General features: G+C 36.0%; 1 protein-coding gene across 3 annotated transcripts; it reads right to left on the bottom strand.

Annotated features, from left to right (window-relative positions):
- Positions 1-33,612: 33,612 nt before the first annotated feature.
- Positions 33,613-56,734, bottom strand: LOC149578158 (uncharacterized). 3 transcript variants are annotated; one of them, XM_089827716.1, is made up of 8 exons: positions 56,128-56,734; positions 48,343-49,863; positions 47,556-47,674; positions 46,561-47,256; positions 46,054-46,399; positions 45,725-45,890; positions 34,461-34,560; positions 33,613-34,304 (listed from the first exon to the last, which is right to left on the bottom strand). In XM_089827716.1, the coding sequence occupies exons 2-8, from the start codon at positions 49,741-49,743 to the stop codon at positions 34,187-34,189; spliced, it is 2,946 nt and encodes a 981-aa protein (XP_089683842.1). In that variant the 5' UTR covers positions 49,744-49,863; positions 56,128-56,734; the 3' UTR covers positions 33,613-34,186. The 3 variants fall into 3 exon arrangements, with proteins under 3 accessions (XP_089683842.1, XP_089683837.1, XP_089683847.1); XM_089827711.1 differs by having other exon boundaries at positions 48,343-49,848; positions 56,128-56,416; XM_089827721.1 differs by having other exon boundaries at positions 48,343-49,777; positions 56,128-56,252.
- Between the last annotated feature and the right edge of the window lie 15,355 nt (positions 56,735-72,089).

Here is a 72,089-nt window from a genome sequence, read left to right as displayed (position 1 = left end):
AGAGAATAGTCCTCCTAGGATGATGAAGAGTATGTCAGGAGCGGAAGAGCAGGTGGGGCGAATAAAATCTCTTGAAAAGTCTATGGGAAAAGCTCTGAGGGAGGTGGAAGACATTGGTGTAGGTGAGGTGATGAGTGGGGCATGTCAGTTGATTAGTCTTGGGAAATTAGGTCAAGGATTGGTGGAAGGAGAGGCAAGTGGTGTGAATGTAGAGGAGCAACAGCTAGAGGCGAAGGGTGGAGATCAATCATCAAGTGACATGGAACAATTATGAAGAATGTTGCCCATAAAGAGAGAATCTAGGTGGAAAATGCGAAATAGGAAGTCCCATTTTTGTTGGGGTTGATGGAGAAGGCGCAAGAAGATGGAGTGCAAATAGAGGCAAGACGACTCCAAATAGTGGTGAATACAGAGCAAGCATGGGTGCAATCATTAGAAGCAAAACTATGTGTGGAGCAATCTCGAGCAGAGGGAAATGATGCAGGGATGCGGGTAGAGTAGTCACGAGCTCAGAGGTTGTAGAAATCTTTAAAGATAGCACAAGTGGGTTGGAGAGTGCACAATATGAGCTAGTGTTACTACAGTCACATTTTGAGTTGTTTAGGGAGGCGATTGAAAAATCAAACTGCCTATCATTGAAGCTGCAAGAGCAATTAGCATTGAGTGAGTAGAAGATGAGACAGTTGTAGCAGCGGTTGGGCGAGGCAAAAGCGAACGTGGAACATTGTCGAATGGTGACTAATGAAATGCAATAGGAGCGAGATGTGGCCCAATGAGCAATCATGGTACCAAGGATAAACAAGTTGGTGGAGAATGTGTTCATGGATATGCAACAGACAACAAAGGAACACTGGGAAAGTGCTTATTATATGGGATGTTATCATCAGGCGTTCCCGAATGAGAGCCAACAAAATACACAGTTTGTGGATAGGGAATTTACACAACTACTAAATGCACATTTATGTGGTGGTAGGTTTTTTATTCCCATGGATGCAGTGTGGGTATGTAGAGGATTGATGCCAGGGGCTTCTTCATCTGGAGTTGGGTTAGAAGAAACACCATTGATTGGACACCCATGTCTTGCCACCTCCCCTAGGGAGGCCAGGATAAATAATCTGCTAGAAGCTATTTGAATGTAATATTGTCATTGTTTTCATAATAGAATAAAAGTTGTGTTTGTTTTTGTGGCAAGCAAAAGGACAATTGGTGTTGATGTTAATGTGCCAGATGAACATTTCGTGTTTGTTTTTGATATTTTTGGAATGTATTTGGATGTTTTTAGCGTTTTGAGATATATGGGGGATTTTTGATAAATATTTGAATTTTTATGGGATTTTCAAGAGATATTTGGAAAAGTGTCAATCTTTGTAAAAGCAAGAACAAAACAATCTATAGAGGAAGAAAGACCTTTACGTGTATGCAGGAAACTAAATGTTCGTGTGGGCTCTCAATGAAAGATGAGTACAAATTTGTGTAACTTTTGGAGAGCCATGACATTAAAGGTGGAAAAAGCAGGAAGTGCTAAACCACAAATCATGAGGCACAGTTTCATATATATTGATAGCCTTTACAGAAAAGCTTAAGACCAAAGTTGGGATTTTTCTCTAGGTGTGTGTCAAGATGGATGCTCACGAGGCTTGTGAAAGGTGTTAGGGCCAATGAGAGGCATTGATGGCCAAAAGAGGCCAAGTGGGACCTTGAAAAAGGCGCTTGAGAGTCTGAGAAGGACGTTGAGGTCTTGAAAAAGGTACCTAGGGTCTAATAAGGCATTTTAAGGGCCTGAGAGGTCACTGTGGGAGCCTAAAAAGATAGAACTGGACCTTGAAAAAGGTATTTAGGCTTAAAAAGGCACTTCAAGAGCCTAAAAGGGAAAAATAGGGCCTTGAAAAAGGCATTTTTGGCCTTAAAAGATGTTTTGAGAGCCTAAAAACATGCTTGAAGGCCTTGAAAAAGGCACTTTGGCCTAAAAAGGCGTTTAAGGGCCTTGAAAAAGGCATTTTTGGCCTAACAAGGCGCTTCAGGGGCTTAAAAAAGGCGCCTCAAGGCCTAAAAAGGAAAGGAGGTCATGGCGATCCCTCAAACTTACGCTTACTCATTCTGTGCCCCCTGTTAGGTGGTGATGAAAGAGTCTGACAGATATCTGAGCTTTTGGGATAGCATTGATATATTTGTTGAAGGGGTCTAGATCAATTGTGGCAACATAAATAACACTAATAGTTCATTGGGAATTGTTCAAGACATAAATAACGAAATGTTTCAAGACATAACTATGTTGCTTCTTAATACCATTGAGGCACTTTGTATTATTTTACTAGAGGTAATGGAGCCATAAAACATGTCATAAAATATTTAATTTTTTTCAATATAGCGGGCCTCACCATTGATTTCATATAAAACCTATCGAGGTACGCAAATCTATCCCGAAGGAGCAACAATTATAGACGAACACTAGTTTGACATGAAATCAATGGATCATTGGTTTGAAAAATACATCAACAATTTATGCATAGTTAAATAGCTCATTTGAGTTGAAGTGAGAAATGTTTGACTGGAATTTTGGGCTGTTGTAAATATTTTGGATTTTTGTGATTATGTTTGGTAATTATTACCCCCTTTTGAATATTTTTGGCAAATTTTGACAATTTTTAAATTTTTTTGATAATTTTTAACAATTTTTGAATTTTTTTGATAATTTTTAACAATTTTTAAATTTTTAGATTTTTTTTATTGGTAAACGACTAAAGCCTAGATTAATTATTACTATTTGTCAAAATTTATTATTATTATATGTTAAGCGAAGGTAGATTCGAACCCAAGACCTCTCACATGAGAGGCTCTCAAGTTACCGTTGCGTTGTAGGCTTTTGCCTATTTTTGAATTTTGTTGATAATATTTAACAATTTTTGAATTTTTTTGATAATTTTTGACAATTTTTGAATTTGTTTGGTAACTTTTAATGGTTTTTGAATTTTTAACAATTTTTGAATTTTTTTGATAATTTTTGACAATTTTTAAATTTTTTTATAATTTTAAAAAGTTTTTGAATTTTTTTGATAACTTTTTGATGATGTTTGAATTTTTTTGATAATTTTTAACAATTTTGAATTTTTTAAATAATTTTTGACAATTTTTGAAAATTTTTAACAATTTTTAACAATTTTTGAATTTTTTTGATAATGTTTGAATTGGTGAGAGGGGGATGAGGATGTGAGTGAGATTTGTTGGAATATGGGGATAACCAGGACCATATGGAGGCACCTAAAGAATCAAGGAGACCAAAAGTGGGTCGAAAGGCAAAAAGTGGGCTTGGATAGTTATATTTGAGATGCAGGAGGCAAAAAAAGGAAATTTGGGACATCAAATGGATTCGAATGAGGGCTAAAATGGACATTGGGGATCATTTTTCATGGCGGATGGCTAAGATGTGCACCGATTTTCCTGCAATTCATGTCTGTGGTATCTCAATACATAATCTGGCTCCATGTTTCTCTTGATTTTTTGTTCTTCCCTTTGTTGTTGTTATATTGACTGTCTCTATTGTTGTGAACTGCGTTTGATGCAAGGAAACCAGTAAACTGTAACCCACAAGTGTTTCTTAATTGGGTATGTGTGAATTTAACTCAACTATGCTAGGTAAGCCTCAAACAAGCAAAATTTATATCTGAGGATGTTGCTCGAGTGTTGTCTTGATTTTCTTTCGACATTGAAGGACTTGTGTTGTTTAGGTAAGTCCAAAGGTGCTATCTCTCACTCCTTTTGAAACCAAGGGTGGAATTTCTCATTTCTTTTGTACCAATTTTTTTTGTATTTTTTATGATGATGTGTCTCCTCAAAGCCTTAGATATAGAACTTTTTGAGATGAATGTTGTTGATAGGTTCTACTAGGTTTGCGCCATCACAATCTGAAAGTCTGTGAGTACCAGTCCCAAAGGACTCTATGATAATGTAAGGACCCATCCAATTGGCCTCTCATTTTCCTTTCTTTTCCCTAGCAGTTTGGTTCTTACGATTTTCTCGGAGCACTAGGTCACCAATTTGAAAACCACGAGGTTTGACCTTTTTGTTGTAATGTCTTGATAGCCTATTATGATACACTTTAAGGTGTTCATGTGTTGCATGTTGAAGTTCTTCTAATAATTCTAGTTGCTCTAGATGGGCCACTTTGTAGTCCTCATCCAATAGGACATCACGAAGAGTAACTCTCAAGGATGGGATCTCAACCTGTAAGGGAAAAATGGCTTCACAACCATAAACCAAGGAGAAGGATGTTGCACTTGTAGGCCCAGAGGGCAAGGTTCAGCTGTAAATGCCATTCTCTACCAATATTGTTGACAGTTCTTTTTAGAATGTTGATAATGGTCTTGTTGTTGGCCTCTGCTTGGCCATTGCCTTGGGGATTATAAATTGGCATGGAGTGGTGTATAATGTGGAATTTCTCACATAATTCGTCAATTATTTGATTTTTAAAGTACAAGGCGTTGTTCATGAGAATGGCATGAGGTATGCCAAATTGAAAAATGATATGGTTTAGAATGAAGGAAGAGATTTTTTTTCCTATAGAGTCAGCAAGTGGCACCGCTTCAACCCACTTGGTGAAGTATTCTGTGGTAATGATAATCCATGGGTTGATGGATGGCTCTAATCAAATTGAAATTTGCATTGATAAAAAGGCCATGGTGTAGCCAAAGGGTTGAGCTCTTGGGCTGGCGTGTGAACAAAGTTGCCATGGATTTGAAATTTTTTGCAGGTCTTAACATAGTCGATAGAATCCTTTTCCATGGTTGGCCAAAAATAACCCATCCTAAGAATCTTCTTTGTCAGAGTAAACCCACTAGAGTGTGACCCACAAATCCTTGCATGGACTTCTTGCAGAGCAACTCTCGACTCATCCTTTTCAAGACATCTAAACAAAGTACCATCAAGACCCTTCCTATATAGCATATTAGCCACCAAAGTGTAACGTGAGTTCTGTCAAATGAAATTGTGTCTTTGGTTGCGTGAGACATCAGGGGGAATGGTGTTATTGCGAAGGTAAGTGATGATGGGGTTATACCAGAGGGAATCGAGAGTGTCTAAATGAAAAATGATAAGGGAGTTAGGTTGTGTAAATGCGGGTTGAACCACCTCTTCTACTAAGAACTCATACCACTCATGTTGCTTCAGTAATTGGAGCAAGGAGGCCAAGGTGGCCATGGCATATGCTGCTCTATTCTTATCTCTGGGACTTTGTTCAAAATTAATATGAAAAAAACATGCCTTAAGTGTGTCAACCATATGTTTGTAAGGCAATAACTTTTCATCCTTGGTCTGATATGTGTCGATGACTTAATTGATGATCAATTGAGAATCTCCACAAACTTCTAGCGTTGTTAGTTTCCATTCTAAAGTTAGTTTGAGGCCTAAGACCAAGGCTTCATATTCTGCCATGTTGTTGGTGTAGGGGAAAAGTAGTTTGTAAGGTTTGGGGATGTTAACACCTAATGGCATGATGAGCAAAATACCGACGCCTAATCCATGGTGTGTGTTAGAACCATCAAAATAGAATTTCTAGGTTACTGGCTCTACTTAAAGAATGTGCATATCTAGAAAATGGGCTAAGATAGGATTTAAGCTCTCTATAGGCACATCTACCAATTGATCAGAATTGGCCTATCCCTTTATTACTTTCCTATCAACATACTCAATATCAAATCGCTTAGGATCAACACCCACTTGGCCAATCTGGCTGTTAATGTTGTTTTGCTAAGAAGATATTTGAGGGGATCAATCTTGGAGATGAGCTTGACCTTATGGGTCAAAAGATAATGGTGTAGCTTTTGGGAAGCAAAACCTATAGCTAAATAGGCCTTTTTGATAAAGGAGTAATTGAGCTCATAGTTGACTAGGGTGCGACTGATGTAATAAATGGCCCTTTGTTTTCCTTGGTTGTTTTCCTATGCTAAGAGGGCTCTGATTGACTTATCCATTAGGGAAATGTATAGCAACGATGGTTTGTGTGATACTGGAGGTACCAACATAGGCAAATTCATCAAGTAGTTTTTGAGTAAATCAAAAGCCTTTTGACACAAATCATCCCATTTAAAAATTATGTCTTTGTGTAATAAGTGGGTGAAAGGCTCACACTTTTCTGCTAACTAGGAAATGAAATGACAGACTGATTGAAGTTTTCCTTGAAGAGAGTGTAACTAACTCAGGTTCTTTGGGGGTTGCATGCTGACTATGGCATGTACCTTTTGAGGATCAACTTCTACCCCTTTGGCCGAGACAATGCATCCTAGAAGCTTGCCAGGTTTGACACTGAAAGCACATTTCTTTGGATTTAGCCTAACTTTGAATGCTTCTAGGTGAGTAAATATCTTGGCCAAGGTGGAGAGATGTTCTTCTCGAGTATGGGATTTGGCATGGATATCATCTGCATAATCTTCCATTAAGATGTACATCATGTCATAGAAGATAGTGGTCATGGCTCATTGATAGGTAGCCCCTTCATTCTTTAGCCTAAAGGGCATCACATTCCAACAAAATATACCCCATGCACAAGTAAAGGTTCTATGGTGCTATCCTAATCTGATTATACCCTAAAAATCTATCCACAAGTGAAAACATGGAATGGTTGGCAGTCAGATCTACAATGGTGTCAATGTTGGGAAGGGAGAAATCATCTTTAGGACATGCTTTGTTCACATCTCGAAAATCAATGCAGATGTGTATGCTACAATCTTTCTTTGATATAGGCACAATGTTTGATATCCATGACGCATATGCTAAGGGCCAGATGAAGTTGGTGTTGATTAGTTTGTCTAATTCTACTTTAACTAGTAGAGTTATGTGGGGATGCATTTTCCTAAGGTTTTGCTTGATCGGCTTGACCTCTAGAGAAATGTTGAGGTGATGGAGGATTAAAGTTGGGTCTAATCTTGGCATGTCTGTGTAAGGCTATGCAAAGTTTATTTTCCTCTCTTCGAAGAAGTGAAAGAATGTGCTTCTTTTTTGTGTGCTTAAGGAATCTACCAAATCGATGATCCTCAGTTCCTGCTCTGTACCAATGTTAACTTTTTTTGTTGGTTCAATTAAGATAGATGATCTTTCCTCTAGAGTGCTTGGCTAAGGTATCAATCACCTCATCCAATGATGCCACAGTTGGGTTTTCACTTTGGGATGCATCATTTCTATTTATTTATATTTATTTCTCAAGATTAGCTATAACTTGGTAGTGATCATCAAGGCTATGAAATGATTAGCCTGTTCTAGTGTGACTGAGATGATTGATATCGAACCCTACTGTGTGCATTTCTTTTGTTCTTCATGGACGAGCTAGTTCAACCGCATTAAGGTAGACAAAAACATCATGGTCAGTGTCAAAATGGGGAACATGGTGAAGCTCAGTTGTATCCCAGCTAATGAGTTTGGGATGAATGAGGGAGAGTGATTTATAGTATGGGAAGGGTTCTGTAGGGTTTAAAGACATGATCTCGTTAGATAGCTCATACACTGTATTAGTCAGGTCTATGACATGTGCGTCCTCTAAAGTGTCAAGAAAAGTAGAGCTCGTGAGTGGCTCATAGTAGTCATCTTTGACTTCTACTAGAAAGAAATCCAGAAATAGGGTTTGAAAGTGAAACAGTTTAATATGTTCATCATCCTCATGTGATGTGATGCGATGTGTTTCTTCTGTAGTAGCCTCTAAGTTATTCTATTGTACTCTGACTCTTGGCAAAATAAAATCTGGATAAGAGGTTGATCCTTGTGCAGTGAAACCATTGGATGTGGGAACGTGACAACATCACATTCTATGTCATGAAGAGACTCTTTGGATAATGATTCAAATTCCCACTTAGTGGAATCATCATCATCTTTGTTATTAGAGGCATCTATGGGTGGTTCTCTTATGTGATGTGAACTTGGGAGGGATAAATTTACATTTATAAAGTCATATATTTTCTAGTTATTACCGTCCCTTTCTTTAGGCACCCACACCAAAGTGGAAGAGGAGGAATCACTATACTTAGGATGAGACTCGAGAGTGATTTGTACCTTGTCTTGTTCATTGTACCTCACCCCTATTTTGGATCTGTTGGACCTTAACTATGTTGCTATAGGTTCAACGATGCCTTTACCTCTCCCTAAGGGACCATCTCCTGTATATCCCATCATTTTCATTAAATCAAAACCTTTTCCATGTAGGTGAGGGGAGATGTCAATATTTTGTTGACTAATTTCTTCCGCCAAGTTTGGAGGTACTCCACTGGCTTTGACAAAATGTGCGTGATAAGGTCTAGTGGTGGATGATGGTTTACCATGAGATCTCAGAGAAAGTGGGGGATCAAATAAGGAGACCAAGTACTCACCTACCCCTTTGCATTGCATTTTACACTTCCTATCAAATTCTTTCATTAATCTATCCATTTCTTCATAGTGTGGTTGTTTAGGGGCATTGGATGATGATGGTGAATGAAGGGAAGAACTTGAACAACCAACTTTCTCTTTACCCTTAGTTGATGTAGATAAGTGGTTGTCATTTAAACCGGTAGAGCATGAAGTGTCTATTGATGTGGACCAAATGATGTCATATGTCAGGGTGCCAATTTCTTCCCTATTATGAGGAACAAGGGAGTTACAATATTGGACAGTGTTGATCCCTAGGTATGGTCACCTCTTGACCCATGTACGAAAATTTGAGACATTAATGGTAAGTGGAGGGAACGGCCTGCATGTCATGAATCCACGGTCTCCCTAACAGGGTGTTATAAGTTAATTGCAAGTCTAAGATTTGATAAACAATTTCTTTAACAATTGGTCCTACCCTGATCAATAGAATAACCATGCCTTTGAAGGATCTCTCCTCATCATCATAAGATTTGATGGTGATTTTCTTCCTTGTATCAACAACATCCTTCGTATATCCTAGGGCTTTCACTAAATTTAGTTTGCAAATGTTGAGACCTACCCCACCGTCAACCAATGCTCTCTTAACTTTGTTTCTATGGATAAAGACTTCAATATGTAAAGGAGAATTTTTTGGCTGGATGACAGACATGTCATCTTGGGTTGAAAAGGATACGCAGTGAGGGGCCAACTAGATTGCTGACCATGTTTTGCAACCTACTCACATCTAGGTCATTGGACACTAGGGCTTTGGTGAAGATTTTTTTATACTTCAAGAAAATTTGCAACAATTCAAAAATAGAGATATGGGTAGGAGTCTTAATTAGCTAGTTGACCAAGTTGTATTTGGGCAAGGAGGAACTCGTAGTTGCATGATCATAATTTGTCACAGGTCTTGGTAAAATGACTTTAGAGACCTAGCCTTAGGTAACAACATTTGATGATTGTTTCTTATTTTTTCTCCTTGATTATGATGACATTTAAAGTGTCATCAAATCCAGAGATTAGGTTAATGGTGTTGTCGTTGTGTTGCATAAAATTGTAACCAAGATTATGCAAACCTCAAACTATGAACATAGCAATGGAGAAAATGTTCGGTATGCTCTTAGGAACACAATAATGGATGAATCTGTTGGATGTATGAATGCAAATGGAATGATGAAATATGTGCCTAGACTAGATGATATGAAAAATTACAATAACAGAATGATGATGCAATGATGGACTTCGAATGACTCCTATCCCAGCCACTATTAGGCCATTCTTCTCGTAGTGTCTCTCATGGGTAGTGTCAAATGCTTGAGACAAGATGTCTATTTAAAGTGGATGGAGGAAGCATCTAGAACGTGCTTAGAAACCACTGAGAGATAAGGATAGGGATTGACAACTAAGCACAAGAGATAAGGATAAGAACCGACAACTAAGCATCTTATCTCACATTCTAGATAGATAGATAAGACTGACATGTGTGTAGAAGATTCCTAAGATGTAGACAACATGTGCTTAAAAAGAAATGCAAACTCATGTGAATGCACATACTTCTAGGCGGTTTGAATAAAGATTAGGATAAAAATTAAATTAAATTAAATTTAATTTAATTTAGGTCTAGAAGAAATTAATAGGAAAATGGAGGATTTTAAATAAATAAAATTTATTTTAAAAAAGAAATAAATGGAGAATCATGTGTTAATTTAAAATTAACACATTAGAGCTAGGAAGTATTTAAATTAAATTTAAATACTTAGGCAAAAATGAACTTATTTAATTAAAATAATTTAATTAAATAAGTAGAAGAATATGACTAGCATTAATTAAATTAATAAAGTCATTCAGGACAATTTTTAGTGTATACATTTTGCCCCTCTTTGATGTGATGTCGGGACGACATCATATCAAAGAACATACAGGTTGCCCCAGAGAAGGAAGGAGAATTGAGGATGCCCCCTCACGAAAATTGCACAAGAAAGACAAATTTGGGCAATTTTCGTGAAAAGGTCTTGGAACGGAAAGAAGGGAAGGAAAGAAGAAAAAATAGGATGATGGAAAATGATAATCTAAATGCAACTTAACTACATGAATGCAAGAGATTCAATTGTGTTCAAATGGAGAGCATACCTTATTTAATATTGCAAAAGGAGTTATGCACCAAATGCTATAGAAGCATAGATGACAAGATTCCTTTGTGTGTAGTAGACTCTTAACACAATGGATGCAGGTTTCAGAGTCATGAGGGAACAAATGACATATACACACTGGAGAGGTCTGGGCACACCCAAAGTCTTTTGAAGGAGCTTGGTGGAAAGTGTGCTAACTCGTTGCCCCCAGTGAGCAATGCATTAACATAACTTGAAACTCACATAGATGTGCTAAAGAATCATGAAAATAGATCATATTGCAAAATAACACGTGTAATCAGGATAAGCCATTCAAATGATACCAAGATATGGAAGATCGAGGCACACTTGGGAAGGCTATCACTGACACACAAAGATAAAATTAACAAAAAGACATTATGACCAAGAAGTCATTCAATTCACCATGCTTGCCATAAACCTGATAAATTTGTTAAATTTGTTAAGCTTGTGTAGGAAGGATTCATCCTGTAAGGCAAAAATTGATTGATTGATTGGATTGAAACAAGATATTTGTGATTGGTTGCTGGCAATGAAAGTAAAAGGAATGATGTTCTCAAATAATTGAGTCTAAATGTAAATTTGTGTAAGCTCGTTTGCAATCACTATTTGATGAGGTTGGTTTTATGGATGGAAGCTCAGTGTGGTAAGAATATGGATAAGATAAGATAATGGATGAAGAATGAAGTGATGGGAAGAAGAGAATATGATGAGAGTAGAGGATAAATGAATTGATTGAATAGATTGGGAGACTTGGATTGAATTTGATATAAATGAATAGATAGAATGGATAGAATGATTGCGGAATAGACATGAAGGAATGTGGAAGATTTAGACTGAATTTGATATGAATGAATGAATAGAAGTGAATGAATGTGGAATAGAATGGATTGAGACCAATGACAAGGGAGAGCCATGGTATTCGTAAATGGATAGGAAGGTTGGGTAGATATAGGAATGGAGAAATAATATGGATGACTAACGGATATAGTGTCAGATAATGGGGAACCAAGAACCATATTTCAAAGGAGTGACCAACAATGCCCCATTCCAAGGATATGAAAATGGAAGGAAATAATGGTGGAGAAGGATTGCATGAAAATGGACGGATGATGTGAAAGCTCGCATATGGAGGAAGAGAAGGCATGTGCTCCTCTTAAGCATGTATGAGCATTTTTTTTGTTGTGCCTCTAGTATTGATTATGAGCATGGGTATGAAAGTGGAATGAAGGAAGGCATGAAAAAGGGATAATGATACGAAGGATATGAAGGAGGGATAATGATATGAAGGATATGCGTGATAATAAATGGATGAAATGAAAGGAGACAACCAAGATCAAGGGTATATGAAAGAAGGGATAGACATGCGTAGGATTATGGATGGAAAAGATATGAATGAACATGAAAAGAGGATGGGAATATGTATGCATATGGATGGAAAATGGATGCATGAACATGAACGTGACAAAGACTATGGAATGCAAGATAGGGATAACATGTCAAGATCAAACATATGGAGGAATTATGGGAACATGTAGGAAAGGATATGGAAGGTACTTAGGATGGATGAGAGGAAAGGGAAAGTCATGATCAAATATGGGAAAGGTATATAGACATATGGATAATGCAGAAGGGATATGGAAAGTGTAAGTCAAGATCAAAGATGGGAATGACAATGGATGATAGATGGGATATAGAAGATAGGTAAGGAAGAAGGATATGGATGGAACTTGCCCCTAGTGTAGAGTGCAAGTGGAAAAAGGGAAGTTAATGGATAGGTAAGTGAAAGTGGAAGGCAATGGATACATAGTAGGAAAATGAAGGGAGGACTCAAGCATCTAGGTATATGGATGTATCCCTTGACATTTGTATTTGTTTATTATATTTTTATTTATTTTCAAGGAATTGCTGGTATTTTTCTCGTAGATGTTGATAGGGTAAGGAAAAGAATGCTAAAGCGAATTGGGGAATAGAAGACAATGACCTATGAAAACATTTGGATTAAGGGAGTTGAGTAGGTAGGAGGAAGACATGGTTGATGGATACTAGATTGAAAGACTTGTGAAGGAAGTGGAAAGATCTTCATTGGCACACATCTTGAAGGGTGGTGGAAAGGAGTAAATTGTGAAGGATGTGGAGGAGAAAGTTGGAATTTTGGGATATAGGGACCCAAAATGGATGAAGGTGATGATAGAGTTGGGATGGTGGATTTGGGTGTATAAGGACCCAAAATGGATTTGGAAAATGGAGATTGAGAGAATTTATGAAAGAGGGAGGCCTTTGGATTAGCAGAATTGGATGTCATTTGGAATCTTTCTTTGAGATTCATTGCTACATTAAGTAACTTTGGTATCCACATAACTTTTGCACTTTTGATTTTTAGCCTTTGTGGTATTTTGATTGCATTTTGGATCTGATTTTTCTTTTCTTGGACATGTCGCTTAAATGGGACATGTTGATCCTTGCGCTCTTGTGGATTCATGACTTTGTTTTCTTTTTCTTTAGCATCCAATTTTCTTCCATTTTCCATGGTATGGGTGCATGAAGGTAAATAAGATGGAGAATGTATGGAAGGTGAACATTGGAAGGAATTCAAGGATGTGCGCCTTTGTTGATCTTTACTAGGATTATGAGGGGATAAATTGGAAAACGTGGATATGGTAGAAGGATGTATATAAGGACCTAATATGGAAGGGAGGGAAGAAGAATTTGACGATGGAACATAAGGACCTAGAATGGATGGACTATAAGAACCTAGAATGGATGGACTATAAGGACCTAAAATGGACTTGGAAGATGAAGGAGGAAGAGTTTTGGAATTGGAAAAAGTGGAAGGTGTACCAACATCTTGAGGAATTATTTTTTTAAGGGGATACTTACTATTCTCAATGCAAGATGCAAGTCTAGGTGTATGGGGTTCATGAGGAGATTGGATAGGCGTAATATGATCATGTGAAGGAGTAGGATTATGAGAGGGATCATGAGGAATAATAGGATCATCAGATGGAGAAGGATCATGAAGTTTGGATGAAGGGGTGCATTGATCTTGACTTGAAAGAGGGTCATTGAGTGAAACGAGAGGATCGTGAGATGGAATAGGTTCATGAAATGGAATAGAGGGAGTGGAACTATGAGATGGAGTACTTTGATCTTGACATGAAAGAATATCACATAGCTCAAGTAGTGGATCATGAAATGGACTAGAATCATATGAGGACGTGGAAGGAATGGAATCATGTGGTGAAAGAAGATCATATAGCATGGTAAGTGGATCATCATACGTGGGCGTGGAGGAAATGGAATCATGAGATGGAGTAATTGGATCTTGACATGGAGGAGTATTAGTGAACGGAGTGGAAGAAACTTTTCCCTGAAGGGGAATATCTATGGATACTAATGCTGGAGATGGAATGGAATCGGTAATGTGCGTGGTAGGTATAATGTCTTGATCTTGATCGAGAGGGGAATCAGAAGATGGACTAGGAGGAATGGATGAATGTTGAGGGATAGTGGAATGATGGGATGGAGAAGTGCTCAAATCTAGAGGAGAAGCATCATGCTTTGAAGGAAGGTCTTGAGATGGAACTGGAGGTGTGGCTTTGGGTGATTGGCTTACATTATGCTGAATTTTCAATCTAGCCAAAAGTGATGTGAAATACCCCTGACGAGGTGGAGATGACACTGTTGAAGGCTTAGGAGATGTTGTTGTTGTAGTACTAGGGGATGATGTAGTTATAGGATCAGGATTTGTGGAGGTGGAATTATGGATAAAGAATTTGGATTAGGTTCATAATAAGGGGAATTATATGGAGGAGTAGGATTGAATGGGACATGAGAACTATTGCCTTTGAGATATGAGAGACAATTCTTCATTTCCTCCATTTTCTTGGTAAGAGTTTTTATGTCTGAGGCATTGTGTGGGCCATGAATGGAATTGTATGGAGGGATATGAGAGCTAGAAAATGAAGGACACATAGCAAGGAAAATGACCTTTTCCTGCGAACTTAGTTTGTCCAAGAGTGTATTCTTTAGTTCTTCAACTTCTATGGCGAGGTCATTTATGATGGAGGAATTGTATTGGCTATGGATGGAATTGTCTACAGATGAAGGAGATGGATTTCCCTGGTCAAAGGTAGGAGAATGGTGAACATGAGATAGATTTGAATTGAAATGTTGAGAAGGAATTTGATATGGAGGAAGTACGAGACCATGTTGTCGTGCAATAGTGGCAATCATTGAAATAAGCAGATTTAGATCCATGGATGCAAGATGAAAAGTGATGAATAGATTTGAAGAGGGAATATGAACTTGGAATTAGGAGCTTTGTGTTGATTGGACTTTGATTTGATTGGATTTGAATTTGATTGAATTGATATGATTTGATTTGATTGAATTTGAATTGATTTGATATTGATTTAGTTTGAATTTGGATTGGATGAGGGTTCGCTTTGATTTGATAAGAACCCTATGATAGTGCAAACAAAGTGAATGTTTGATTTGAATGAAAATCCAATGATAAGACAATGCTCCTATGTCCGAAGCGGAATATGTGATGTCGGATTGAAATAGAAGAAGACGTGAATGAAGTTTTTGAAAGATTGAATTTGACTTGGATGACTGAATTTGACAAGGGATTGGATTAGAAGAATGCTGATTTGAAGGATCGGATTAAGAATGCATGATGAGCTTGACTAGGGAAACTGAAAATGATGAATCATGACTAGGATGAAGATTAGGAATGTGATTGAATGACCAAGAAATGTAAGAGGTAATGATGTCTTGGATGGAAGGAATTATGTGACGTGAAATGATTTGGAATGATGATTAAGAAGAGGTGTTTTTTTTTTGTGTTTTTGAAATGTTTTTTTTTTTTTTTTTTTTTTTTGGATTTTTGAACTTTTAGGTTTAAAATGCAAAAGCAAAAAATGAAATATGTACAATGCAAATGTGTTTCAAACACACCAAACACACCAACAGTCCTATAAGGTTTGACTAGGTTGTACAAGGCTCAACTAGGGGGCGTCCTCGATATACACTAGGTACGTGAGGCCCAATTCTGTAGATGAAAGGAAATACTGCCACACAGCCGGGGGGAAACGGTAACCCAAATCTCCTCCTTCACTTCCCAAAGGTATAAAGTTCTTTGGGGCTTAGCCAAGAGTGACAATATTACACTTCCAAGAGAGGTGTCTTTCGATTCACCTCCCGATTTTTATACTCCGCCAGAACGCTGGAGTTGAGGTCGTCCCAAGGGGTGATGAAATCCCTGAGCAGGCCTCCTAGAAAAATAAAAACAAGTCCACTTATTTCTTGTGCACCCAAGATCACCCAAAGGCGCAAGGGGAGAGAATACGTAAGTGGACTTAGGTCTAAAAGACACTTGTTCGTTACCAAAGAAATTTTAAGTTTTCTAATCTAATTGAAGACACACACGATTAAAATATACAATATTCGTTCAATGTTGCAAAAATCAGGCACACGAAAAGCAAAATTTTTTTTTTTTTTTTTTTTTGAATATTTAGCTAAAAAGAAAATAAAAATAAAAATTTAAATGTCTATATGTACAAAATAAATTGGACAAACGTAAAGGCCTATTTGAAAGAAATAAAAAAAAAAACAAAAAAATTTGTTTTTTATTTTATTTATTTTTTTGAAATTTTTTTTTTTAAATTATTATTTTTTTTTAGTTTTATTTTTAAAAGTTCAGGCAATCCTCCCAAACATTGCAAGCTTTTAGGTTAATAAAATTGTACGAAAATGTTACTTCAAAATAGTTCAATAATCAAGCCAAACTATTACCAATTGAACTAGAGAATTGTCCATTTTGTTCGATTCACTTATCCAATGGAAATCGGAATCTAAGTTTGTTTATAATTTGCTTCTGTAGTGTATAAACCCTTCATCCTCTCGATTCCATTATTATCTTCATATTAAAATTGCCGCATCCAGAAGAACAGGGCAAGGATGATGATGAAGCCGGAGGCGGAGGGCATTTACTCCCAACCACAGAGACTGGCGGGGGCGGCTATGGTGACGGAGGTAACGGGATTATAACAGGCGGAGGTGGCGGCAACCGTGGGCAGAGGAAAACGGCAGGGGCGGCACCAATGGGCCGCGACCGCGGGAGGAGAACAGCGCCGCGGGGAGGAAAAAGAAAAAAACAACGGCCGTGGGTGAAAAATAGGGCTGGGAAAGGAAAACAACGGCGCAGGCAGTGGAAATAGGCGGGCGCGAAGGTGAAGCTGCGGTGGCGACTGTGGAACGCGGGCGGAGAGTTGCTAACGGAGGCGACGACGTGAAGAAGCCACTGGCAAAGGCAGCAGCGCGGGCTCAGCTGTGGCGGTGACGGCAGCCGCGGGCGCTGGCAGAGGCGGCGGCGCCGAGGTGGCTCGCAGTCGGCAAGCTGCTGGAGGCGACCACTAGGTGGAAGATGGTGGCAGCGGCGGCGTGAAGAAGCCGCTGGCGACAGCGACGTCGCGGCGCCAGAAGTAGGGGGAGCCACCGGCGGAGGCGGCTCGGGTTGGAAAAAAAGAGGGAACCGCCGGCAGCGGCGGTTCTAACCTACAAAAAAAATTTTAAAATTTTTTTTTTTTTTTTTTTGTTTTAAACAAACTATATATATAAAATAAACAAAAACAAATAACCTAGACAAAATAAAAGAAAATATCCCCCCTATCACACTTTTTTTTTTTGTATTATTTTTTTTTTTGTATTTTAATAACCTAAATAGCATAAAGCAAATGGAAGAAAACCAAGCCCTTATACATTTTTTTTACTCAAAAGAAGAACAAAATATAGGGTACTTACCTCATGCGCTTCCAAAGATGATGACTGACCTTGTGGCTTGATGAGATGCTCCGTACACAAGTTAATTTCCAACCACAAGCCTCCAACCTTAGCTTGAATAAATTTGAACCCGTGAAGTGGGTCCCACCGGGCGTGCCAAAATGTGTTGCATAAAATTGTAACCAAGATTATGCAAACCTCAAACTATGAACATAGTAATGGAGAAAATGTTCAGTATGCTCTTAGGAACACAATAATGGATGAATCTCTTGGATGTATGAATGCAAATGGAATGATGAAATATGTGCCTAGACTAGATGATATGAAAAATTACAATAACAGAATGATGATGGAATGATGGACTTCGAATGACTCCTATCCCATCCAGTATCAGGCCATTCTTCTCGTAGTGTCTCTCATGGGTAGTGTCAAATGCTTGAGACAAGATGTCTATTTAAAGTGGATGGAGGAAGCATCTAGAACATGCTTAGAAACCACTGAGAGATAAGGATAGGGATTGACAACTAAGCACAAGAGATAAGGATAAGAATCGACAACTAAGCATCTTATCTCACATTCTAGATAGATATATAAGACTGACATGTGTGTAGAAGATTCCTAAGGTGTAGACAACATGTGCTTAAAAAGAAATGCAAACACATGTGAATGCACATACTTCTAGGCAGTTTGAATAAAGATTAGGATAAAAATTAAATTAAATAAAATTTAATTTAATTTAGGTCTAGAAGAAATTAATAGGAAAATGGAGGATTTTAAATAAATAAAATTTATTTTAAAAAAGAAATAAATGGAGAATCATGTGTTAATTTAAAATTAACACATTAGAGCTAGGAAGTATTTAAATTAAATTTAAATACTTAGGCAAAAATGAACTTATTTAATTAAAATAATTTAATTAAATAAGTAGAAGAATATGACTAGTATTAATTAAATCAATAAATTCATTCGGGACATTTTTAGTGTATACATTCCAAGACCTTTTCACGAAAATTGCCCAAATTTGTCTTTCTTGTGCGATTTTCGTGAGGGGGCATCCTCAATTCTCCTTCCTTCTCTGGGGAAACCTGTATGTTCTTTGATATGATGTCGTTCCGACATCACATCAAAGAGGGGCAAAATGTATACACTAAAAATTGTCCCGAATGACTTTATTAATTTAATTAATACTAGTCATATTCTTCTACTTATTTAATTAAATTATTTTAATTAAATAAGTTCATTTTTGCCTAAGTATTTAAATTTAATTTAAATACTTCCTAGCTCTAATGTGTTAATTTTAAATTAACACATGATTCTCCATTTATTTCTTTTTTAAAATAAATTTTATTTATTTAAAATCCTCCATTTTCCTATTAATTTCTTCTAGACCTAAATTAAATTAAATTTAATTTAATTTAATTTAATTTTTATCCTAATCTTTATTCAAACTGCCTAGAAGTATGTGCATTCACATGAGTTTGCATTTCTTTTTAAGCACATGTTGTCTACACCTTAGGAATCTTCTACACACATGTCAGTCTTATCTATCTATCTAGAATGTGAGATAAGATGCTTAGTTGTCGATTCTTATCCTTATCTCCTGTGCTTAGTTGTCAATCCCTATCCTTATCTCTCAATGGTTTCTAAGCACGTTCTAGATGCTTCCTCCATCCACTTTAAATAGACATCTTGTCTCAAGCATTTGACACTACCCATGAGAGACACTACGAGAAGAATGGCTTGATACTGGTTGGGATAGGAGTCATTCGAAGTCCATCATTGCATCATCATTCTGTTATTGTAATTTTTCATATCATCTAGTCTAGGCACATATTTCATCATTCCATTTGCATTCATACATCCAAGAGATTCATCCATTATTGTGTTCCTAAGAGCATACCGAACATTTTCTCCATTGCTATGTTCATAGTTTGAGGTTTGCATAATCTTGGTTACAATTTTATGCAACACAGTTGTAATGATGAGTGTAATTAACCTTAGTGTGAGGAGGTCTATTATGATTATCTCTAGAGGATTCACCCTTTTCATGAATCATGCAAGGGTTCTTGAAGGCCATATGGTCTTCATTGTTTCTAAGGTTATTCACTTTGATAGTTCCATTATTGATTAATTTTTGTGTGGTCCCTTTAAGGGCAAAACAATTGTTTGTTAAGTGTCCCCTGTTTCGATGGTAGGCACAAATGTGCTTGTCATTCCACCACTTTGTCTTGACTTGAGGTTCATAGGGTTTGGCCTCAAGGAGTACGACAAGTTCATTGTCCAAGAGGGTTTTTTAAGCACTCTCATAAGACACCCCAATAGATGTACACTCTTTGGGTTTGTCAAAAGACTGATATCTTCGTGGAGAAGGAGCTTGATTATAAGTGACTTGTTGATTAGATGTCGAGGGAGTTGTCGCATTACGTCAGTAAAATGGATAGGCATTGTCTTGTCAAGGTGTGTTTAGATTAGTGTTGTTGATGATAGGATATGACTAATTTGGATGGGGTTGGGTTTGTTGCAGTTTAACATGGTTAGCTTCGACCACCCCATCATTGATGATTTTTTGTTGTTGTTTCTCCACCATGAATTTTGTTTTATCAATGGTTCGATCAAAGGAATTGTGTGTTTGTGTGGAATTGTTTGAAAAACCCTTACCATTTTTTGATAATTTAATAATGTCATTATTTATCAAGGTCTTTTCTGCCTTAGCGACATTCTCTAAGGTAGTCTTAAAGTCTTTAGGCCCTTGGAGTTGGAGCTAGTAATTCATGGGCTTTAAGAGACTATTGATGAAGATGTATGTGTTCTCTTTGTCTGGTATGTCTCTATGATACTTGGAAAACACATGTCTCCACTATTGTAGGAAAATCTTGAATGACTCTGAAATGTTATTTTGTGTTGCACAAATCAATCATCGTAACCTCCTTTTCAATATTATAGGAATATTGGGCAATGAAGATGGAAGCCAATTCGTCAAAGGTTTTGATGTTGGAGAGTAGCTTGGAGAACCACTCCATGGCTTGCCCTTTGAGGCTCCTAGGAAACAAACGCATTAGGTAAGTCGTGTCATGGACAAACTTCATACTTAGGGTATAGAATTGTCTAAGGAAATCTTGTGGATCTAATGTGCCAAAATATTTATCATATTTTGGTATCTGCACATTCTGAGGGAAAGGTGTGAAGGTAATGCTTTTATAAAATGGAAAAAGATAGACCTTTTTGAGGCTGAATTCTATGAGTTGTATTTTTCCTCACTTCATCCTTTCCATTTCCAATTACAGGTCTTGTAATTTCTGTGTGAGAATATCTAGGGGTGACTCTTCTTCGTCTTGTTTCAAATTACTCACATCAAAATCAGATGGCAATTCCACACCTTGTGCTAATGCTAGTATGTAACGTTCTTTGTGTTTATCAAGTATCTTATCCATGATATTGACAAGCTGAGGATTTTGTTGAAAATCTTTAATTTTAGTTTTGATGCTCTTGTCATCCCACATGTTAGATGAACCCAATTTGGCAAAAGGTTCTGAACTTTAGTTGAATAGGGGTGTCTCGTGGGTAACTTTGTTTGGTCAACAATTTGTTGGTGTGACAGGTTCGATAAGATTCAAAAGTTTCATGTGTTTGATGGTTCTGATGGTTGTTCTGGCACTCACCTGTATAGGTGATCATTTCAGTTTCATGGCTATACTAGTTTTACATGGTGGCATAAAATGTGAAAAGGATGTAGGATTTGAGAAAAAGCGCACAACAAATCCACGAGGCTCAAGAAAACCTGCATGCAGAAAACCTGTCACGGAGAAGAAAAAGACAAGAAGAGGCAAGGGTTTGATCTGAAAAACTCAGACGAAGAAAATATTATTCAACGGATCTTCATAATAAAAAATACAAAGAGATCAATCTTTATAAAGGAGATCAAAACCCGAAAAGGGTAACCTAAAGCCTAAAAAAGCTAGGTTGCACAATATAATTAATAAAATATTAATTATATGCACCTACAAGATAGCTTAAGCAAACTAGAGTAATAGGCAACTTAATTAATTAAATCAAAGTGATTTAACTAATAAGTAAAACAACTAATTACTCTAACACCCCCCCTTAAGCAAAGCTCAGGAGGTAAGCTAACCTAGCACAGCTATGAAAGCAGAAAATTGGGTCCTGACAACAAGGCCTGATCAGGTACTCAATCACAAAAAAATCTCTATAAAGAGGAGAAATAGAGAAAACCACATGGGAAAAACCTTGTTCCAAAAAGAGATAGCAAAGAAAGTTCCATAAGAAGGAACAAAGAGAGATCATAAGAGAATCATTGAAGCATGAAAAGCCGCAAAACTCTGTCGAAAATGCTGATCTGTAGAACCTCCATGGAAATAGAAGGCACGAACTGAGCATGTCTATATGGTAGAGGATCCATCTCACCGAAATGCATAGATAGCCAGCCACTGCAATCGCCTAGTATGTAGGATCAGGTACTAAATACATAGCTCACACCAACGAACCATCGACCCAAGGAAGCATAGAACAACAATATAACCCCCCCTTAATGCAGACGCGGTGAGGTGACAAGCAATTGAAAATATGGGCCAAAAATATCCTACAATACAAGAACCAAACACATCGAGAGTGAGGTACAGACACTAATAAAGGCACGTGTCATCGAAACTGCATGAGGCAAAAGAGAAAGAGGGCCTATAAGCGGCAAACCACAATGATGAAAAGGATCTCGAAACGCAAGAGTGGCACTTTATCTCAGTGCGTTGCATAAAAATGCTTACAATGAATATTAAAAATGATCAAAAAAAATATAAGGCTGAAATAACAGAAGGTAGAGCCCAAAACGAAGTATCTGAAGCAACAAAATCGATCCCCAGACCTTAAACAAACAGGATATCCACCAAAATGCTAAAATGCAAAAGACTAAATAGGATGTGCCTAGAATAGAATCTAGAACAATAACTAGCATCACTAAAAAGAGCATAGAAAGAGCTTTCCAGTGATATAAAGAAGTCTAAAATCGAAGATCGGATGCTCAAGATACGCCTCCCGAAGTGCAAAATAGAACATCCAAATTTGAATGCCAAAACAGGCAACCAAATTGCATCAAAACCCAAAAACACCTATACCATCATCTCTGTCTCGGAAGTAGCTTTCGGACGCATTTTTTGGATAAAAAAAATATGTCTGTATGCTCAAGTTACGAAAGAAAAACCGACAGGGCCTCTAAAAATGCAAAAAATAATAATAAAAAACAAAAAAAGAGCGCCACACAAGGAGCGGAGGTGGAGCGGAGGAGGGCGGCCAAGACGCTGGTGCCAGTGGTGGGAGGGAGGCGCCATTGTGGCGGAGCTACTGTGGAGCCGCTAGTAGGCTGCTAAGTGGTAACCGCCGTGCTTTAAAACTACCCAAATTTTTTTTGCAATTTTTTAAAATATTTTTTGCCTCGATTCACATGCCAATGGTTGTACAGGCCTGTCGGACAAAATATTTTTTTGCCTCCCAGATCAACGTTGTCCAAATCGAACAAATTTTATATCAAAACGAGGGTTTTGACACCTTCTGAATCCATCCATGAGGTCTGTTTGGCCTCAAACTACTCTGAAAATCAGTGTCCCCCTATTTTATCAGAAAAAGCTCGAAAAAACACCAGATATGATATGCCAAACCCTTGTTCTCCCTTTTCGTTAAAACATCGAACAAGCTACAACAGATCTGGCTCTGATACCATGTAGGATTTGAGCAAAAGCGCACAAAAAATCCACGAAGTCCAAGAAAACCTGCATGCAAAAAACCTGTCACAGAGAAGAAAAAGACAAGAAGAGGCAAGGGATTGATTTGAAAAACTCAGACAAAGAAAATATTATTCAACAGATCTTCATAATGAAAAATACAAAGAGATCAATCCTTATAAAGGAGATTGAAACCCGAAGAGGGTAACCTAAAGCCTAAAAAAGCTAGGTTGCACAATATAATTAATAAAATATTAATTATATGCACCTACAAGATAGCTTAAGCAAACTAGAGTAATAGGAAACTTAATTAATTAAATCAAAGTGATTTAATTAATAAGTGAAAACAACTAATTACTCTAACATAGGATTCCTTTAATTTTTATGCATTTTTGCAATATGAGGGCTTCTGTTGACCGTGATTCATCTAGAGTAACAAGCTAGGTTGGACAAGGTGTTTGGCAATGTTGATAAGGTGATTTCACTTTCGCAAAGTCAGGTATGGAATGAATGTCTGTCTCCAAACGTTTTTGGCTTGATATGTGAAGTGAAGCAATAATGATTATTGGATTAATAATGACGTTTGTATCTTTTCTTGTTTCAAAAATAGTTTCAGTCAATATTAGGATCTCTTAGTCTTGGAAAATATCAATGAGAAAAGGGGTATCCAAATCATTGTTAGTTTGCAAGTGTCATGTATGTAGATAGCCTTTGTTTGAGGTCTTTTTCTCGAATGTGTCATAGGATTGATGAAATGCACTATTTCATTGATTATATGCACTATTTAGCTAATCAAATGCACTATTGTATCTATCATATACGTTGTTTCAGGCTTTAAATATGTTGTTATGTAGGAAAAATGTGTTGTTCAAAGCTTCATATGCGTTGTTTTGTAACCATATGCAATATAATAGAGTTCAAATGCGTCATAGAATAAGCCAAATACATCTTTGTAAGCAGTAGATGCGCCATTTCAAGGTCTTTTAGCAACATTCTCATTTTGAACTTGGTTTCTCGTATCAGTTTATAGTTGCATCTTTTCGAAAGATTGTGATCTTCACTGGTATTTTTTATTAAGTTTTAAAACACATCTAAGCACAATAACAGTAGAAACCAAAATAAAATATTAAACCACACACACCTAGAAAATGGAAGAAAAGGGCTTCCTAACAAGGTTGTCTAGAGCCAATGACTAGTGGGTTATAGTTTTTAACCATCAATGTTCGGATTTACCTCTCTTGTGACAGAGAACTTCCCGCCAATGTTGTGGAGGTTTGGTGCAATCCCTTATGGGACTACTAGAGGAAGGCTATATTCTGAACACATATTACTTGCATTTGATTGGGAATACAAGATTGGGAGGTGTTCCCTCTCACTGACCCTGCTAAGGCGACTTGTGAGGTAGCCTTTTTATGGCTAAATAATCCTACCTAGTGGAAAGTAGGAAAATGGAAATCACAAACAAGTTTGGGAATTTGATCACTCTAGAAGAGTGAGAGCATATCCCTATTGTCCTGACTTGTCAAACACAAAAGGCACAAATGTTCAATCCAACCCTTATGCTATCAAAGACAAAGAGGCTCCTAGTTAAACTATGTGTGGGTCTTATACTATCAAAGATAAAGGAACTCCTAGTTAAACTATGTGTGGATTCTTTCCTCATTCGATTGTAACTGATCTTTACAGAAGGTCAGGTATTCTGATCAACTCTTGAGAGCATAGGCCTACTCTCATTTAGGTCAGCAAGATCAAACGCTTCTATTAAACTAGATTTTGAACTTAGAAATGTTGCACTTTAAATTAAAAAGGGATGAGGTCCACTTACCTAATTTGGTGCTAGCAAAGGCTAGGTGCATTTTTGAGGGGCTTCATTCCTGTCGTGTTTTGTCTATAATCTAGGAGTTCTTGTTAGCTTGGAAGAGACCTGTAAGCAAACAATAATCAGATCTGGAAGTTAGATTCAACAAATTATAACTTTTATTAGATGTACTATAGGAATAAGCATTTGCATTACAGAATGTATCATGTGCACTATTTAAACTAGTAAGTGCGCTACAAGAAATGGCAAATGTGTTGTAGAAAACTTTAAATGTGCTATAGAAATCTTTAAATGCACTACAAAAATCTTTAAAAGTGTTATAGAAAGATTTAAATATGTTAAAATATTGCTCGGAAGCGTTAAAACAGAGTTTAGAAGCATTGTAGCATCAAAAGATTATAGATCTGACCTTTGTGCATTCAGAGAAGCCTTTGAGAGTTTGTTGTCGCTGTTACAAAGCCTCCAAAATCTTGTAGAACCTGCAACCAATCAGATCTGCACAAGAAACCAACAAAAAACATCGATCTATGCTAAAAATAAAAGATTAGACAAAAAGATTGAAAAATAGAGAGGCTTTGAGTTCAAACCCCACAATGGGCACCAATTTGTACATGATATATTTGTGTATGCATTAGACTTTAATGCGGAGTGCAAATAAAATGACAATGAACTAGACTAAACCCAAGAAATCATTGTCAAAATGTAAACTCTACAAGTGTCTCATGTTTTCCTAACTACAACTGCTAAGAAAGCTCTCATACCAACATCTCAGTGATGGTTCTAGAATGGGAGTATGCTTAAAATGTAGATCTACAAGAATGCATGCAAGATCTATGACTATAATGCAAATTATATGTGAGTAACAACTCTTAGAATGCTATCAAAATGGACATGCAATGAGCTAAACATGTGCTAAAATGATACTAAATAAAATGAAAACAAAGCTAAAATGCTATCAAAATGATATGAACTTGTTATAATCACAATGTTAAAAAGATGATAACTCAGAATGTGCCTATAGTGCAAATGCCTAAAAGTTGGGTTATTTAGCTTTTGAATTTCCCTCTTATTTATAGGATTTTGTAAGGGGTTGGGGTAAGAATCAGGATTTTTACCTTTGACTAGTGGATGGAGGTGAAACTGAAAATATCTCATAAGAGACCAGGGGGAAGAGTCCAATAGACTTAGTTTTGAGGATAAATGAAGATTTTTCCAATTCTTTTAAATGCAAAAGGGGTATTTTCACTTTTGTGAGGATAAATGGCTTTATTGATTTAATAAATGTTCTATTTATTTTCAAAAGTTTGTTCCTCTCTTTGTGAATTTCATTTTATGATTTTGAATTGTTTTTCTCCTCTTTTTAAAGTTGATTTAGGTCTTGTTGATTTGATAGATGATTAATGACCTAATGTGATTTTTGATTTGAAAGTCTATTGTGTTCTTCTGATTTCCTCCTTAATTTGCATTGATTGATCGAAATTGCATAATTTGGGTCTTTGCCAATTTTTGGGTGTCTACAATTGCCTAAGGATGTTTTTGAGCATCTAAGAGGTAAGTTGAGGGTCCTTTCCCTATCTAAGATTCACTAGAAGAAGATTCATGTTGCATCAATTCATGGATGAATAGAATATCTTTGTGGAGTTGATGCATGAGTTCACACTTTAGGATTGTTTCTAGAGTTGTAAAAAAGTGATTGTAATGAAGATGTTGAAATCAATACAATCAAGGTACAAGGTATAACTATAAGGTTTTCTAGGTTTCTTCTTGGAACTTATATTTACCTTTTGCGTTGATGTCAAAAGGGGAGAGAATAACCATAAGGAGAGAATAACCATAGGGAGAGAGTGATTCTGAAATAAATGAAATAATAACCATAGGGGGAGTGAGTTACTATACAAAGGGGGGGGGGGGGGGGGGGGGGGGGAGTATTAGTAGGGACAGAATAACCATATGAGAGATTAAATGAATGGAGAATATCAGAAAAGGTTTACAAGTAAATGTGAATACTATTGAGAATCATGAAACAATGGATGCATAATCAAAGGGGGAGATAATGTGTTAAATGTTAAAATCTATTATAAGAAGATTAGAAAAGAATAGTACAGAAGAAGGATGCTAAAGATATATTGTTGTCAAGAGATGTATAACACACACCAAAAAGGGAGAGATTGTTGAATAGTGAAGATTGCACATAATTTGAATAGAGTCAAAAAGTTTAAGAGAGTTATGGTTTGATGGCCTATTTGTTTCATAATGTAATGTTGTGGAATCATTTTTTTAGAATGGTTAGAATGCGGTGGCATTAAGGCCATAAGGGAGAATCTTCAGCCCCAATTGATAATGTTGTTAATGCATGTGAAAGAGTCATGTCAGTAGTTATTTTTTCATTGATGTCAAGCCTTTATTGGTAAGACATTATGCTAATTAAATAGAGTGCCATGTCATTTGATTGATGAAGAGGATTTGAAGAAAGAAGGATAATGACGCAAGTGATGATATGTGTATGGTATTCAATGGGCACTTGAATCAGTTGGACTATGACAGTATAATGTTGAATTGATTGTTTTATATGATCTAATTAAGTGTTGAAGTCATGTATAAACAAGTTATGAAGTCTTGAGAAGAGAAACATGTTTGGTCAGTGAAAGAAGAAATCTAGTATTAACTAAGCTATTACAACTATCACTGATCATTTGTAGTTGTACCTGAGCAAAAGGAAATAAATGAAGTTTAGAATTAACCAAACGAAGATAATGTTAACTGAGCCTAGTGTTGCACGAGAAAGATGTAGTGTTAACCGAGCAAATAAAGAAATAAATGTTTAGAAAATATATTTTTTGATGCCAACATTTGATGAAAATAAAGAATGTTTGAGAAGTTTTGAGGACAAGGATGAAGTTAGTTATGAGATCAATAGTTGGAGAAATTCAAGAGAAGATCTAATGAAAGAGATTTTCTATTTCCGGAGTGACCAAAAACTTCAAGGTGAAAGCATATTAACCGAGCGTCTAGATTCAATGAACTTGTGCTGAAAGAAGGTCTAACAAAATTGTTTAAGCGAAAAAATGGATGGATTAGATGGATTGACAGGCATAAGGTTTATTATTTATGGAATGAGTATGAGGTTCATTGTTGTTGATCAAGTTGGAGAAGTTGAAGAAAGAAGTGGTAGACTAAGGATAACCTAGTGAGCTACATTGTGAAGATCAAGCAAGAGAAGTGTTAACTAAGTGAATTGTTGAGTGGATCAGGAAGAAGGCAACTGAAGGAAGACAGGGGATTGAAAGAGGAAAGAGATAGAGTGAAATAGATATCTAAACAAGGAAGGTGATGCTAAATCTAACAAATCATATTTACTATTGCATTCTAACCATTGTAGTAGAAAATCTCTTAACTGAGAGGACTTAACAGTCTTACTAATTCAATTGGTCATGCTACTCTATTGGCTGGTGGTTCGAGCAGAAGAACCAAACAAAGCACTAAGAAAGAGGTCCTCCAGCTTCCTGTGAAGAATATTCATGGTTCTCTCAAAGAGGTTGTTGTCTTAGGCACTTCTATAATTGGTGCTATAAAAGATTTGGTCTAATTTTTTTATCTCAATTTTTTTTCTAGACTTTTGGTCCCTGTTGTTTTGTTAACTTATGTTGGTTGCTGGTCCCTGTAAAGCCAACCTTTGAATTCTACTTTGATATTCTAGGTTGCTAGTCCCTGTAAAACCAGCTCTTGAATTTGGTTCCTTTTGTTTGGGGTTTCAGGTCCCCTTCAAACCTTCTTTTACCTAATCAAAATGGTCTTAGTGAGATCCTATATGGTAACATTTAGATTGAGTGTTTTATTAGTCCTTTAGAGAAGGCCATTCTATAGAAATTTTCATGAAATGATAAGGTCTAGATGACATTTGGTGAAGATCCTCAAAACAAAGTCACATGTTATGTTGTGTATACAACCTTTAACAGCATAGGCTCCTAACAAAGCTCACTTCAGAAGAGTAAAAATTTTGGGTTGTCAGTTCTTAGATGGTTTTTTTCTTAACATGGTTCCCACATTAAATACTTGAGTCAAAATTGTGTGGATGATTATTGTGTTGCATGTTATTTTCATGTTTATTGCTTATTGCTGCAACTTGGTAGAAACTAAAAGTTTTTTTGTTATTCGATTAATGAAGAACATAATGTTGACAAACTAATGAAAAGTAATTATCAGTTAAGATTATAAAGAATGATTTGATTACCGAGCTAATGAATTGAAAGTAATAAAGGGTTAAGTTTGTGAAAAATGTTTCAAGGACCTGTGGATGTGGGTGACTAGTTGTGCTACTAGTTGGTTATTAATGATCATTTCTTGCCCTTGTTATGTATAATCACTTTGGTATATTTTTTCTATACCTTTGGGTTATGGTTTTGTAGGGGGCAACATCCTTGTTTTGTTGTTATTTTTCAAAAGCACACATTGAGTGCATCTATGTATATACATAATTGTTGAAGTGCATATAATCCTAATAGATATAACATTATAATCAAGAAAGCAATCACACAAATCACAAGCATAACAAATAGAAAGATAACAAAATCTAGCATTGTGTAATAATGTTATAAACATCCTGTTAAATACATAATCTTGTAATGATGTCATTTACGTATGATGTCATGCCAACAAGTAATACCACCCATATATTAAAAAAAATTGGGTTTGAGGGTCTTTGTACTTGTTAGAATAACTAGTCCAACCTCTGGCTGTGTGGGTGATCCAATTGCTTTACCTATGATGGTAGACATTCCTACAATCATTTTTAATGGGTTGTGTAGGGCTTTCTTAGGACCCTCTTTTCCAAAGCCAATATCTATTCCACACCATGTTGTTGGTGATTTATAAGTTTCATTTGTTAGTGGAAGGGTTTCCCACCCTCCAAAGAAAATTGATAGTGGATGGAGTTTTTCTCACACTGTCGAAATTGTTGAAACTATTCCCTTAAAGGAGATATCTTGACCTCTTACCTGTGCCAAGACATCCCTTATGGTAGTGAGTAGTTTGGTTGTGGTGGAGAATATGGATTTCTATTAAAGTCATTGGTTGGTTTGTAGATTTGTTATTTCTAGCCTTCCCTTTTGGATCTATATTGTTGGGTTTTTTATTCTTGTGAACCTTAGTTTTAGGTAGGATTGAGTTTTTCTTTTATGCAAAGAGGTTCTTTATTGCTCTTTTCATTTCTTCTCAGGACTGTGATCTGATGCTAAGTAAGTTGTGGCATTGGTTGAATCACTATCACTCAGCCAAACCTTAGACAGTCTCCTTTAACCCTCTTACTAAACCACTCACCATATGCCTAGTATGGGTTCGTCTGTCAAATCTTCCCCTTCATTTTTGGGAGAATTCTTCCTTTGAGAGCATTGGAAACTCTATTGGTCATTTCTTAAAGGTGGATGCGGCTACAACTTCCCTACCTTTTCTTGCATCTCCACACCCCTTCCAAGGGATTTAGCTCTCATGTTTGAGGACTCAATCGTCATACTATGTGGGTATCCTCTTTCGATGTTGATGAGGGTTCTCTAGAGGTCATTTGGCTACTGTTTGTTCTTTGTCATGTCATAAAGGTGTTGCCACCTAGTGGAAGGATGCAAAAGATGACCATTTGATTGTGTTGGCCTCTAATTCTTCCTATTATGATTCTTTACAAGCTGATTATGACTCCCCCCAAGGTGATTCTCATGTTGTTTCGACAATCTTGACTCCACCTCTTGTTACCACTATGATCCCCTCTAACTATGGGAATCCTTCTTTAACATTTGCCTTGATCTTCTCCAACTTTTGATGTGCACATGCAACATTCTTAGCACTTTGTTGCTAGTCTTGTTTGTCTTGAGAAGGGGCTTCCAATACCTGCCCCTAGTGGCGAGAATCCTACTGGAAAACATCGCCTAAACAATTGTACATCAACAAAGGAAAAGTCATTTAGTAGGCCCTTGTTCTTCCACCCTCCCTACCAACAATTTGTGGGAGTTATTCTCTTAAGGTGTGTTGCTTGCCGTGCTACTAGTTTGTTGTTAATGGTTTGATCTAAACCTTGTTATGTTTAGCTGATTTTATTTTGTCTTAAAAGTTGATGTAAAAGACAACCGCCTTTTTTTGTTGATTTTACTTGTTAACAACACTTCAAACAATAACATTTCTGTCGTATTATTAAAAATAAATTTTATTGCTAAAAATTGAGTGGCTGATTTAAGAATATTTTAATGTAAGTGGTGTTTATAGACTTGAAGTTCCAAAATTTATGAAAGTAGTTGGTCTTCTAAACTTTATTGCTTTATATTCAATTAAGTAGTATATAATAAAATATTTTTAAATATGAGAAAATTTTATAACTATTAAGTATTGACAAGTGGTAAGGAAAAAATCCTTCATCATGGGGCAATTTCAAGTCCTAATAGAAATATAACTCTTCCAATAATCAAATTAAAAATAAGACCAACATAAACTTAAGTGCAATTTCAAGTCCTAATAGAAATATAACTCTTCCAATAATCAAATTAAAAATAAGACCAACATAAACTTAAGTGCACTGAATAAATTTTTTAACATGATTAGTAACTCTAAATAAATAAAATACATCCTATTGGTTGTTTTGGCACTTTCAAATTGTATGACATGCTCAAAATTTGATTGACCTTATAGATTGATAGGTTAATTTTTTCTAAAACCACAAATAACATTCGAATATAATAATAAATGGTCAAAGTTTATTATAAGAAAATACATATGATATATATTTTATTTGATTTTATATATATATACACACATTTTTAATATTATTTATAACAATTTAAAATATATTTTTAAGATAGAATAAAACATGTTACAAACTCATAAACTTACTTAATTATTTGATACTTCATATCATAATACATGTGATTTACAAATCCATTCTAAATTTATGACTTCACAAATATTTAAAAAACTATTAGCTTAAATTTATAGTAGTTCAATCCCTCTAAAATATTCATTATACAATTGTTAAATATTTAAATTTTTTTAATATTTATTGTATGTTAAATATTTAATTTTTTTTAATGTATTTTAATTATTTATAATAAAAGGTGAAAAATTTACAGACAATTTTTTTCATAAAATGTATAATGAAAGACATCAAAATGATCAAACCGTCAAATTCCAGAACGTAGTCTCCAGATATCACGTTTTACCATGAAAAGCTCTCCTCAATCAAACAAAAAAGTCCCTTGTCGACCTAATTCATCTCTTTTTTCAGGAGTTTCCAGAGTTTCAGGTGATTCCAGAGTTCAGCACTATATAGCTACATTTTGTTCTATTGCTGCCATTTGACAACACCCTACAACTTCATTTTGTCAAAGTTTGATATATATATATATAACAGATAGCATAAGACAATCATCTTCTCGTTAATAGCGGGTCGCCAAAAGTTAAATTGAAATTGCAATGCTTTTAAACGGCATATAGTGTCTTCACTCTCTTAAGTTGTAGGTAATTTACTATTGTATGCTGTTGACTTATGTAAAATTAAGATCTGTACATGAATTATAATTTAGTACCATACACATAATAATAGTCATATGACTCAGCAAAGCTAAAAAGTATGTATACGCCCAAGACAGATAAATCAAGTTTCCGTGGCATTTCTAAATTGTTATTTGTTCCTCGAGAACTGTTCCAAATCTGGCATAGGAAAGCAATACATATATTATTCTATTTTCCCCGCGTCGATGTGGATTAGCTGACAAGCAACTGCGACAAATCATTCATCAATTGCTTGCAGCTGTTTATAGCTGTAAGTTATATATGTTTAGATTTACCATTTTGCAGACTTATGTTTTCTTATAGGAGAAGAAGGGTCTTGAGAGATGGTGGAAAGGGAACGTCCGCAAACTGTCTTCTTTAAAGCAGACACTGTTAAAATATGGTTAAGGAAAGTATATTAAGAAAGGCGATGAAAACAGACAATATCACAAGCAATCTACATGTCAGCATCATTATACAAACCCAAACATTAGTTATGTTAAGCAGTACATGACATTTCAATTGTATAATATAACTTCATTACAAGCTTTGACTTCCAATTAACGGACACATACTAAATTTGCATTTTGTACGAGTTATTATAAGTCAATGGAACAGGTATATTAAGTTAAATAACAAGCTATCTTCTTCAATTATTGAGGCCCCGTAAGGGTGAGACCCTTATCTAGTACCTTCTAGTGATAATATACTTAATCTCAGGGCCATTCTAATCATCTGCCCGGAACTTAAATGCTAAGGTAGTAGCATTAGATCTTGGTGCTAATTTATGGGCCTAAAATAGCTTAGAGACATCTTCGACGGGCATTTTAGAAATATGGCAAAGGAAATACCTCTAACATCATACAATAATCTCTCTAGAATTATGGAAAGTACCACCAGTTTGTAGACCAGTTGATAGTGTCATTGGATAAACCACTGTTAGTCGTGTGTTCAAACCTCAGCAAATACTGCAGGAAAAGGGCATTCCGCCCACCAAAGAGCAATAGTAAGATTGTGCTCCATAACGGAGTCTCGTGGTACTTGATTATCTTAATTCTCGAAAAACGATTAGAAAGAATGGATAAACCTGACTCTCAGATAATGGCCTGTAAATGAGCAGATAAGAGAGCGAAAGATAACTTTGCACAAGACTGACTTGTATACAGCATGCACGAATACATATCTTAGAAATATGTGATCCATGAACGGAAGTATAAGACAATGAGCCAAGATCAAAACAAAATATCATTGTTAAGTATGGTCCAATATTATCTTCTCAAATTCTTCAGGCGTCTCTCAGACTTCTGGATACAAGACCTCCAAAGTTCTTCCTGAGGCCAAGCTTTTGCTTAACAATGTTGATCCATTGAATTCAATCAATTATTTTAACAGTCTAGTTCAATGCTGCCATTAGATGGCTTACAAACTAATGGATACATGACCAGAGATATGCTGGCAATGTTAATGTAGTTGCTGAAGAGAAATCACAGCATGTCCACAAACTAATAACGTTCTATGGTTTGCGAAATCCTCTGCTGGAAACAGAAATCTCAGCCAAGAATAGATTACAAAAGAATGTTTTTATTTGTCCACATTATTACATTTACACGAATCTGTACACGATATTAACCAGAATAAAGAATTTAGGTGTCCACTGCCACATCAATTCACACAAAATATTCAAATAGCAATCCAAAAGCCATCTAAAGTATGAAATATGTGGCAATGATCCCCCGCTATGAAGGGGGAGAGAAAATTATAGGTGAAGGTGCTCCTTTATTATTACCCCATCTCAAATAGGCCCATGTTCACAACACACAGTAGGCTCTGACCACCTCCACAATTGGAGCTCTGCACATTGGGCACTTTCCACTGTTCTGCAGCAACTCATTTGCACATTTCAAACACGTACACATGTGACCACACCTGCAAAAAGAGATTAGTAAGAACGGTGCACTCTTTAAACACGGCTATTAATAGCTTCGTACTTTCTCAAGAACCCTTAGGGACCTAAATTATGTTCTCATTAAATTGAAAAAAAAGCAAGAAACAATAAAAACTACAAAAAAAATTGTGTATGACCTGTATAACAGTGAGTCAATATGAGTGTCACAACAGACGCAGCACATCCCTTTCCTTACTGTAACCCACTTTGAGCCATCTATAGATTCATCTGGTACACCTGCAATCCATGGAAAAAATGAAGCAGCTTTCTTGCAAAGCACATAAGCTAGGCAGTGATAAGAGCATGCAGTCATCAATGATTAACAAAAAAAGTGCCAAGCATTTCACACATAATGCATGCACGTCAGGGCATATATCAATTTCCCAATCTCAAGCACTTCAGTTATTCCTCATATAAAAGAAAAAGGCTTACTATCATCTACGGTAAAATAGAAAAATGTATGCTCAAGCATCAGAGAAGCTCTAGTCAAGATGATTGCAAACTAGCAAGTCCAAGGGAAAACTCACTAAAAACGGGCTTTCAGCAGATAAATAGAAATGAGTGCATAATTGCACTCTAGCTGTAAGGATAACTGAGTGTCTTCCACATACAACCCCTAACCTTTGCACGATATATATCCAATATAAGTTTTCAAAAAAAAAAAGATCCCACCATTACAAGGTATTATTTAAATGCAGAGAATGGAAACAGGTATTTAAAGCCGACCAATAATAATTAGACGACACATATTATCAAAAGAAAAAGATAAACAAATGATATTTAGTCTTCATTATTAATTTATTTCTGATATTTTGTCCTTCACACTACGCTCCAAGCAATTTTATTTTGACAAAAAGCTGTGACATCAAATTAAAATGAATGAAATCTGCAACCTACCCAGTTAAATATTAGCCTCCAAAAATTAGCCCGCAAAGCACCTCCCAAATCCCAACCCTAGAAATTTTGAAAAAGAGGCATAAAGCAGTGCAATTATGCTTTAATGCAAGTGAAATGTGTATCCTATCAAGTTATATATTAGCTATGTTCCCTGGGGACGCATGCCAGGCCTAAAACTAGGAGTTTCAGAAACGAGGACGGGGGACGGGTATGGGACATCCCCAGCCGTCCTCAAAAAGGGCAAATTAACAAGGGGCGTCCCCGAAACTTGGGGACGGCTGGGGAAAAAAGGCCGTCCCCAATACAAAAAGGGGACGTCCAACCGTACCAGGTACAGCCAGCCGTCCCCAATTTTATTTATTTATTTTGTTTGTTTATTATTTTTCATGCAAAAAAATTAAAAAGTGAATATTAAAAAATAATTTTAAGGCTCCTTACTAGATCGCCAAGGTGGGCCCGGCCCCTCCAAATCCGGTAGAGGCAGAATAGGAGCAGCAGTCTGCTTCATTTTTCTGTGTTATGTTTTTTATGTTGAACGTCAACATGATTATGATACATGGATACTTATTACTTTATGACAGCCCTCTAGCCTTTGGGCGTATAGCTTTAGGTATATTTAGATTTAGATTTTCCAATTTATCATGTTTATCATTATGATATTGACATATTGTTCACTGATATTGATATGCATTTTGACAATTGTGTACTGAAATCGGATATTATTTCCTAGATGGAATTCAAATGTTGTATGTTATGGTTCTATAGTGTTTAAATGACATGCATTGTACTTAGTTTCATATGAATGACATATATTTGCAAATTTCAATGTATATTATAAAATTTTCCTCTCTGTGTGTGCGTGTCCATTGTTTGCCGTCCCCCGGCCCGTCCCCAAAATCACCAAAAAAAATTGCTGTCCCAGAAACCCATCCTGCCATCCCCGTATCGGAAACTCGGGGGAACATAGTATATTAGCCTCCAATTGTTAGCTTGCAGAGCACCTCTTGGGTCCCTTCCCCAAGAATTTTGAAACAAGAGCATTTAACCTAATGGTGCAATTTTGCTTCAACTCTGAAACAAACACTCCTACAAAAAAAATTTGTTAACAATAAGATTAAACTTGTTATAACACAGAAGCCATCCACTAGATGCTCGGTTCACAAAGCTTACCTAATGCATAAACTTCATATATTGCAGACAACCGTGCTTTCTAGTACACTATCTTCAGTTGATTTATACTTTGCTTCTCTGAGTTTCTGGGAGAGGTGATGCGAGAACATGGTTTCTGGGACAATAGATATTTGCCTAACTTTGGTGCTGGCAAGGAAAAGCTACTAAAATAAGCAAAAACCAGCTTAGGTCAATTCAAATGGCCATTAATCCATGTGGAAGTAGAGTTTCCACTCCATGGCATTTGGATCAAGGTCAAAATCTATGAGATTGTATAGGGATCCTTTTTCCACTAGCCAAACACTTAAAAGAGTATTTTTTGAAAAGAAATGAAGTGGAAGGTCCATATATATTATAGACAAGTAATTTCCACTTTGTCCTTATGAAGATTGATTTTTCTCCACTGGTTAGACACTTGAAATATGTTTGGAAAAGATGAGTTGAAAGATCCTTATGGACATGGATTTTCCACTGGTCCCTATGACCATAGAATTTCCAATTTGTCCCTTTGGAGCCTCAATTTCTACCAGAGGAGTTAAGGATCCCATTTGTCCTTATGGATAGGAAATTTCCACTTGTCCCTATGCACTTACAATTTTCAGTTGTCCCTATGGTGGTAGAATTCCCCTTCAATATTAGAAGGGGTAGATGAAGTGTTGTAGTATTGAGATCAAAATTGTCCTTGTGGGGATTGAATTTCCCTTTTGGTGAGTGAATAAACAAGGTAACATTTCAAAAGGACTAGTTTGGCCCTATGACAACTAAATTCCACTCTGTTACTGAGTTTTGACCCTGGAGCTCAGGTCTGGATCCGGTTTCGCTCTGGTCCAAATTCGAGCCCTAGTCCCCTATAGGTCCAGGCAAGGTCCTTGTTTGGGACTGTGGGTCCGCCCAGGTCCAAATTCGAGCTTGGGTCCACTACAGGTCCGAGCAGGGTCCCTGTTTGGGATCGTGGGTCCACGTGCGCGGACCCACAGTCCCAAACAAGGACCCCGCTCGGAATCGCTATGGACCCAGCAAATCCGGGAGGACCCACGACTTGTAGGGCCATAAAGTGGTCAAATAAACATTCAAGTTTTAAGTTTTTCATTAAATTTTTTTCCTTCAAACCCCCACAGTGCCAAACAGGGCCCTGCCCGGAACCACCATGGACTGGGGCGAATCCAAGAGGACCCGCGGCTTGTGGGGCCATAAAGTGGTCAAAAAAATTAAAATTTGAGTTTTTTTATAATTTTTTTCTTCAACCCATAAAGGCATATTAGATAATCTAATCTCTCATTTGCTTTCTCATTTTGCTCTCTCATTTTGGTGTGGCCATTTTGCAAGTTTGAAGAGAAAGTTGTAGAGATTGTTTGTAGAGTCCCAAATCCTTCAAATAATCAATGTTGAGTGTTCCAGGAATGCATTTGATCCTTCCTTTTTCTTCTTTCATTGTTTGCTTTTAGTTTTTTTATTGTTCTAATATTTTATCAAGTTTTGTATAAGTTCTGAATTTTTTTTTTAAATTTTTTTAATAGATTGCAAGAATCATAGGATGAGTATTCAGAGTTCAGTGGGTGGGGAGGGATCCCAAAGATTTAAAATTGATAAAAGCTCTCCTTTGTGGAAGTATACAATGAGAATTGAGCAATGTGTTGGAAGAGGTATATGGAAATGCAATTTTTGCTAAAGCCAATATAGAAGCTCATATTACCGAGTTAAACATCATTTGATAGGCCCAACAGGTCAAGGGATTAGCATGTGTGAGAGGCCCCCCAGAGGGAGGTTAAAAAGGTTTGTCGGCTTCTCAAATAGCAAGCATGTGAAAAGAGCAACAAGAGGCTAATAGGTTAGTGTCAAAGGCGAAAAAAGATAGATCAAAGCAAAAAACCACCAACACCACCCTCTCAAACAACCACTAGACCACATCCCTTCCTACCTACCCCATCTACGGATGAAGATGAAATAGAAACACCCCCATCCCACAAGAGAGACCCATTAGATAAGGCATTTCAAAATGGAAAGAGAGAAATTGCTGACATAAAGGTTGGATGTTGCCTCATTACAAATTGTGTTTCATTCAATCTAGTGAGATTGCCTTATTGGAGAGAGATGGTGCAAGCAATAAATAAAGCACCTCGTGGTTACCGAGCCCTTGGATATGAAAAGTTGAGAACCACCATAATGCATAATGAGAAAAAGAATGTAGAAAACCTCCTCAAACCAATAAGAGATTCTTGGATCCAAATAAGGCTGAGCATTGTCTCTGATGGATGAAAAGATTGCAAAAACCGTCTATTAATAAATGTGATTGCTGTCTACCCCAAGGGGGCAATGTTTTTTAGGGTGGTTGATTGTGAAGAGCACGTAAAGGATGTAAATTTTATTGCCAAACTTCTTGTTGAATCCATAGAGTTCGTGGGAGTTGACAATGTTGTCCAAGTAATAACGGACAATGCTTAAGTTTGTAAGGCTGTAGGTGCTTTGATAGAAGCACGATACAAGCATATATTTTGGACACCATGCACCATCCACTCCTTGAACTTGGTGATGAAAGCAATTGGCACCTAAATTGAATGGGTGAAAAAAGTGTATGAGGAGGGTGAGGAGATCCAAATGTTTGTGACAAACCACCATATGTCACAAGCAATTTTCAGAACTTTCTCCTGCTTGGAATTATTGAAGGTAAATTTTAAACTTTATTTAGCTTCATTTATCATTTTGTTGCATACTTTACATAATTGAATACATATTTTTTTGTGTTGTTTACATATTTGATATTTGAAATGTGCTATTATATTAACTTACAATTTGAATTAACACGGTAATAGGTTGTTGAAACAAGGTTTGCTTCACACACAATTGTCCTTAGACGACTTGTGAGGATGAAAGAAGCATTGTGTCAAATGGTTATTAACAACAAATGGGGTGGATGGAAGCAAGCCGATACAGAAAGGGCTAAAACTGTAAAGGATATGATCTTGAGTGATGAATTTTGGAATAGGGCGGAATATGTATTAGAACTAACCGAGCCCATCATGTCTATGCTTCAGTTTGCTAACACTAATGAGCCTTGTTTGGACTCCATGCTAGAAAGAATGAAATCGGTAAGTTTAAATTTTTCTACAATACTTCATCCTTGTTTATTGAGAGATTTTGATTTTTTATTTTTATTTAAGTTATTAACACTACATCAAGATAACTTACATGTACATCATTTGACATCCCAGGTCATTTAGAGGAGAGAGCAAGATCTTGAGGATACCTTGTACAATAAGGTGAAGAAAATTGTTCTACATCGCTAGAACAAGATGACTACTCCTTTACATGTCCTGGCATATGCACTTTCTCCTAGGTATTATAGCAGTGAGATACTTTCTATTCCTGGCAGAGTGGCACCATACAGAGATCCTAAGGTTGCTACTGGGTATAAAAGGGCATTTAGCAGACTCTTTAATGATCCAGATGTGGCATCGAATGTTAAGAGAGAGTTTGCAGATTTTGTCTCAGACAAAAATGTAGACCCTAATGCAATCAATGACCAAAGTAGAATGTATGCCATTGGATGGTGGTGCTTACATGGGCAAAGTTACATGTACCTCCAACCTCTTGCCATTAAGATCTTGTCACAAGTATGTTTTAAAGTTTTTTTCCCTTTTCTTATGGCCACTTAGCTTGTTGAATTAGCACTCTTAAATTCCTATTATATTGTAAAATTACAATTTCTAATTTTTTTAAATTGTGTTGGTTGTCTCTCTAGGTTGCAAGCTCTTCTGCTACTGAGCGGAATTGGAGTACATACTCCTTTATCCACTCAGTGAAGCGTAATCAAGTTGGGTTTGAAGAAAGCAAAGGACTTAGTATTTATTTGGTATTTATTCACAACAATTGGCGCCTCCTGTCACGCAACGATCCAGGATATAAGAAGGGGCCAAAGAAGTTATGGGGTATACTACCTAAGACTTCTAACTTGGATATGACTATCCCGAATATATTTAGAATTGCCTTGCTAGATGTTGAGGATGATGTGGTTGCATCTGGGGCTGGTGAAACCAGTTTGGGTTCCAATGATGAGGAAAATGATATTGATGAGGATGAAGCCATTGATACCTCATATTTTGATGACCCATTTGACCCTTGAAGGGCATTTGCATCTTTGAAACTATTGAGTCTATGATCATCAATAAACTATTAAACATTTTTCATTGACTCATTTATCACCATGTTTCAAACTTTATTAAATTAAATTATTATCTATCAATCTGATGAGGTAGTCTATGTTTTGAAATTCCACTTTGCATTTTAGTAATTCAATGTATGATTTAATTTACAACATTAACATAGATTAATGAGTGAGAATTTAATGTTTATCTTTGACATTTGGCATTGACCAATAATCAAGTAACATTGATATATTCATACTACGAAATGACTTAGTAAATTAGTTCTAAAACTTTTTTTTTTGCATATATATATATATATATATATATATATATATATATATATATATATATATATATAGTCACGAACCCACCCACGAACCCAAATGGGAAAAAAATTTTGCCCAAACCCACAAATGCGGACCCCAAACCCGAATCGGTAACTTAGAATTTCCCACTTGAAATGAAACAAAATTTGCAACATGGATTTATCCCCTTAAGCATTGGAATTCCCCACTGTGGGCTTGTGCGAGATTAAGGATGGATTTAAAGGGCAAGTGGATGGCCTTGGATGTTCCAATGGACATCAACTCTCCCTTAAAGGATTTGGTGAACTTTCGAGAATGAAATCAAATTCAAGTTGGTGAGATCAATTATCCTTAGAACCACCAATTCTCCACCACAGCATTATAAAAACAAAATCAAAAGGAAAGTAGCTTGCACATGTTCGTACATTTTAAGAGGCAAAAAACTTTTATCCCACATTCGCTGGGGAGATGATCACCAAAGGTTAAAACACTTTAAAAGTGTATCAAACAGCAAAGGTGAAGCACTATGCAAGAAGACTAAACAAGCTTGAGAACTGAACGAAGTCATCAAATAAAGAATATATCAGATCGATCAAGTCTTGGCACAAACGAAGGGCGGCCTGTTGAGGAAATTCTGCTATGTTCCCCGGGGACACGTACCCGGCCTAAAACCAGGAGTTTCGGAAACGAGGACGTCCCGGGGACTGGGGTGCGAGTATAGGACATCCCCAGCCATCCCCAAAAAAGGCAAATTACTAGGGGGCATCCCTGAAACTTGGTGATGGCTAGGAAAAAAAAGAGGGACGGCTGGCTGTCCCCAGTACGGAAAGGGGACGCCTAGACGTCCCCCAACCGTATCGGGTACGGCCAGCTGTCCCCAATTTTTTTTTATTTTTATTTTTAATGAAAAAAATAAAAGGTGAATATTAAAAAATAATTTTAAGGCTCCTTACTAGGTCGCCCAGGTGGGCCCCACCCCTCCAAATCCGATAGAGGTAGAATAGGAGCAGCATTCTACTTCATTTTTCTATGTTATGTTTTTTATGTTGAACGTCAACATGATTATGATACGTTGATACTTATTACTTTATGGAAGCCCTCTAGCCTTTGGTCGTATAGCTTTAGGTATATTTAGATTTAGATTTTCAAATTTATCATTATGATATTGTTCACTGATATTTAGATGCATTTTGACAATTGAGTACTGAAATCGGATATTATTTCCTACATGGCATTCAAATGTTGTATGTTATGGTTCTATAGTGTTTAAATGACATGCTTTGTACTTAGTTTCATATGAATGACATGTATATTTTAAAATTTCCCTATATATATATAGCCGTCCCCCCCCCCCCCCAAAATCACCAAAGAAAATTGCCATCCCGGAAACCCGTCCCCCATCATCCCCGTACTGGAAACTCGGGGGAACATAGATATTCGGGGAAATAAGGAACAATTCAGGTTTGGAAGGATATTGAAATCAGATCACACAAAGACAAGACAAAGCCATCAAGAGGGAGGCATCAAATTTGTGGAAACAAGAAATCAGAAATAGGAAAATCAAAATAACCTTTATGGTGGTGAATCTCCATCAAGTGATAGAGGTCTAAGAATCTGCAGATTTCATGTTTCAGACTAAGGTCTGAAGAATCTCTCCAAAGGGCGACAATTTTAAGGTAAGAAATCAAAAAACTTCAGGGGCTCAAAAAAAATCACAGGCATCCATCACTCAAGTCAACTTAGGGGAAGCAGACATCATCCCTTTGTCTGAAATCTGAGATTCTAGAAAGGGAATTGCCAGGTAAGAAAAATCGCAGGTGTCTTTAGAATTTGTTGATTGATGACTCAGATTTTAAAGTGCTATCTCACTGATTTTCAAATCAGGTCTTGAAGCATATTCCTAATTTAGGTTTTGCAAAGTATGAGTCTAATTTTCGAGTTTGCGGGATTGAATTCAGGTGATTTTGATGTGAGATCAGACATTAAGTTTTCAGACTTATATTTTAGAGACTTCATTGTTTGCAATTTTCAATTCTCTGATTTCCTTATTCATTAAATTTCAAATATTTAGCAAATCGGGGATAATAAAGTCTGAAATTTATGTTCTCAAGTTGACTTCCTTATAGGAATACCAACTACGAGCTTCATACAGGACAATGGCTGAGGCAAAAGGAGGGGCAGTAGCTAAAGAAGTGCAGATGAAAAAGATCATGGAAGGTGTTGTGCAGTTTCACACCATAGCCCCATTGCAAATGGGGACCTCAATTTTCACCTCCGCTGTATGTTTCAGTGGTGTTTTAGGTATTAGACAGCAACTTTTTTTTAAGTCTTGAGGCCTTAGTGAAAAAACAATGCTGTCAGGAAGATTGAGCTTGAAGTCCGAGGCCGAGTGATTCGAAAGCTCGTGTTTTGAGTGACAGTGGAGGAATTCCTCTAATCAGAGGACTTCCGCCATGGAAATTCTTCTATCAGAGAAATCTCCACCCAATCTTAAGCTTTCTCCCCTTTTAATGCGATTTGGATTCAGTAAAAGGAAGTGTTTTTGAGGTGCAAGTTGGTAAGAACTTTTGGACAAAAACCAATGAAGTGGGGCTGACAGAAATGCCTCCAACTCCGGAATTTCTGCCCTCCCCATACAAGGCATTCCTTGACCAGATCAAATGAGCTTGGATGGTTTTTCATACACTTCGAAAGCTGAAGGGTAAGAGTTGAATAAATTCAGTGTATAGAGGACTGCCAATAAGGTAGTTGAATTCCTCAGATTAAAGAAATTCCGCCAAGCATAATTACTCTGATGAGAGGAATCTGCCTGGCATAATTTCTCACAAACCAAAATTTCCACCCCACCTCTGATGGCTAAAGTTGGCTTGAGGTAAATGATTAAAAGGTTATAAATTGGAAATGAGAGAAAATTCTTTCAGATGCAACGAGTTTTGAAGTCACAAACTCTAAAGGATGTGTGGCAGAATTCCTGAGATCTCAGGAATTCCCCCCATGTAATCCTCCTAATTTGGAAGTTCCCCCTGCATGACATGATCAGAACTCAATTAAAATGTGTACAAGTTATAGTAGCTGCGTGAGAGACATTATATAGCAGTGGTAATGTGCATTGTGTTTTCCAAGATATATACTTGTTCCTTGTTTTGTAGATGCAAAGATAATATCATCCTCCTTTCATTGATTCCTACTGAGAAGAAAGCATTCATATGTTTTTGGTTTTGTTCCTTTCTTTGTGGCTTGTGGATATGAGGTGACATTGTGTGTCCTCAATTCTGGCACTGATTACTGCCATTATGTGTATAATGGCTGACCCATGATGGCCTCGATAGTGTTCCTTTAGTTACCAGGAAATCTCTGGACATTTTCTCATGACAAAAGAAAGTCCCTTGAGATGGCATATGATATTGTATTCATTATATTCTTCGGGTTGTTCGCATGTATTACCAGCTAAAAGCCTTATTGAGTTGTGCGTGTTCTGTATCCAAAACAGGCATCAGATATAATCTCATTAAGCTTTCTTAATGATTCCACCATGGCTTCCAGTTACCTCCAGCTCAGGCATTGGTTATGTTTTCCTCATACACGGTGATGTGTTTATTGATGACACTAGTCAACGCTTGTGTGAATCATATGGATGCTAGGATATGAATTGCTCAAGTGTAACTGCTTTGGGTTCCTTGTTATGATACAGGCATCGCTTTGTATTTATCATGGAGCCTATTCGCTTACACAGGATATAGACTTGGATCATTTGTGGTATAAGGGGTGAGGCAGAGTTTAGCATATAGGTTCTGATTCTCAAAACTGAAGAACGGGAGAGTATTCAGTTTGGAATTATAATGATTATTAAATTGTGAGGTAGTGTGATTTGATGCGGCTGCAACAACAACCTCTGTGTGAGACACCATCAGATCTGCACCTAGCAATCATCTATATCATCTTCAGACATTATAATGTGCATAATCTGTATGTGAACAATCAGGTGATATTGGATTGTAAGTGAAAGGACTATGAGAGTCTGAGATAGTCTGGCATGCACTGCTCATTGTTAGAACATTCTATGTGTTATTATTGTATCATCTTTTTGATATAAATGTGTTTTGTGATCCAAAAGAGTGGTGTTTATGCTGTAGATGTTTAATACTGTAAGGATATTCTACAAAAAATCTGTTATGCAATAACAGAATGTTGAAGAAGGGATTCTTTCATATAAGCTTACAAAATACAGGAACTATTTTTGTGTCTTGCTGGGTTTTTCCCTCAGGCTGGAGAATTTTCCCAGGGTAAATCTATGTTAGGTTTTCTTGTGCCTTGTTGTTAAAGGTCCTGATTATTGCATTTATAATATTCTGGTTCGAAAACAAAATGGATGGTAAAGAGGCTGCAAGATGCAAATAAGGGGAAAATTAATGAAAAAAGAGCGCTTTGAAGTTGTAATCATCAAACTTGAAGTTGCGAGCTCAAAGTTGCAAGTGAGGAGGAAAATTCGGATCCTCAAAGACAAATTTGAAAATCAAGATCAGGTTGAGATTCAAGATCAAGTTCACGAAGTAAATCTGATCGCATGGAGGCATCTTTTAGAACAACAAACAAGTGGAAGCTACAGGAAGGTTAAAATCAAGACATTCAAAAGAAATTTCAGTTTGAGATTAAGGAGGATTGGTGAATTAAATTGGCAAAAGAACAAACCCAGCCACATTAAAGCAATACTATTAAGTTCACAAGTGCAATCAAGTTCGAGACAAGTTTGCAAGTTCAAGTTTAACAATATAAGTCAAACCATGGGAAAATTTAAGAGGATGGAGAAAATTCAGAAAGATGAGAAAAAAGTTCAAGTTTAACAACACTCTCTCTTTGATGGCTTATTTTCCAGAGGAAGATACTTACTTTGACCTTCATTTGAGCGGTTTAAAGCAGCAGATACTTCTTGCCTGACAGATCGTTGCAACTCCAACTGCATATCCATACAAGCCTCTAGCATGCGCTGCATGCTAATCATTCCTTGTTGAATTCGTGTCATCTCAGACCTTAAGTCATTTACAACTTCCCATTCCTGTAAGACCAAGTCATTTAAAAATTATATTTTATGTGCAATTTTGTCTATAGAAACTAAAAGCATTTTACACACTTGGTAACAAAGTCTATCGCAGGAAAAACATTCTCTTATCTCCAGAAATTGTGAGCACATTTATGCAACATTTTAAAAAATAACTCACAATGTCAGAGCGTTGAAATGGATGACGACTCCATGCTGTCTGTGGAGGTGGACGCAGTACTGTAGTAGCCCATGCCGTGCCTTGCTGCCAAAGTGGCTGTGTTGGTGGAGGTGGAGGAGGTGGAGGTGGACGCAATCCAGGTACATTTGTAACATTAGTTAGACCCTCATTCTGGCCCTCAGCTTCTTCCGGCTCTGGATCTACCTCCTCCACAGTTGTTGTCCTTTGTACAGGCCTTTCCAGATCCCAGGCTACAGGGTTGTGACCTTGCCTTTGTACGTAGGATCTAATCAGTTGATCCAAGCTTTCTCTAAATTCACTAGCCAATACTGTTGAAACACTCCGCCTGCTCAAAGAAGAAATAAAGCTATTAAATATATGATTTTGGTTTTCTTATTTCTGCAACATATCCTGAGCCCAAACCACTATCAATCACCATTTGCTAGTATCAAACATACAAATTTTAAAAAACAAAATAATTGACAAAAAAGGTTCTTGAAACCATACCTGCCTAGAAGTTCACGAAGTTCCATGTTGTATGCAGTTGTGTCCTCTGAAGACTCAAAATCATTGACTTGTCTTCTAGTTGCAACACTTTGCCAAGCCCTCACTACTCTTTGTGGAGGCTGATCATGCCAGTCCCTTGCAACTTCTTGTGTAGCATCTTGATGCCAATCATTCTCAACACCTTGTGAAGCATTGCCTCGCCAGTCCCTGTTTACATCTTGAATGGCACCTTCTTGCCATTCTCTGTCTGCATCTTGAGTAACATCTCCTTGCCAGTCCCTACCTACATTCTCTAAATCATCCTGCCAGCCTCTATGTACTTCTTCTTCAGTACCTTCCAGCCTTTCCTGCACCCTTTCCACTTCAGTATTTTCTTGCCAGTTCCTATCAACATCAAGTACAGTATCTTCCTGTGAGTCTCTATCTACACTTTCCATATCAGTTTCTTGTGCATCCCTTCTCCCTTCACCAATATCTCCTTCTCCCCCCACCATTTCTCTTCCAAGATCTTGCCCATTTTCAGTTTGATTAATTTCTTGCATTGTTCTCTCATCTTGAAGAGTGCTTTGCAGTTCTTCCACTCTGGACTGATCATTTCTTAAAGTATCGAAGTTGCTGTCACCAGAAATATTGGAATTGTTGCTTCCAGCCCCATCAGAAGGGTTCACAGGTTCCCCACGAACAATAGTTTCCGATCTGAATAAAAAGCTTTCCCGGTTATCATTTAATCATTTTAATGCAAAAAGCATATTCTAAAAAAGCATGTTGAGTTCTATTAAATTACTTAGCCATATTGCAGCGTTACCAGTCTTCTACAATCGGAAAGCAGTACATTTTGAAAGGGTTCTAATTTCCAGTTTTCAAATTTATCTTCCCTAAAGCATGACAAGGTTTTGAACTGCTCACATTAAGGATGGGCACCAATACCCGCATGCCCAAGATATCAATTGCATGTTACAATAAAGGGAAGAAGACACCTCAATAAGTATCCATACCGTAGAGCAGATACGGTTCGGCGTTGTCTTAACTGACCCAGCTCCCTCGCAGCTGTTGAAGGTGGCCTCTCTTCCTCAGTTCCCGGTCCTGTCCGCAGAAATCTGCCCCGAAGTAATGACTGTAAAAGTATATCAAAAACATTTACTAATAAAGGTTTATCTAAATTCAAAGAATAAAACATTTGAGTGCAGACACCAGACTACTATTCATACTAAAAGTTAAAAACTTAAAAGTAGTTTATGCATGCATAATCACATCTTCTAGATGCCACATATTCTGCAACTTAGAAGTTAAAAATGTATATACAATTATGGCATTACCTAAAGTACCTACAAATATTAATGTAAATTGTAATAGTGTTAAAAAATGAAATAAAAGTGTGAAGCAAGCAGAGAAGGGGAAAAAGTGCCTCAAACAATTTTAAGTCATGTAAAACAAGAACAAAGAAAATGCACATAAGACCACAAGAAAAGCTCTGTATGTTCAAAACTTAAATCTGCAGAAATCAAATATAAAACTTGTGGGACTGGATCCTCAAATAAAATATCCAAGAAGTGCTCTGAGAAAACACAAATAAACAATAACAAATGAACTCAGTCTAAAGATTCTATGGACCAAGAAACAAGTTGTAGATCATCAAAAACCACTGATATTGATGAGACACTTTTACCCTTATAAAGGTCACATGAAAATGGAAGGAAGGTACCAATAAAGTTGAAACCATCCATCTTTGATAAAAATATCAAAAATTGTGCAGGATGAAACTTTGCATATTGCACTGTTCACCTGTATCCGGTTGCGGTGTGCAAACTCTGAAACAGCTCGATGCTCCAAGAGTCCTTGAAGTTCTCTTTCTCTCTCCCTCCCAATCCTCACAAGCAGATCCATAAAAGCTTGCCTTCCTCGCAATCTTGGTGCATCCCTGTTCACAAGTTCTGGCTCACTCTCCTCCAACTCAGCAACCAATCCCCTTTGCGTAACTTCACGTTGCCTAGCTTGTCTTCGTACCAGACCAGGTTGAACACCATGTCTTTGAGATTGTTCCCGCCTGCTACCACGAACATCTCTCTGCTGACTTGCTGTGTGTACCCACTCCCTGGCTAATCTTACTCTCTCTCTTTCATTTTCACCAAGCAACTCTGTCCGGTGGCCACTGCCATGGGTCAAGTTAGATGAATTTTCAGTGATGCCATTTTCAGTCATCCATCCCCTTACAATTTGTCTCACCCTCTCAGTCTCACCCTCTCCAAGCTCGGGAGATTGTTCACGACTGACATTCTCTGAATCCAACTGTCTTTCTTCCCAATCTCTATATTCCCCATGCCTGCGTCCAGCTTCGGTAGCCTCATTGTCATTTTGGTCACTTGTCATCCACTGTGTGCCTCCAGAATAATCAGTGCCACCCTGTGAAACATTCACTTGTTGATTTGATTGATGCAACAAAGTATTAACATTGCTGGTATTTGCAGTGTGTTCCCTTCCACCAACACTGGCATTTTCATGATATATTCTGTCATCTCTGTGCTCTCTTTGGATTTCTGGAACCTCTGAGTGAGTCATTCTTGCTCTCATTCTTCCCCTAGCACGATCAGCTCTTTGATCCTCCTCAAGCTCCCTCCACATCTGGAGGAGAGATGAAGCTCGGGTGCTAGGCCTTTCAACTCTACCCTCTGATCTAGAAGCTGAGGACTCCCTTAGGAAAGATGAATCTAACATTGATACAGTATGTAAGCCTGCAAGAGCCAGTAGCTCTGATTCTCGATTCTGTCTTTCCATGGTAGTGATCATCTCCTGAGCTTGTCGTGCAGCCCATCTAGTGATCCTTGACTGATGTCTTCTTGCAGTAGAGGATTCTGTCATTTCTTCTTCCATTTCAGACCTGCGCCTTCTGCGCACAAGCTGATCACTTTCCTCCTCTTCGTCATTGTCATGGTCCTCATGAAAGCGGTTAATGCGATCACGTCGACTATTAATTCCACTATCATGGGCAGAGCTGCAGGATGCAAGAGTCATGCAGGTATGGAAATGATCCCGAACAAGCTCTTCCAAACCTCGTCTAAATTCTTCATGAGCATCAGACACTGACTGAGCTTCTGTTAGTTGATTTATGTCCTCTTTTTGCAGCAACTGTTGACGATGGATCATGTTAGCAAATCTTTCATCAGCACTGACTGATCCAGATGCCATTTTACCAAGTTCTGAAAACAATTTTTATCAGCTTCTGAAGGGCAGCACAAATGATAATCAGTGTTATCCTGCTTGATTCAAATCTTACACTTCTGATCTTAATACCTGCATCAAATTTTACTGAAACCAATCAAAGAAAAAAGATTCAACAGTCTTTCTGCACCAGTACGGAAAGACAAACTAAAACTCACTTTGCTTTCTATTTTATTTTGACTTTATTTTGAATAAAACGTGAAAACATAAAACACACAACAGTAACATCATTTTGATTTAAAGTTAAAAAAACGAAGGCCTTTGAAAACAGATTATTGAACCTGTCAATCTACACATCCCCTGATATGAGACTAACACACTTAATTTTGCCCATTCAGTGATGAAAACAGATTATTGATCCTATCATACACAATTCCCCTTATGTGAAAAGAACAAATTTAATTTTGGCCATTGATTGATGTTGACGTCCTGCAGGATCTAAGCCAATCATTCAAAAGCCCAGAATATGAAAGGGTCTTACAATTTCCAATCTTCTCCATAGCATTGAGAAATTTAAAACTGCCATGCTTGTTAAGTAACATCAGAATAAATTTCCAAATTTTCCATCATATCCCTTAGTGCAGTGAAATTCTTTTCTGTCATAAAGTCTTTGCAAAAGTATCCAATGGCGAGAAAAGATATATCACCCACTGTCAGTTGTTGTACACACTGGTTGACTTAAAGAATGTAGTTTGGTCATCACTTCTATGAAACAACCAAACAGAAAATTTCAGCAAATTTTAACACATTGAAATTTCAAACAGTACTCTTGAGCATGATCTATCTTTCAAATAATGGTGCAAAATGCTAAAACGGAAAATATATAATACCCAGTCACAAATCATTGAAGATAAAAAGCAAGAGTTTAGTTCTTAGCATATAAATAGATTCAACTTTAGGCACAACTAATTTGATAGCTTTGATTAGATATTCAGTTAAAACTTTTCTCCAAAAAAAAGCATAACTAAAGACACACGATAATTCAACAAACAAAACTGTTTTCTTGAATGGAGATGAGATGTAAATAAAAGAAAGAAACCAAGCCATAAGAAGTGCATGCTAATAGACTGTGATGTGCAGTTTGCCCTTAAGGGCCCCCGGACCAGCCACAGGTACAAACTGGTCTGTGGTTCTAGTCCGGTCCACCTGTGAGTCCAGACAAGGTCCAGCCCACAAGGGGGTGATTTGAACTAGACCACACTCAGTTCGGTCCCAGGCGGACCAGGGTGGAAAACATGGAACCAGCAGCAAACTTGGTCCCACGGAAGGTCAAAGTCGGCAGTCAAATTGATTTTTTTTGGCAAATTTAATTATTTTTGGACATCCACTGTTAGGGTTAGAATATGTCAAAGAATAGAAAAATAATCCCTGTGCCTTTCTACAATAATAGAAGTCCTTTTGGCTTCACGGGGTGCTGCCCCTTGACCCCATCAAACCCCTATTGAAAAGTTGGGGGGTGGGGGTGGGTGGCGGGAATGGCACCGATATATGTTGGGAAAAACTAACCTCCGAGTCTGATTAGGCTCCATATAATAACATCTACAACCCTAAAAAGTGGATTCTAAAGGCTCTTGTTAGCTTGCACTTGGTCAATTTGAGGATTTCAACACCAATAATGTTATTAGTGCAGCTGATCCCACTGGCCTTAGTTTTGTTTGTGAGTCAAAGTGATGCCAATGTAGAAGAAGAAGATGAGGAAGAAGAAGTAGAAGACAAAGAAGAGGATGGTGATGATGAAGAAGAAGAATATTAATTAAAAACTTAATCCATTAGTTGAACTTGAAACAATAATACTTGAACTTGATGTAATGATTTACCACTATATGATGACAAGATGATATAATCAAGATTCAAGATGCTATGATTATAATTTTATGGGGTTTAAATGTTTTTATACAGCTATGTGAAATTCTAATCTTAGCTCATACATCTAGGCTTCATAAATTTGTGTGTGTGTATATATATATATATATATATATATATACTAGCATTTCCATCAAAAGAAGATGCAACAGTTATGTCGATAGTAATATATAGGACGTACAAATGGGAGTAGTAATTAAAATTTATCGAATCAAGATTATAATCATAATAATACTGACCCTAACCTAATTGTCTATTACCAGACATTTTTTAGTATCAAATATCTCATAGACAACTTTAAGAATGTTATGTAAAGTCCTCTCCCAAATGAAATAATCAAGGATGCAATATAGATTGAGAAATTTGAGAAAGCCAATAATTAGTAGGCTGCAGTCAATGTGAAGAGCTGAATTAGTACGACATTGACATGGGCTAGAAGAAATTGCATTCAAATGTTTAACAACTTAAAAAATCCAAAACAATTAAAAAACAAAACGTGGAGAAGAGGAAATCAAGAGAAGGGTCTTACTTTGATTCCTTAGATTCCATATTTATGTCAGGCCTGAAACAGCACAAATTTTCATGAGTGAGGCCAGGTCTTGGTAACATAAAGTTAATTGTGCTTTTTTGTCTATACAGATTGTGTTAAAATAATTAAAATCTGCAATTTTTTCTGCCTACTACAAGAGATTAGGGGTTCCTCCACCTTTGGCTTCCAAACTTTGAGTAGTTGCCTAGGAAAATAGCACCATTACTCAGAATTATACGGGTACAAATCTAGCTTGTTTTAGCTTCTTTAGGAGTTCGGTGTTCAATTTGATTGTAATATCTTCAATTATGGAGGTTTTAGTACATAAAGCTCTAGAACTATTCAAGGTCTACCCCCCAAAATCATTTTGACAAAATTGAGAGTGATCGCACCAAGAATAGATCTTGTGGTGGAAAGCTGTGTCTTCCTCTCACTAATTATGAATTTTCTGCTTTTGATAAGGCATGGTCAAACAAACTCTATAGTTAAGTTTAATTAGAATAAGCAAACAAGTGACATCCATTTCCCATTAACTTATGCCATTCAAAATGTAAACAAAATTATCACAAATCACATCCATGGCAAACTAACAGCAATGCTATTACCTGGTATTTTGAGAACCTCTTATGACCTCTGTATTTCTCTCCCAAATGATACTGAATCAATTAACTTATACCTCGGATTTCTTTGGTTGAATCTACTTATACCAAAACCCGCATTTGATGAATAAGCATATTTTAAAAATGATACCAATAATAAGTAAAGTAACACCTAAAGTTGACTGATAAATGTAAACTGTGGACAATCAAAAGTTGGTGTTGGGTTGTAACTCACCTAAGACAACCCAATGGTCAATGCTGAGGACTGCATAGTCCATCTAAATATATTAAAGAACGAAAATGTTTAAAGGTTTGCTAAAACAGTAAAAACAAATCTTATGGAAACTAATAGTTTTACTGCCCTATGCTTTCACACCTGTTCTATTTTACCTGGAAATGAAAATCTCAATGTTTCTTGCCTTGGCATAAAGAAAGAATATACCCAGCATGATTTAAAATTCACGTTTTAAGGAGATCAATGTCAATATTTGTTGTAGAAATACTTCTAAAAATGTAGCTATACCTGGTTCTTTAAGGAGCTCCATTAATATATGCGTCCATGTACTTTACGCCTTACTGGTAGGAGTGTTATGATTTGTCAGTACAATCAAGTATTAAATGTGGACGTGCCATTCACGGATAAAAGAATACTGCATAATGTGGATTACTTGCCATGAAGAAGTGTACGCAGAGTAAAATGCTGTTGTACACATGAACATGAGATTATGTGAAAGTCATAAGATTGAGGTCAAAGGTTCGAATCTACAGGGCTCCAAACCATTTTTTTTATGGTAGTACTATTATTATTGATATTAAATGATGGTACAGGCATGTGAATTACCCTGGATGAAGAGAGTTCCCACAGGGTTGTCATCGGTGCAGGTGTAGGCATATTCCTGGCGGTCTCCATTTGGGTAGCCAGGCTTTCTGTAATTTTAACTTTCTCTGTACACATTCACATCATGGTAATGATTGCTTCAAAGTGGGTGATATGTGCCTGACACGTATGGGTATGTCCAAAACTCTTCAATTTTCCAGCAGTAAAAGCCATCCTGAATGAGTTTCCCAACATTCAATAGCCTGTCGGCTAAAAATGCATGGAAGAGGCTAAGTTGTGTTTGCACCTAAACCATCAACACGACATTTCCCAATTGAAAACAGGTCTTTGGCACTGTCACCAAAAATTATGCCCAGTTCGGACCCGCTATCCTCCTCAACTTTTTTCCTTCCTTACTTCACTCGCTCCACATTATGATCTTACCTGGAATGTGGGCACTGGCACTGGCCAAACTGCCATTGAGGTAACTTAGATTTTAATCATTTCTTTCTCACAAACTCTTCTTTCCAGAGTGGTGGGCACAGACACGAGTGAGGGGCAGATTAAACACAGAGAAGCACTGCATCAACACAATCTACACTGCCATGCCACCAATGAGCGAGCAAAGAGTGTAATCTATTATCCCCAATTCGTTTAAGGACATCGTGACCGTTGCTATGATCATCCACTGATTTTACTTGGATAAGTTTTACCCACAGCCTACAAGTGAAGCGCATGCTGAAAAAACCTGGCAGCATGAGCAAACATGGTAAGTCTTCAGTGAATCTATTTTTCCCTGGAAGTTTATGCCTGTTTGCTGGCGAGTAAGACATTACATTTCACAGTCGAAGTTTTCTGTATAATAGCCTATTGGCTAATAATTTTTACATGTTTCATACTAACAATCCCAAAACCCTTTTCAAAATTTTGCTGTACCGGTGAATCAGTCCTTCATTCCTGAACTTGGAACCAAACCCCGAACTGGCATTCTAGCAGTAATAGATGAGTTTAAGCTATAATTGCAGGTGTTGGTGGCGACTATTTCAAATAAGAATAAAACAATAAAAGAGTTAACTGTTACAGATCAGTACAGTAATTCAGAGTTCCTTTCTTTATAAACCTCTTACTAGAGCTTTTTTTGAGTACATGACTTAATTGCCAAATAAACTTAAGTAAAAAATTGAAAACTAATTTTGAGGCATAAAGAGAGAAAAATAACCACCACCATTTAATCAATCACAGAAACCAAACTTAGGAACATCAAAGATATAGTGCACAATATCATCATTCTTCAGTCACCAAGGCCGTCCTTGTTGTTATAATCTTACCCACTGGTGACCATATTTAGATGCAACATATCCTTGCAACACTAAAATATATCATTATGATCATATTTAAATGCAATATATCCTTGCAACAGTATAATATTTTCTTGCAGGGTAGCCCGTTCATCTAATCGCATACTCTATTTCACTATGGTATCTCCATCCCTGTTACCATAATCAATTTTAACATATTCCAGCAACTACATCAGTTTTAGTCTTCAATGTCTATATGTATTGTTTTTGGCATCTGCATTGGCGACTAGGAAACATCATATGGAAATCCTTTCAATCATTTTATGATTTCCAACCCCACAAAGTATCAGTGCAAACCTCCACAAAATTTTGAGGCAAATCAATGCACACCATTCTGTGATGGAAAATTCACGCTTCACATACGAAACATGTTCAAAGACATTCCTATAAAAAGAACCCAAGACTCTATTCCTAGATCTAAGATCAGATATCATCACCCGCTTCTAATAGGGCCTATTTCAGTATAACCCTGATAGAGAACCCTCGGTCAGTCATGTCATTTCGAATCAAGAAGGTCGCGGCTATATTTATAATTATGTGTAAATATGATCACAAAATATGTAGGTAATTGATCAGGATGAATCTTTGAATCTATAACGGACCTTCCAGTTGACTGTAATCAAACCCCTTTGGAAGAAAATTGTATGAGAAAAGAAAATAATATCGATTTATTTCTCAAAGAATCCTGCTTTGGATATAATCGTATCTGAAATATTACTTACATTTCAATTTGTTTTTCCAGTTGACGGTATACAGACTGTAGATTCTTCTGGCTTACACCAAAATTGTTTTTGTCATACAAAAACACATTATGTTTTACGCGGTGCTTTTTGGATAGACTCACAATTTTTAATAGGACTCCAACAATAGATGATTAGCCGTCCTTAAATGATCCGAATTAATCAAAGTAAATGGTTGAAGTTAAAACAAAAGACGGTGCAGTTTGCTTCTGCCGCAACACAGGTGAAATTCGAATTTCTAACAAGTTCGATCAAAACCGAAATAGCAAGTACGCATAATCTACAGAATTCGGTCGATTTTGAACCAGGCCGGAAACGAAAAGGGCTTGAATTAAAAAAGTGACCAGCTCAGTCAGGAGGTAAATTCATTGTCTCCACACTTCAGGAGGGAACCTCGAATCAGATTATAAAACAGAGGACAAGTAGGGCATACAAAGACATGTACCTGAAAAGTTCGATGAATGTTGAAAACACACAAAAAATGAACATCCTCCCGACCGGAACAAACAAATTCAAGCTCCTCGCGGGCCGAAATTCGTCCAAATCAACTCCAGCTTCGGTTTCGATCGGCTCGACCCCGTGACCAAGACATTTCATATTTAACATAGCACCAGATCGCGGTGCCAAAAACGTAGATTTCGAAAGTTAATTCTCCGACAAACGGAGGTTTAAGACCACCCTGCCTAGGGTTTCGAACCCGCTTCCGCTTTTGCAGCAAAAGAGAACACGACGATAAATGCCGATAGAAACGGATGAATACTAAGTAGGAAAACCAAAGACCCCCCCTGGTGGGCTAATTATAATGTCATTTGTTGCACCTCTGCCACGTCATACGAAGGAATATCTGCCTACTGTCCACGTCAAGTCGCATGGTTATTCCACGTGGTTTGCTGTCCTCTTCTCATTGGTGTGACAGGAGGGGTCATTGTTGTTGTTCAGATCGGAGTTTCTCCGTCCGATTTCCCGTCTGTAACATATCACAGGTAGACATTACTTACGATACCTGAATCCTTCGCCAAAATCACCGATCCAAGGTATTTTACAAGGCACTTCACGTTCTCGCCTCAAGCAATGGCATCTTATCATCGATTCGGTGACCTATGAAAATGTTTTTATTATTGCTATGGAAATAGTTTAGAAGTTGGAGTTCATTGAATGCAAATTTACTTGAAATGCAAATTTATTTTATCTCTAATTAAATGGTCAAAGTGAAATAAATAAGCAATGGTGAATATGTATAGGACCACAAATAAAATGACGACGACATCATTATTATTATTATTTTACCTTGTGCATATGAATCTCATATTTTGCACCAATCTACCTAGAAGTCATATCAACAACAAAATTATATAGAAACACAACAAGAAACTATCAAGATTTAACGTCCTTAGGAGTTAGGATGTTATAATCTAATATGACATTTAAGAATTTACCCCGTGTCCTCATGTCCCCATGCCATCTTTAAATTTAAACTTAAATTGGAGGGTTCCACATATCTCTAGGAGGTTAATAAATTTGAAAACAACCTCAGATTCCATGCTAATGATTTAAGTGTGTTTTCTCCATAGAGTTGAGTGTTCTCATGCAAATTAAAATTGTGATAAAAGAATAATTTAGAATATTTTGTTATGGTAGTAGACAACTACGATTTATGAAATAAATGGTAGAAAAAATAGAGAATTGAAAATAAGTAACAACTTAAATTGCAAGAATAATATTATTCTTAATTTTTTTCTTAAATATTTTTTAACATTGTGTTTTTTTTTTTTTTTTCTTAATTTTTAAAGCACAAATTATTATTAATAGTATTAATACAAATGTTGCAATATTTACAAGCTTAAAATAAATAAATATTCAAGATGGGCATATATTTATTGAAATTTTTTAAAATTATTTTTAAATGGTGATCAAATAATTTAAGGAGCCACACTAGAACATGCCCTAAACTTGAACAAAAAGGAGGGCAATTGAATATAACTTTAATGAAAAATACCACATGACTTTACTATTTTTAACTTTTCCTTTTATTTTTAATCTTTATTCAAACAATTATTGTTTTAGAAATATCATTTAGATTTTCTTTAAAATGTTATTTAAAAAGTTTTCTTCCAAATTTTAGTGTCTACGTGTGAAGGGGGCTCTATAAATTGCTTTGAAATTAGCTCTTTTTTTTTTTATGAATAGTCTTTTTCAATTAATAAAATTTACTAAAATTACAAACAAAAAAAAGCTGGAAGATACAGGATCACTCCGCGAATGAGTTCAATAAGCCAAAGCCGGAGTAAACAACATGACCGCAGCCAGCTATACACTATCTTTTCCCTAACCAAGTATCAAAAAGTATCAAAAAAAAACGCAAACGATAACGTTACGCCGTCCGAAAAGATTTTGAAAGAAACAGCTAACGCCGTTTGACGTTACCGACGTCACGAAAACTTTCACTACAGTTGACATTGATTGAAAAAATCAGCATTTACCGACATGAGCTCAGGTATCCTACGTGGATTACTGAGTGGATAACACGACGTAATACGTGGGTCCCGCGGATTGATTGGAAACCGACGCACAATTGCATTTGTTTGTTTGTGTGCATCTCTGCGGTGTTTTGTCGCGAGAATGTTTCACTGGTGCGCGGCCGCGGGTTCGAATCCCAACGAGTGCCTTCTGTTCTGTGCCGAAATTACAGGGCACTTTGTGGGACCCGCCCGGAAAGGGCGTTAGGGTATCGTGTACGCCTTTGCGATAAATGCTAAAGGGTACCCTGTGATCATCTTTATCGGTTTGGTGTAAAATATATAATTGCATGGGAACAAATCATGTGAGAGTTGGGTTAGCTTCGTTGATAAGCTCTAGGACTTTTTTGTTTCTCTCTCCTCGCGGGGAACATCTGGTATCCGAGGGTTGGTAGGGAATACCTTTTAGGCCTTTAGGCCTAGACCTTTTGACTCCTAGATGTTGATAGCTCTTAGAGATCAAGCTCTCAACATTTGCATGTGAGGATTTTTTATCCATAGGGAAGGAAAATTTTCTTAATTTTAGTAAGGTAATGGATGTTTGTTGTAGGAGATTAGGGAGTTCTTTGATTGATAATAATAATAATAAGATCAATGGAGGGAATGAGTTGTACTTAGTCATATTAAAGACTATTTTAATGGTTTATGGAAGATTTGTGTGAGTGATAATAAGATAAGGAGATGAGTTATATTGAGTCATATCTAGGCTTGGAGAGGATGAATGTAGGGTTTGTTCTTATTAGTTCCTGCCGTATGCCAGGATACTATAGCAACCGGGTTGTTGTTATTTGTCCACTAATGTTGATCAATGGGAGAACTTTATTTTTTCCCCACGACCTATTTTGCTATGTTTTGCTTTTTTTCAGAGTTAAATTATTTTTCACAAGTGCTTTGTTGTCACATTCTAATTGGTGAGTACTGCAAACAGTAGGGTTTCCACCATCTTGTGATGAAATGGTGACATTTCACCTCGTTGATGGGTATTTTGCAGTCTTTAATTTCATGATTTTGTTTTGTCTTGTCAGTTTTAATGGCTGTGTCAGGGAGGGTGCAGAAAATCTAACCAAAATCTCTTCCTTTGTGGCCTAAGTACAAATCATGAACTGTTGTGTTGGCATATGATAGCACATTTTAGGATAAAATGAGGACACGATGCATTTGGTCTTACACTGAGAATTGACAATGTTGAATATTTGCCTACAATTCTCTATCATCATTATTTTTAAATCTTTCATTGTCCTTGCACCCTTGCTCATTCTTCTGAGTAAACAGTGACATTATTAAATTTCTGAATCTTCAATATCCCTGAATCCACAGTTGATTTTTTTTATTGGTCTCTGTGGATGTCGGTGTGCGTGAGTTACAAATAGAGAGATGAGCAGATTCTGGGGTCATGAAAACCAGAGAGGAAAGATTAGACAGTGCTTGTTCCTTCTCAGGTAAGCATGCTTTGCATTTGCCATTCGATTCTGTGTTTTTCTTTTTGCTTTGTGTTTGAGCTGTCTTTGTTTACACAGTGTGTTATAGTTGAAACCTGTTATATATCTACATGTATATTTAATTGCAGTAGGATGGGTACAGGCGAAAATGGGTTCTTGTTTATACTCCTTGCCATACATGATGTCTATTTTCAGATTGTTCTTCTTCGTTGTCGTCCTTCTCCTGTTCTAGCTGTTCTTGTTCATATACATCTGGCTGTAGCTGTACAGATTTGCACAGTTTGCTTCTGACACTGCACTTGCTATGATTTTGGTAAAGGATGCATTTTTTCATAGAATATGACAGCTTTAGTTTATTGTTAGCTCATTTTGGCCATTTTTATCAAACTCGAGCATACCCACAAAGAACCCAAAAATGTCATGAGCTCTTTTCTCAGACACTTACCAATTCACATTTAAAAGTAAAAAGCCCATGCCTCCAAGTAATCAACAAACTGTTATGGAAAGCAGTTATCACCCCAATATGCTTCCGATCAGGTCCTATGGAATTTGAGCGCTTAATGGACTGTTCCGGAAACAACAAACCTATTTCTTTCTCTCTTATAATTGAATCCAAATTTTGGTGGTAGAATAAGCTCGAATATTGCTTCATGCGCTTGGATGACTCTTTGTAGAATAGAAAGAAATTATGTTTGAGTGCGACTGTGAGTAAGCGAAAACTTACAAAAGGTATTTAAGACTGAAAAACAGTGAATTCTATTAAGACTGAAAAACAGTGAATATTTTCAGCCCTCTTGCTCTTTTCCCAAAGGTGCACGCATCTTTTCAAATCTTGCTTCGATGGGGGTCTTGGTTTAATAGCTTTTTAAAGTGCGTACTAGAGTTTCTGCACCTATATTGATTGCTGGTCAGACTATTATTAGTGAAGTAGCAGGTCGCATAAATCTTTTCATCCAAAAGCATCTGCAAGTTAAATTAGGCTGAGATAATTTTTGTTCTCCTTTAATTCATTAGTCTCCACATTGGCAGAGTGGTTGAACCGTCAAGTTTAGACAAAGTAAAAATATAATCCCTCTGCCAAGCGCCTAAAACGAATGATGGCTCCTGACACGATGTCAGAGGATTTAGCAATCAGTTCTTGCCACCATCATCTTGGGAGAATGTAAGAAGGGCACTTGCCTAATTTAATGCGGTTGACTATGCTAAAAGACCTTCCTCCTTGGGCAGCGAGCACATTCAAAAGAGATAAGAAGGTCTTTATGGTGGAGGGTGTCTTGGAGGACGCACCCACTTTTCCACCTTTCTCTCAACGACCTCCACTCACTCATTTACGTATCCCCATACATTTTAGACTGCCATAAAAGTTTTCGCTTGCAATGGGATTGGCCACCTTTCCACAAAACTTCATAAAGTTTAGAAAACAAATATATATATATATATATAAAATGAAAGGCAATGTAATTAATATATATATTTTTTAAAAACGTTACTCCCATTCTTTTTCACTGCAAACGTACTTCAACCTGTCGAATGCAGGCGTGACGTGGGGAAACACTAAAGTCTATGTATTTTATGCAGACAAACCTGCACACCCCACTTTGTTTTAGCGTATCCTCCTGCTTCATCCTTGAACCACGTGCAAGGTGTTTGGAATGTTTATGGGCGTCAGTTTGAAACCAAGGGCGAGCAGAGTTTGGAACTAAAATCTTTGGATTTAATGCCAGGATAAATCTTGCCCATCTCTGACGTGACCAGGAACTTAAATCTTATCTTTTTCCCCCCTCCATTCGAATTTCTGCTCAGACACGCATGTCACATGAGCAAAGGGGACAGATTTGAAAGCATGCAGTTTTGTTTACACTTAATATGTCGGTGCAACAGTAATGCACAGGCTGGTTTATTTATTGAGTAGGTCCGAAACAATTCTCCGGTATCATTTTTTTTCATTGGATGCTAAGTAAGACTTTTTTTTGTCGTCATCACACCTGTTGGACAGGCTCTTCTTATTTGTATTTGCTTGACATGTGACTCAAGAAGACTGCACTTCTACACTACAAAATAGTAATCTGTATGTGTTGGAGAATTAAAAGGCCAAGTCTTCTAGGAAACATTTCGCTCACATTTCTTTAGATAGTTAATTATGTGTTTTAAGGGAAACTAAAAGGTCAAGTCTAGGAAATATTTTAAATTGGTTGACATTTCTTTAAATAGTTAATTATGTGTTTTAAGGAAAAATAAAAGGTAAAGTCTAGGAAATATTTTAAGCATTTCTTTAAATTGTTTTATACTATTTAGTCATTAGGATATACTATAGTATCGATGGTTGAATGTTGTATGGAAGTTTTGACTTCTTATCAATGATGATCATAGTAAGTAGGAAATTTTAGTTATGCAACATCGACTAATTGATGTCATGGTGCATCTTGCTAGTTAGATAGTTATTTCTCATTTTATAGTTTTATAAAAACTTAGTTTGTGGGCATGTGTAGTAATAACTTATATATGTTCTCTTCTTACAAGGAAATAGTTTAATTGGTTGTCCTGCCTTAATATGGCATCGTTTGCAGTTCTATGAGAACCTAGCTTAGTGGAGAGAGGGTCTTATAGTGGAACACACAAAATTTTATGTGATATTTCATATCATTCTCAATCTTATACATCTACTTACTTGTCAAGTCTTCTATCAAAACAATTGGTTTCGAACCGCATGATCATATGTAATGACACATCAACATTTTGTTTTGCTAAGGCATCCAAAATGGTCTAAAAATCCTAAGATCACAGTTGTGCTTATTGGTACATTAATGTGGAATCACATTATTGGTTGTATAAAACCTAGTTTATGGGTATTTGTAGTAATGATTTATATCTATTCTCATATCCTAATGAAACATTTTAATTTGTTGTCTTGCGTTAATATAGCCTCATGTATGGTTGTATGAAAACCTTGTTTAGTTGAGAGAGTCTTATAGTAGAACATCCAAAATTCTATGTGCACATTTCGTATCATTCTTAATCTTGTACAACTCGTTACTTGGAAAGTATCATTTTGAAAAAAATGGCTTCAAGTCTCACCTATCATATATAATGGCACATCATCATTTTTTTTTGTCTAAGGCATCCAACATGGTTTTAAAAATGCAAGATCATAGTTGTGCACTAAGTCATTGTGCTTATTGGTACAGTAATATGGAATCACATAATTGTTTTTTTAGATTTGTCATTTCTTTTTGGGAATAAGTATTCATGTGACACTTTTTGTGCTCCAATAAAGGACTAAGTATGCCCAACTACTATGCCTATTATTGGACCACTACCGACTCTTCTTTTATTATGATTTATACCTTATACCTATATACTTAATTTTATTTTAATTAACTTTTTGTTATGAGTAGGTTTGAAGAGATTCTATATTTGTTTATAATAGAAATCAGGAAACATAATTGAAGCTAGTTAATATTAAGATTATAGTCTAGTTAAAGTTCTCAGAATTTGTTTGCAGGAAAACACATATCATTAACATATTTAACATAAGTTGATAACAACTAGGCATTTTTCTACCTCGAAACATTAGTTATAAATATCATCAATTATAAGAATAGTTTAATAAATATATGAAATAACTATATTTGTTTCAATTAAAAAATGAAATATATTGATTTTATTGTTTTATTATTGTAAATAATTGTCATTATATTTTGGTACAAATTATTTCAATGAGTAATATTTTTAAACAATTTTAATAACTATTTATGTTAAAATGATGAAATCTGAACAAAGAAAACAAAAAAGTTACACGTAAATGATTTAAATTTTCTATGAAATTGAATATTCAACTTTCATTGATTTATTTACTGACATGTTTTAGTAGTAATTCTTTTGAAATTTGTATGGGTCTAATGTGCCAGTATTCATGAAACTAGTATCGGTTTTCCCAAAATGTAGTTTCAAAAGTCATGATACTATTCGTAGTTTTTTGAAATAAAGAACATGCTCAGTATAGCTTATGTTGTAAGTTGAAAAATGGTTTAGTTTGTTTGTAATGATGAACAAAAGCTAGTTATAGTCAAAGATCAATGCTTTCAAAGTCTAAGGGATCATATTACCATTGTCTACTGAAAAAGTTTCAAACTCCCACAAATAGCTTGCCATTTTATTTTAATTGCTTGTTTATCAAAGGCTACCAAAAGTGTTTGGGACTAGTATTTGAAACTTTGACAGTGTTGAATATTGAAATCTTATGAGCCTTCTCATGGGCACAATGAAATTGTTTGACTAGAATCTGTCAACTTATACTTTCTGCATATAGCTTCACATTAGGGTCAAAGATCTGGTAAATCAATGCATGTTTTCCCATATTTGGCATTTAATCAGTTCTTTCTCCTTGGCATTCGAAATACCCATTTGATTAATGTTCAAGCAAAGCACAACATCACCTTATTCTCTCTATATTTGCCTCCATGTGAGAAAACTAGCAAATGATTTTAATAATTTCACAAATAATGAGTCAGAGTATTGGATACCAGAGACAAATTTCTCAACTTCAAGTTCATGAAAGTGAAGAAATAATTTAGCAATCATAGAAGACACAAACAACATTTTCAAGGGTGAGTAGTCAAATCCATTTCAACAAGGCCAATAGACTAATCAAACAAAATTACAGTATCATTCGCATTGCAAATAGGTCAAATAAGAATACATTATTCCATGTCTAAAAACATATTAATTATTATCTATAACTCTTTTTTTTAATCTAATTTCGTAGTCACTTCTCGCAGATTTGGACTTTCAGAATGTGTGACCGAATTTTTATTCCATGCCCAAGTGCACAATGGACTTCTCCAATTATTGGTGCAATTGACTCAAGACATTTGGAGACTGTGTTTATTATTGAATGCCCAAATGTTGAGAAATCTTTGCGCATAGTGCTCAGTGAAGAATTCTTGCAGAATAAATCTAGTTCAACACATTATGCAGACATTGTTTCTAAATTCTTGACCAATTGCATGGACCTTTTAGAAGATATACAAATTGTGAAGCAATTAGCAAATGCGTATGTGAAGCATTACTTCAAGCCTGAAGAAGACTATGATCCATACATTGCTGCGTATGTTATAGAGATGAGTAATGACCTTATAGGTGGACTGTTTTCACTAGAATCTTTAAGTTCATGTGCTGTCACAACTTGTGTGTACAATTCCCTAAAAATTGCGATTAGTAGTAAATATAAGGCAATTGTTGATCATGCCTTGCATGCTCATTGTTTGCATTTTTCACAGCAGAGTGCTTTGAGAATCTCAGTCGTATGCAATGCACTCATATTCCTCCAAACGCATATGTCTCCTCCTCCAATCAGAACTTATGCACAAAACAATTGCTCCTTGGTAGAAATGACTACTTCTTAGCTCGCCAAAATTTGAATACATGACTTGTTATCATAGATAACATTTCATGGTTCTATGTACATATTCCATAGCATATGTAATTTGTATACAATAATTTGTATACACCTCTAACCTTGCTAGAAAAATGAATTCTACTACTTTGTAAAATCAATGCTATAAATAGTAAACTGTTATATTTTGGACTAGTCTTTAACTATGTGATCTTTTAAATCAAAACCAATGATGATCAAATTTAATGCATATACATTAGATAGGAAATTATTATTTGATTAAGAATAGTATTGAAAATGCTCTTTAAATTCTGAACATTTGATGTCGATAAATTAATTGACATGTTTCTTGTGTGGTAAATGTTGTATCCATAGTTAGTAATATGTCTTTTTGTTTTCCATATTGCAAAGTGTGATTTTTTTTACGAAGACTTGTTGCACTGAAGTAGTTTGTACATTAAGTATTACATGTATTAGTAGAAATGGAGAAATTTGAACATAGATTGAAAATCATTACACCAATTAAACAATGGGTATGTAGCATGATAAATAATGCCTAATTGCCTCATAAATTATGTTTTCCTTTGCATATTGTCATACTTCATTGTAAAAAATGTATTCTGATAAGGTGAAAAAAAATTATTTATGGATTATATGTCTTATATTGGTGACTTTTGAATTTTGTAGATTTCACAGATGTTTGAACTGTGCTAGGAGTTTTGGAATTTGTTCAGATAGTTGACATTGCCAGCTACAAGTAATCGGTATGTTTCAATTCAGAGTTTTCAAACTAAAAGTCCAAATTTTATTTGTAATTGTAATGATCAAGTAGTCGTAATTATGACAATAATTTATAGAACACTAATATTTCATTAGTACTGATATTTTGGGAAATTTATCTACTTGGTTTTCCATATTCTCTTCTAAATTATTGATTGAGGGATGTTTGTATCAATTGTCACTTAGAGAAAAGAATTGATGTTTCAAATTCACATGGGTTAGATACCATGAAACATAGTTTTTCAAATTCACATTGTTTAGATACCATGAAACATAGTTTGAACATATTTTCTATCGTGTGTAGTCAAAAAAATTATGTATATAAATCCTACCCATAAAACAATGTTTATTTACTTAGATTCGATATATATTTAAGATACAAAATAGCTTCTAATAAAGGATAAATGAATTGAAAACTAACTAAAACCAAAAAAAAATCATAGATTATAAACTCGTTAGAGATATTGAAATTTTAGATAAACAAATATTCAATTATTTGAAGAAATCAATTCATTATCATTTTGTACTATGTAATGAAGTTAAGCTATGTGTTAGAATTCATTGACGCTTAGCAAAATCTAAGAATTATTGGCCATTGTTGACAGGTTTCCTGTACTTATATTGCATGAATATGAACACTCTAAATGCATCAAATACAATAAACTACCCATCAGATCATGAAAATCCAAAATCTGAGGTCCTTGAAAGAATCCAACAACTTCCAAGTGAATGTCAAAGGAATATATTGGAAAAATATTTTTATGAAAACCATGATGCAATGTTTCAATACAATGGATGGGGAAACATTCAGACAATACCAGAGACCAATCAAATTCATGTCTTATCTCCATTCATGACAAATGGAGAATTGATTTACTTGAAATATCTTGTGCGAGTATATACTGAAGCTCATATCATAGTTCACTGTCAAGATATTCTAATCCATTTTCCTTATGAGAATCATAGTATAGAACAATTCATAAATGTTTTTAATCCAGCATGCAAAACACTATTCTGTCAGCTATCACCATTTAAAACCCCTATTGAAAGTGAGACACTTGTATGCATAATAAACCTTCTCATATCATATCCAACTCTCTCGCTTGAATGGATTATAACATATGACAGTATACAGCTTCTAGGAGAATGGTATGATGGTACTACAAGTGCTATAGCTACTAAAAGCATAAAGCACCACTACTCATACCATTATTTGTTTGTATTTCCAAATAACGAGATGCCACCTGGCATTCATCTTGTAGTAGATATTGGAAGATGGCGCATCCTCTATGGATGAATTAATTTTTACAACATGGTTGTTGTCAAAAGTAAATACTTATAATGTATAAGTATATGCTCCATTGTGCTATAGAAATAGATTATTCGATAATTTGTACAATGGCAACCAATGATAAAAGAATAAATTTCATGTAATATTTTGATTCCACGAGAAAAAAGTTGTATTCATGTCTGTTTGTTGTTGAAATTCCAAGTTTGCAAAGCATATCAAATTTGCATATGATTTTTTATGTTTGCTTTCAAGCATCATAGGATACTTCAACTATAATTACTACAATTTCTTCATGAAAAATTTATGGAAATTGAAAATTCATTACGACAATTATAGCTTTTCGATCTGCGAAAGCATCAACGACATCTGTACGTAATACCTAATTTTTTACACTACAATGTCACTTCAATGTAATTTTTTATAGTTTTCCACTAATAGCTATAGATGTAGTTGCATTGGAGGACGAACATAGCATAATGATAGAAGACCCAACCATCCATTAGTTAGTAGAAACAATTAGTATTTATTATTTTAAGTTGTCATATTATTCAATATTTGGCATTAGAACATTGACACAATTTTTTGAGAAAATGCTAGAATTAGCATTGCATATTAAAAAGACATTAGAACTAAGGACATTCATGGGTCTCCACTAAGAAAAAACCAAATTTCGAATATTGCACTCCACATGAAACTGTGCGACAAATTTATGTGACTTTTAATCAGAGACAAAAAATAGCAATGTCAATCAATAGGCCTTTCAATTTATTAATTATAATACTATTTGAAGATAATGTTAAATGATTTATAATTACATGGTCTACTAGACAGATAGCAATAGGCATGTAACAAAAGGTTTCAATATTCATATGACAGGGTAGACAAGCTTTGAAGACATAATTGTGGTATATAAAGTTCAAGGTTCCACATACAAACAAGTTCCCCAAAGCAAATTGTTGTGGTGATTCCTAAAGGCACCATGCCTTTACCTGAATTGTTCGCGGTACTTAACATATGCATTCTCTTAATGCTATATTTTACTGTCAAGGAAACACCTTTGTTCATATTCCTATTAGCATTTGACGTAATAGTTTTTTATGTCACTTTGTACATAATGGAGAAATATATGTAGTTTTTAGGAGCTTGAAGGACATAACATAGAGACAAGTATACATTTGGAGTGTCAATTTTTGAGAATCATGTAATTTAATCAATGCGAACATATATAATTTAAAGGAAGTGTCTGGCTACAAAATACTTGCTGCACCAAGAACATAACATCAAGTCATGTTAGCTCTTTGTTTTCTTGGACCCACTTTTTGAATTCTTATGCAACTTTTATTTCATAATGGATCTGGACCCTTACATGATCTGCATTGATTTATCTAAAGAAGTGTTAGACCTTAAACATCATCTAGTCTTACTGATTCACAGGATCAACTCATGTTACCTGTTTCTTTTGTTGCATCCATTTTCTGAATTCTTATGTAAGTTTATTTTTATACTGGATCTGGACCCTTACATGATGTACATTAATCTGTCAAAAGAACTATTAGAATTTAAACATTGTCTACTCTTATTGTTTGGTAAAATAATAATAAAGGATTGCAAATTGAAAAAATTAGATAATTAGATCTCATTACTTCTAATGAGATCTAAATTACTATATTCAAAATAACAAAATCATGGTAAACATTTTGAATTGTTCTACATAGCATTTTAGTAAAAAGATACTATATCGATATCTTTGTTTCTTTCATCTATTCAATTGGTCTACTTTGTCTAAATTGTGCACCATCTTTACAGAACCAAGAATATAGATGACTTGTTTCAAGGCAAAAAGAATTATAGATTTGGAGAATGAAGACACGTCCACCTTTAAAGAAAGCAAAAACTTGTCTTCTAGGTCCAAAAAATGTCCAAAGCATAGGAAATACAAGGGTATCAGGAGACGTCCTTGGGGTCGATATGCTGCAGAGATAAGGGATCCAGAAACTAAGTGACGCCAATGGCTTGGAACATTTGAATCGCTAGAAGAAGCTGCAAATGCATATGATGAAGCAACACTTTCTATGAGAGGAGTGATAGACTGTGCAGACTGCTATAAGAAAAGTGCAATAGAAACCAATGATACATTAGTGCATATTAACCCATTAATAACAGAAAATCCGATCTACCAGACCACAACCCATCAAGAGGAAAACATAAAGCTTCACTGTGCACCATTGTCTAATATACATGATGGTACACTATCACAAAGACCATCCTTAGATGACATCCCATTTGATAGCACAGTAGTACCTGATGTCCATTGTGTAATGACACCTACAAATTACAATTTTGATGCAGTCCAACAAACTAAAGATTGTCAATCATCAACAATTTTTCCTAATCAATATCAAACTAGTTATCTCCCACCATATACACATACATCATCAGGATTACTAGGAAACATAGTTGCTCATAACTGTGTTGGAAATGATAGCATCAACGATGCATACAAATTGGACAATACTTCGAACATGCATTCAAGCTTTCAAGGAAAACCATCGTCAACCTACGATTCCAATGTTGCAGGTTTAGATTTATTGCAAAATGCTATTGAAATTTTGAAATCTGAGCACTTTCAATATAAAGGAGTACAACAACAAAATGGTATTTCCTTTTACCGTTTTTGATGCATTTTCTAATCATAGTCAATGAAAAATATTAGATATTGTAGCCAAGTAATTAGAATCATTTGCACAAATAAATGTGAATCAAATACATTTGAACATGAAAGATATCTAATTATATTTTTTGAGAAATTGTAGGGTACAAGAACATGAACAACCGCAAGCTTAAACCAATGCTCCCATGGAACACAAAAAGTGGACCTAAAGAACTAGATTCAAGCACCTATGATATGAGTCTCTATAGTATGAATGAAACAGTGGACTACAAAAGCAATTTTGTGGATGCAGCAGAACATAATACAGGTTGCAGAGCATATGGAACTCTTCTCTTGACAAATAATGTCGATAAGAAAGTTTTGTCAATTAATGACAAGATAATTTTGGAGATTGGTATTCTAAAAAGCAAGTTATCTGAAATTGTGGATGTGATAAATAATATGGAAAGCACACTCCTCAAACATATACATGCATCTGTGCATCCACTACAAGATCTTTGTGAATATACAAAAGTTTTTGCACTTAGAGATTAATGTTGAAGATGCTTGCACACATAAGAAAAAATCTTGAAACATTTCATTGAATTCTCTATAGTCAGTTTTTACAGCTATATTGTAATGCTTGCACATATATATTTATATCTTGGTGATTATAAACAGCATAGTATCTATGATTTGTTCTAAGACAATCGTTCTTTTCTTGTATACTAGGATAGATTATGAATAGTACATATTCAAATGTGGCAAACATAAATTACTAAGTATTGTTAATTAGTAAGAAATATTTTCTTCCAAATTTGTCTAACTTCTCTTGCAACATGATCATGTACATATTCGTGTCTATATGTTGGAAGAGTCTAAACAAAATTATTCATCACAAAGTTGAAAAGTGTAATTAAACAAAACTAACAAAGTATCTGTCTTGCATGCGCAGGCTAAGACACGATAGCTAACAATTAACCTAGGAATCCAAAATTCATAGAGAAGTTGACTAGTTTCATACAGTGCATTCCACCCACTTCCTATGAAGATCATTATCATATGTTAGAAGTTACTATGTCTTAAATGCATTAAGTACAAGTGTGCATTGCCAACAAATACTCATCAATTGCAACTTTTGATCATCAAATATTCACATTGTCAACATGACTAATAAAGATCAATCATGCAACATTGATATAGAGTTGGCAAACCAAGGACTTTGTAGACTACAAAAATTCAAATACAATGTTGGCGACTGCTTGTTTGACTCTATTGAATACTTACTTCAGTTTACAAAAACTGTCAAAGAGCTACGAAATGGTACAATAGACTATTTTTCAATGTGCCTTGCAAAAGCAGATCCAGAAGCATTACATGCATACAATCATGAGTTGCATCCTCTTCTGATCAAAGACCTCCATAATGTAAACGACCAGAACACTTACTTGCGACGAATGCGTCTATTTGCAAAAGAAGTAAACAATAGTAATGAAACTGGTTTATGGGGAGACATATTTTGTATTCACTGGCTTTCCAAGTGGTTAAATATTCGTATTTGTGTCTTTTCACTGAAAACAGGAAAACAATACCTAGACTTCAATAAAACATTGAACACAGAACCATATCGTATACTATTTCATGATACGAATCCTCAAAGTGGCCATTTTGAACCTTTGTTGCAATTGCAACCAGTCCAACACATAAACCATACAATCAATTTTCATAAGTTTAAAGAATTGCTTGGTCAGAATATGGACATGTTAAAAAATCACAATATTAGAGAACAAAAAATGCAAAAAGGTCCTAAAAACAATAAAGAGCAACAGAATATGCATTCTACTAAGGAAATTATTTCGCAATCTCTCAGAAACACAAAAAAATTCATTAGATCTAAAATGATAAGCAATGAAAGTAGTCTACTCTGCAATAAACCTAGTTTGAATAGTCATAAACAACAATTCAATATTAATGTTGTACCTATATCACCAAAAACTATATCACCAACAACTAATAGCTTAAAAAGAAAGCAAACAAGATCAAAGAAGACACCAGTAGAAATATATGAATTTGAAATACAAGACACTCCGAAATATACCTGCCCGATTTGTCAGACTTTGCATTTCAAAAAAAATATCAAACATGTAAGAGCAAAGGAAAAAGATATATACAAAATGTTGACCCAACGTAATTACCCAAATGATAATGCAAACATATGCAAAATATGTAACAAATCACTTAAACAATCAAAGCTTCCAAAATTTGCAACACCAGAAAACATTGGAACAAATAATCCTTTACAACATGTAAAATGTCTGAGTCAACTAGAGGAAAGA

Source organism: Cupressus sempervirens, chromosome 1 (assembly GCF_028749045.1).
Source record: "Cupressus sempervirens isolate cs-2001-9-10 chromosome 1, ASM2874904v1, whole genome shotgun sequence".
Classification (NCBI taxonomy): Eukaryota; Viridiplantae; Streptophyta; class Pinopsida; order Cupressales; family Cupressaceae; genus Cupressus; species Cupressus sempervirens.
Note: the sequence above shows the minus strand (reverse complement) of the source record. Positions and strands in the feature narration are given on the sequence as shown.

Excerpts from the sequence above, each read along its gene's own strand:
- LOC149578158 (XM_089827716.1), bottom strand. The coding sequence starts at position 49,743 with ATGGCATCTGGATCAGTCAGTGCTGATGAAAGATTTGCTAACATGATC. Across the intron at positions 47,675-48,342 it reads CACACCGCAACCGGATACAG|TCATTACTTCGGGGCAGATT; the intron begins GTGAACAGTGCA and ends ATACTTTTACAG. Across the intron at positions 46,400-46,560 it reads CTTCGTGAACTTCTAGGCAG|GCGGAGTGTTTCAACAGTAT; the intron begins GTATGGTTTCAA and ends TTCTTTGAGCAG.